Source organism: Phocoena phocoena, chromosome 7, assembly GCF_963924675.1.
Source record: "Phocoena phocoena chromosome 7, mPhoPho1.1, whole genome shotgun sequence".
Lineage (NCBI taxonomy): Eukaryota > Metazoa > Chordata > Mammalia > Artiodactyla > Phocoenidae > Phocoena > Phocoena phocoena.
Genome location: NC_089225.1, coordinates 80999112 through 81051577, shown reverse-complemented (window position 1 = coordinate 81051577; position 52466 = coordinate 80999112). Strand labels below are relative to the sequence as shown.

General features: G+C 43.1%; 2 protein-coding genes across 6 annotated transcripts; one reads left to right on the top strand and one right to left on the bottom strand.

Annotated features, from left to right (window-relative positions):
- Positions 1 to 1413: 1413 nt before the first annotated feature.
- FLACC1 (flagellum associated containing coiled-coil domains 1) lies at positions 1414 to 12152 on the top strand (the record flags this gene model as incomplete). The annotated part of the gene is given in 8 exon segments (XM_065880167.1): positions 1414 to 1532; positions 2030 to 2147; positions 4151 to 4284; positions 5460 to 5553; positions 7220 to 7281; positions 9342 to 9439; positions 10478 to 10530; positions 11991 to 12152. Coding segments are annotated over 8 exon segments (840 nt in total), but the record flags the coding sequence as incomplete, so codon positions are not given.
- Positions 12153 to 14386: 2234 nt separating this feature from the next.
- CASP8 (caspase 8) lies at positions 14387 to 34175 on the bottom strand. Of its 5 annotated transcripts, XM_065880228.1 has the most exons (9): positions 33871 to 34175; positions 30318 to 30423; positions 29308 to 29446; positions 29153 to 29197; positions 22643 to 22672; positions 20856 to 20879; positions 18262 to 18450; positions 15664 to 16165; positions 14387 to 14522 (listed from the first exon to the last, which is right to left on the bottom strand). In XM_065880228.1, exons 1-9 carry the CDS (start codon positions 34173 to 34175, stop codon positions 14387 to 14389), a joined length of 1476 nt encoding a protein of 491 aa, XP_065736300.1. The 5 variants fall into 5 exon arrangements, with proteins under 5 accessions (XP_065736300.1, XP_065736302.1, XP_065736303.1 ...); XM_065880230.1 differs by lacking the exons at positions 20856 to 20879; positions 22643 to 22672 and adding an exon at positions 20014 to 20102 and having other exon boundaries at positions 18262 to 18403; XM_065880231.1 differs by lacking the exons at positions 20856 to 20879; positions 22643 to 22672 and adding an exon at positions 20014 to 20102 and having other exon boundaries at positions 18262 to 18403; positions 29174 to 29197.
- Positions 34176 to 52466: the final 18291 nt, after the last annotated feature.

The window sequence follows — 52466 nt, the reverse complement described above, 5'->3', positions numbered from 1 at the left end:
ACAACGGTGAGAGGCCCGTGTACCGCAAAAAAAAAAAAAAAAAAAAAAAAGAGTTGAGCAAAATAGATGAAGAGGATCATGAGGTACAAACTAAACTTCCAGTTATAAAATAAATGTCATAGGGAGGTAATGTACAGCCTATGGAATACAGTCAATAATCCTGTAATAACTTTATAAGGTGACATGGTTACTAGACTTATCATGATCAGTTTGTAATGTATATAAATGTCAAATCACTATATTGTATCCTGGAAACTAATATAATATTATATGCCAACTATACTTCAATAAAAAATAAACTAGAGGGGAAAAAAAGCATGGTTGAGGGGGAAATCCTTAATCACAGCAGCAAAGCCCCTTTTGGCACGTAAGGTAACATATTTACAGGTTCCAGGGATTAGAACATAGACTTTTTTGCTGGGGGGACATTATTTGACCTACCATGTGCTCCAACAGATCTGTCAAATACCCATCAGAATCATCAGATAATCTACCAGTTCCAATCCTGAGTCTTAGGGAGCTTTCACCTGGAAATTGGTTCCTGCTGGTTTGTACACCCTTTGCAGGCACATAGGCTGCAGGGTCCTATGGAAGCTAAGTGAGGGAGTTATGGTGCCAAGCATGTACTGACATCGCCTGTGCAATATTGTCTCCTCTCTCATTCTCTTTGTTTTTGTGGAATTAAATCTCTTTTAATCTTTACTCTCATTTTCGTGGGGTTCTGGAAAAGAAAGAAGATAAACAAGTGTGATCAAGGCTCCATGTTTATCTGACAGTTTTCTTTCATGCAAACCTTCGTAACAGGGGTTTTTGTTATTGGTTTTGTTTTTAATGGAGTCAAGAAAGAAGAGTTTTGATTGTGTAATTCAGGCAGGTGACCAGGAAAGAGAGACTGAAAGATCTGCTTGCACTATAATTTGACTAACAGACCTGATTTTCCAGAAAGGTCTATGAAGGACTTGCTGTAGGGATTCCTCTTCGCTTTAGAGACAGCTAGTGTGACCTGATGGAAGAGCAAGTGCTTAGGAGTCAGATGGACTTGTGTTTGTTCCCAGCTTTTCAACTTGCTACCTCTGTGACCTCTCTGAGCCTCACTATCTTCATCTGTAAAGTTGGCATAACAATAACTGATCACTTATTGTGGATCTGACTCATTGTAAGCACTCAGCTACATCAAACGTGAAACTGCTTTCAAGTCACGTCTCCTAGGTGGCAAGGGGTGAGGTGTTATAGTCAAGACTCTGTACCACATCGACAACTTCCAGAATCTGTCATCTGTGCTTTGGGCCTTCCCTGCGTTCTTCCCAATCTGTCTCTAAGTATTGTCGCTCTGACTCTGAACACTGTGACTCTCCTGCCGTTTTCCCATTTCAGCAAAGGGCCTCCTGACCTAGCAGCCAAGGCGGCCCCTGACCTGCCCTGTACCCCAACCCTCTCGTCTACTGCACCTGCTGGGATCCCTGGAACTTGGGACCACGGAAACTAATCGAGACCCCTCAGCCACGAGGAAAGACCTCCCCAGTGAAGTCCAAGTAAGAACTACCTGGGATGGATTGGAGCCTGGGGGCTTGGGCTCCATTACAGCCAGCTTTCTCTCACAAGATTTCCGAAACAGTCAACTTGGCAGCAAAATCCCAAGAGGGCCAGAAAGCCCAGCTTTCCACAGCCTGTAGGCTGTACAGCGCTCTAGCCAGTGATGCCGGGGCTGAGTGTCATTTTCAATGAGGAAGTCTCAGAATTAGCGCAGCAGGGAAAGGGCCCATGGCAGCTGCCTCTCCATGGGGGACAAAGAGCTTCTAGAACCAGGGGATGAGCTGTGCTGCTGGCCCGGGAACCCCTGGTCAGTGAACAAGTGCCAAGGCCTTCAGCCTGAGGTTCCCCAAGATCGTCCTGATTTTAAAGATTCCTGTTGTCAGACCATATATTCCAATTTGTTTTCACTGTGGGGATCTCCCTTACTGGGGAGTGCTAAACCTGATTTCTGAATTTCCAATTTTCTCTTTCTCGTTATTTCCTTTTTCACTTTCAGGCTAACTCCTCCTCCTCCGGCTTCAAAAAAACAAAATTATGCCCAACCGATAACAAAATCTGTTGTCGCCCCAAAGTAAGTATTTTCATGTCCATGGGACAGGAACTGTTCAAGGTATGTGAATAAAATAATCTCCCTTCTTGGCCTTCACAGCCCTTCCTGACTTGAGCTAATTGCTGCCAAGTATGTCAGAGAAATGCCAGAACCTGATGGGATTCCTCCCAGACCTCAGCTCCTACAAGTGGATTCTGTGGTCCTCTGATCCCACAGCTTTCAAGGTCACTTCAAAGGAGCTCTCAGTGGGAGTGCCCCAGAAAGCCATTCCCTGCCCTAAAAGGGCACGATGCCCAATACACTTCCTTGGCAAAGAGCCTCCCGTGGATTTATGGTGCTACTCACCCTTCTCCTGATTACCATGTCTAAGGTTTTCTGTAGATTGCAGCTCTGTTTTTACTCATCAATTAAAGTTTTTAATCCATATTTATAAGCTTAGATGTGTAACTTAGCTTTAGGCCTTTGCATGAATCTTTGTGTTCTATTTATTTATTTGGAAAATTTTTATTGAGCACCTATTATTTGCTATACATTGAGTCAGGTGCAGGGGGACAGCAGTGAACACGGCAAAGTCTCCACTCTCAGGGACTCACATTCTAGTGGGGAGGGGCAGGGAGATGACCATAAACATGTTAATCCATCCAAGATCTGCAAGTGCTACGAGGAAAAATAACACAGGCATAGGGAGGAGGGTGGGATTGCTATTTTATACAGAGAAGTCAGGGCAATCCCTGTGTAAAAAGCCAGCAGGAGCCGCTTTGGCACCTCAGGCAAGGCACACTCTTGGCCAAGGGAACAGTGGGTACAAAGGCCCTGGGTGGGAACTTGCTTGGCACGTCTGATCTTTTCCTGGAAAGCAAAGAGGCCCATGTGGGGGGAGTGGAGGAAGTGAGGAGACAGTGTTGGGAAACGAGCTCAGAGAAGCAGCAGAGATGCTGAATGTAGTCAGCAGAATAATGACACCCCCCACCCCCCCGCCCACAAAGAAGTGCATGTCCTAATCCCTGGAAACCACCACTTTGTTCTGCTACTTGCCAAGGGAAAATTAAGATTGCAGATGGAATTATGTTGCTCATCAGCTGACCTTGAGATGGACAGATCAACCTGGATTATCCAGGTGGGCCTAATGCAAATGTAAAGGTCCTTACACATGAAAGAGGAAGTCAGAGTGTCAGAGAAGGAGACATGACGATAGAAGCAGAGGTTGGAGTGATGCCGTTGTTGGCTTTGAAGATAGAGGACAAGGCCACTAGGAACAGGGGCAGCTTCTAGGAGCTGGAAAAGGCAAGGAAATAGATTCTGCTCTAGAGCCTCCGGGAGGAATACAACCCTGCCAACACCTTGATTTTAACCCAGAGAGACCCATTTCAGACTCTGTCCTCCAGAACTATAACAAGCTGGTGTTGTTTTGGAGGTTTTCTTTTGTTTTTTGCGGTACGCGGGCCTCTCACTGCTGCGGCCTCTCCCGTTGCAGAGCACAGGCTCCGGATGCGCAGGCTCAGCAGCCATGGCTCACGGGCCCAGCGGCTCCGCGGCGTGTGGGATCTTCCTGGACCGGGGCACGAACCCGTGTCCCCTGCATCGGCAGGCGGACTCTCAACCACTGCGCCACCAGGGAAGCCCTATCCTCATTTTCTGATAAGGAAACTGAAGCACGGAGATGTTGAATAACTATGGTTGGTGGCAGAGCCAGGATTTAAACTCGGGCCCATCTAATTCCAAAACCTGAGCGGTTTCCACAATGCCTGGCCGCCTCCTGGCCTCTGGCCATGAAGGAGAATGCAGAGGAGGATGTGGGCTGGGAAGCAGAGCGGTGGCAGGGGCCAGCGGTTGGCTTGTGCACATGCTGAATTTGAGAGGCCTGTGGGGGCGCTCAGGAGCCAGCCGAGTCTTGCGCTTGGGGGTGAGGAGAGAGGTAAGCTGGGGGAGGGCACGGGCGGAACTTGGGCCCGGGCATCCCACCTCACATGTCTGTGTTTAAGATGTGAGTAGGGCACTAGCAGAAGACTGGAGCAATCTCAGCACTCCAGGCCTGCACTATACCTTATCTTCCACCTTGAGGCCCAGGAAGTAATAAACGTGTCACCTGGCTACCGCTTCGTTCGGAATAGGGAGCAGATTTGCGTCACCTCGGGAGATGAGATGTCTGCTAGGAAAAAGCATTCAGAATCAGAGAACGTGGACAAAGTCAGGACTTCCAGGCAATGTCCCTGGACCCGCATCCAGTTCCTCAGCCCCACCCCGGCCTGGCCTCGAGGACGAACCCCTTACCTGACGCCCAGTCCATGGCGTCCCTTCACTCCTCAGCATGGCGCCGGCTCCTCTCCGCACCCACCTCTCTACTCTGAGCCCATTTGAGTCAGGCAGACAGATGAGTCAGGCAGCTGATCTGGAGAATGATTGGCTGGGTGTCCCTCACACTAAAGGGGACTAGCTGTTTCTGGAGGTAATGAGTAGATGCAATGTTCAGAAAATAGTCTGGACTTGAAGGGTGAGAGCTGAGAGTAAGGTCAGGGTTTCTGGGAGGCCAGAGCCTGCATCTCTTTTCCATTAAGTCGAAAGATACCACTCAGTTTACGCCTCTGAGAGGTGCGGCGTGGAAGGTTCTGGTCTGATTCCATCCCCGCTGGGCACGCTGACACCCGCTCTGTCATTCAAGGCCCACCCACTCTCTGTCCTCCGGGACCATGTGAAGCCAGTCCCCACATCCTCTCCATGCTACCCGCTAAACCTCTCATTCGTATCTCCTCCTTCCCCATGTCCTCCTTCTCTCTCTCCTTTCCTCACCCTCAGGAATCAAGGACCTCATCTCTGCTGCACTGCCTGCCACCCTGTTCACGCCAGCTCAGCCAAATAGAGCTGAGTAACCTTACAGATTTCATGGAGTCCCCAGACTCAGAAACACAAAAATCGGTACATCTACTCTGAAATCCACACTCTTAAATCCCCTCTTTGCCCTGTTTCCGGCCCATTCCTTGTCTATGAGTCACTGTCTGCATCAATCCTATTCCTCCACCTAATTTCCTAATCCTGTGAATTTCTCCCTCCTCCATTTCAAGTATCTTTACCGAGTCAAGGTCAAATCCTAATAGATTTCTGGCATCCTCCTCTTTCCCTTCTAGTCAGTGGGTCACCAAACTACCCCTGCTCACTTCTGGCCAGATTACCCAAAAGGGCTCCGTGTGAGGCTCAGCCACCCTACTGCCAAATTCCTTCTTCCAAACCACCCTCTGCCCCTACCCCCCACCCCCCATGGTGATGGAGCAGGTGCAGAACATGGCCTGGCTCTCACCAGGCCAGAGCCAGCCATGCCCAGGGAGGGCCCTGACTGGGACGGCACGGAAGCTGCGTGGATCACAGATTACTTGTCCCGCAGGACTGCTATCATTATTGACCTCGAAGAACAGATCTCAGAGCTGACAGCGATAATAGAGCAAATGAACAGAGCCCATCGTTCTGCCCCCAAACTGGTGAGTGGCCCTTGAGTTAACAGACATCTCTTTGGGAAAGGGAAAGGCCAGTAGTTTCAGATCACCTGCTATGTTCCAGGCAAGGCCAAGCACCTTCCTCCTGGGAGCCAGGCTGTCCAGGCAACAGCCCTGACTCCATCCTCATCCATAATCGCAAGAACTCAAGTCCCTCCTCTAGGCCTAACTCAATTTCCAGGAGTTCTCGGGGAGCTTCTGGCATGTTCAACGCCACTATCCTTTCCACACTAGGGGGTGCCAGCCATTTCCAGCAGGGCTGGCTGTGGCCTGTGCGGTGAGTTAAATTTCAGACCTTGCTGAGGCTCTTGGTAACCGCATCAGCGTGACCAGGATTTCAGTTTTACTCAAAAGCTGCCCAGAAGCCTCCAGTACCACTTCCTGTTGCTGGTGAAGCTGCCAAAGCCCACTCTCCAGAACCTGCTCATTTCCGTTTGCACTCTTCGTGTTCCCTGGGGATTCTGGTAACACTCCCTTTAAAATTCACCATTCATTTTATCACAGACTTTTCTTCTCCGCCCTAAGCAGAGGTGTCTGGTGGCCTGGACTGGAATGATACATCAGACCCATCCTTAGATCTCCTCCCAACTCCTCCCCTCTCCTCCCCATCTGCCCATCCCCTCCTGCCACCAGCACCCGCCGCCCACCCCCACCGGCCCCCGCCTCACTTGCTGTTACCGAACCCACGTGTGATGGGTGACTTCCCAGCAGGCCAGCCCCTCGCCCTCTGATACACACCAGATGTGTCTGAATCCTGTAGTGACCCAGCATAGGACTCAGGCTGAGACCTTCCCTTCTGAGGATTCATTCCTATACCTTCCTGAAAACCCTGCCAAGTTCATGGTCACCTTCCTACAGAAAGGAAATTGAGGCTCAGGAAGTTAAATAATTTGCATGAGATCACTCACCTCATCTGTGGTGGGTTACTGGGCAAAAGGCACACTTTCAGTCACTGAAGCATCGGCCCTGCTGAAGACATATTTAGAGATTATTTCCATCGAGGGACCTCAGATTGTGATTCTTAAAATTCTCCCAGCTGTGAACACCCTACATTGTTGTGTGACTGTGCAGAAGAGGGGGGGGGGGGTGCTGGCCCCGAGCCCTTGTCTCGGCTGGCGGTGTCTATTCCTCCTGAGGCACTGGCCAGAGGACCCGATGTGCGTGTTAGAAGGGAGGTTCACCTGGAACTGAGCACTTCCTGCCTCCGGAAACAGAGCCATTCTGCCAATGAGGGCTTATTAACACTGGTTTTAAGTTCATCAAAGCAGGGTCTGAGTCTCAGGCCTCTTTGGCTCCTCCAGGTCAAGCCCTTTGCACAATCAACGATTGCTCAATTGAATTACGTAACAAAGGCCATGATCTTACAAAGAGATTACAGTCCAGCCAAAGAGGCCAGACCTGCCCACAAAATAGTGAAAGGGATGGTTTCCATGCACCCTTTGTGAACTGATTACGTACCAGACAATGCAGAGCGAGGCAAGAATTGTCCCGTTCCCTCAGTAACGATGTGCTCTCTGGCACTGCCGAACACAGCGGGAGAGGCTTGGGGAGAGGGGCATACCCCGTGAATGGGGAGGTTTCTCAGAAGTTGCAGGTTGGAGTGGGAGTGGGGTCCTCAATCCTGTCTTGTAAATGCCAGCCTCGTTTCTAGCTCGCCAATGAAATGGATCTCCGCTGTGCTGAGATGCAGAAGAACTTTGAAAGCAAGAGGAGGTATGCTTTCTGGCACAAGCTCTTGTGTACTGAAGGTCCTAAGGCTCCTGCATCCTTGCAGGATTTCAGTTCACTGGGATTTCAGACAAGGCCAAATGGAACTGGGTGGCGAGGGGTAGGGGAGATAAGAGACATGCCTTTGGAGAGCAGGATGGTTTGATCTGAGGTCACTAAAATACAGCCCGGAGAAGGTTATTCCTGGCTTTGTAATTTCTCATCCAAATTTCATTTCAGTTATAATCTCCCTTTAAGTTGATTGCCGAGAAGAGCCGTTTTTTGGTTCTCCAGGAGGTTTTCATGGTAAACTACTGTTGTTCCCAGCCTGGTCTCTCCCCACGCCTCTCCTCTTCTTCCTCTCACCTCTACTGTCCCTGGCTACTAGGTCAAGGTCTGGGCAAAATGGGAAGAAGGTATGGGAAGGGCAGGAGCCAGAGCTGCAGAGACAAACCAAGGGGAAGAAAAAGGATGTGTGTTGTCTGTGAGAGTGAGAAAACCCACAGAATCCCCTTCCACACCTCCTGCTGGGCACCAGAGCAGCCCCAGTAGTCCTGCTGGAGAGAAGTCTTCCTAAGTGTCACAAACTTGCTTTTTAAAAATCTTTTTAATTAATTGACTTATTTACTAATAGACTTTATTTTTTTTTTACTATTTTTTATTTTTGCAGTATGCGGGCCTCTCCCTGTTGTGGCCTCTTCCGTTGCGGAGCACAGGCTCCAGACATGCAGGCTCAGCGGCCATGGCTCACGGGCCCAGCCGCTCTGCGGCATGTGGGATCTTCCCGGACCAGGGCACGAACCCGTGTCCCCTGCATCGGCAGGCAGACTCTCAACCACTGCGCCACCAGGGAAGCCCCTAGACTTTATTTTTTAAAGCAGTTTTAAGTTCACAGGAAAAAAGAGCATAAAGTAGAGAGAATTCCCACATACCCCCGGGCCCCATACCTGCACAACCTTGTGTCATCACTGACATCCCACACCAATACGCGACGTTTGTTACAATCAATGAAGCCTACACTGACACACACTGTTATCCCCCAGTGTCCACAGTTTACATTAGGATTCACTCTTGATGCTGTACATGCTATGGGTTTTGACAAATATTTAGTGACATGTATCCACCATTATAGTATCATACAGAATAATTTCATTGCCCTAAAAATCCTCTGAGCTCTGCCTATTCATCCCTCTCTCCCCACTAACCCCTGGCAACCACTGATCTTTTGACTGCCTCCGTAGCTGTGCATTTTCCAAAATGTCACATAGTTGAAATCACACAGCCTGTAGCCCTTTCACAGTGACTTCTTGCACTTACTGATATGCATTTAAGGTTCCTCCGTGTCTTTTCTTGGCTCAACAGCTCATACAGCCTTTTATTTTATTTTTTTAATATTTATTTGTTTTATTTACTTATTATTATTTTTTTTAATTTTTGGCTGCGTCGGTTCTCAGTTGCGGCGCACGGGATCTTCACTGAGGCATGCGGGCTCTTCCTTGTGGCACATGGGCTTCTCTCTAGTTGTGGCACGTGGGCTCTTGAGCACATGGGCTCTGTAGTTTGCGGCACGCGGGCTCTCTAGTTGAGCCACGAGGGCTTAGTTGCTCTGCGGCATGTGGGATCTTAGTTCCCCGACCAGGGATTGAACCTGCGTCCCCTGCATTGGAAGGCGGATTCTTTACCACGGGACCACCAGGGAAGTCCCATATGGCCTTTTATTTTAACACTCCTCTTGAACACTGCCGACATCTGCCTCCTGGAATGGAGGCTGGAGAGACCTTGGGCTCTAAAATTATCCTGCGTGTTAATCAGCCCACAGTTTCCCAAAAGGATTGTACGCAAAGACTGTGCTGTTGGGGGGCATCCATGGCCCCCTGATGTCTCCATGCAAAATAGTGGATGGTGAAAACAGGGATCTCCTCACCCTTTTCTGGATGGATGTCAGGAGAATGTGTCAGGAAGTGAGGGCCCCGCAGCCTGCCCACCAGCTGCCTGCGTGAGGGAGGGGAGGTGGGATCAGGTGAACTTTTCACGGATGACTGTGGCCTTCTCCTGGAGTCCTACAGGGAGCTCGAGGAGATTCACGTAGCACAGCTCAGTGAGCTGGAGAAAAACTACAAAGCAGCCTTGAAGGCAGAGAAGTTGGCTGCCCAGGATAAACTAGGTACGGTTGGGACCTGGGAGAATAACCCTGATGAAGGGGTAGAAGCTGACCCTGCAGGTCTAGGGCAGAGGAACTCCCACGGCCATGGGTGGACTCTGGCCAGGCTTTCGAGGTTTCCTTCTCAAGCCCAGGAAGAGCAAGTTGTTGAGAATGAAACTGAAAAAGGGGAACCATGTCAAGCAATGTCCTCCCTACCCCCAGAAGTCTGAAGGGTCTGTGGCCAAGTTTTGGGGTCTGAGCAAGTCCCTGCATCTCCTTAAGTCTTAGTTTCCCCATCTGGGAATCAAGGACAAGAATACCTGCCTTTATCAGAGTGATAAGAATGTGAAAGCACTGTTTAAAGTATATGTAAAAGGTCTACAAACGTAATACTGTTCCGATTCAACAAGTTTCCTCACCTGTAAAATGATGGTGTTTCATTACACTCTAACAGGCACACTGTGATTTGTATGGCCTTAAAACCTGTAAGGGTTGTGTGGGCCATTTATCCCATTATTTATGCTGCCTTTGGGAAGGACAAAGTGTGTACCCTTCAGAATTCTGAGTTTATAGACTAATCGCCACAGGGAGAAAAATTTCTATAATCTCCTTATTTTCCTTTATCTTACATTTTTAAAAGATGATATTTGTACCTTGCTGGTTTTCCAGTTCTCTAAAGAGAACATGTATTGTTTTCAAAACCAAGGTACACTAGGAATGTTATTTTTAAAAGACAGAAGGTTTTGCTTCTGTTTTTCCTTCAGTTGTAGGTTTGCCCCCAGGGATTAGTCCTCATACTTGGGGTGTATCAGAATCACCTGAGAAGCATATTATTGACAGATACTGAGCCTTGCCTCTGAAACTCAGCAGGCTTAGAGTGGGGTCGGGCCATCTAAATTTCTAATAAACTTCCAGAGTGATTGCTAAGGCAATACCATGGCTTCACCACCGACAAGATGAGTTTGAGGTATGGACGGTGTGCAGGAGAGCTCTCATTTGAATTTGAAAACATGTATTTCAGAGGAATAATGATGACCCTGTTGTTTTCCTTTTGTCCAGAGGATATGGGAAAGGAATATAAGTATCTGAAGAATATGTTTCATATATATCAGGTGAGATTCAGAGCTCCTTGGTGGATTATGAGAGAAAGAGAAGCAAGGCTCATTCCTGGTTGATGACGTTGAAATGAATCTAGAGCTCTTGCCCAGAAAATCATTTCCTGAAATTCCCAGGCTCCTTGAACCTAAGTGGCCCTCAAGGAGAAGAGGGAACCTGCGGACTGTGATGGCACCCATGCAGGACATGTCAGTCACCCAGACCCTAAAGGAGCCCGTTGAAAAATACATTTGTCATTACAAAAGTAATACCTGCTCGTTGTTTTTTAAAAAATGGAAATTCAAAAACCAAAAACAGGGACTTCCCTGGTGGAGCAGTGGTTAAGAATCTGCCTGTCAGTGCAGGGGAGACGGGTTCGATCTCTGGTCCGGGAAGATCCCAAATGCTGCAGAGCAACTAAGCCCATGTGCCACAACTACTGAGCCGGCGCCCTAGAGCCCGCGAGCCACAACTACTGAGCCCGTGTGCCACAACTACTGAAGCCCACACGCCTAGAGCCTGTGCTCCACAACAAGAGAAGCCACCGCAATGAGAAGCCCGCGCACCGCAACGAAGAGTAGCCCGCCCTCGCCGCAACTAGAGAGAGCCCGCGCGCAGCAACGAAGACCCAACGCAGCCAAGAATAAAACTAATTAATTAAAACAACAGCAACAACAGCAGCAACAACAAAAAGAATGAACTATCACCACCCCAAGACAACCACTGTTAATATTTGTATTTTGTAACATCTTTGATCTTAGTAAAGTACTGGGTCAAAAAGGATAAACACTTGTAAGGTCTTTGATGCATTTGGCCAAATTGCCACCCAAAAGGACTGTATCGCTCTGCACTAACTCTAGCAAGCAGAGTAGGGGGTACCTCAGAACACAGCCCATCCACTTAGCCAGCTAATTTGATGGAGCCCCAGGAAACCGGAATTAGGGCATGATTTCATCCTAGGGGGATGAGAGAGTGGGAGAGGGGAAGTGGACAGGGGAAGGGCTGGGCCAACAAGCCCCCCATCCTATGGTGACCAACTGGTCCTGGTTTGCCAGGGACTTTCCGGGTTTTAGCACTGACAGTCTGGAGTCCCAGGAAACAACTCAGTCCCAGGCAAACAATGACAGTTGATAAATAAAAACAACAACTTGGCATTTCCCTTGTTTCCCCCTGTGCTATTGATGAGTGATTCATGGTTCAGAGGGAGCTGACACGAGCATCAGCAACATGCTCAACTGCCTGTCTTCAAAGGAAGCCCAGTTCCAACAGGGCAAACGCCGTGCAGAGTTCTCTTTGATCTTTAGGGTTCTGCAGGCTCTTGGGTGACTGGGCTGGAACTGACTCCCACCAGTCACCATATGGGGCCCCCAGCAAGGGTCCCAGGTGAGGGAAGCTGCAAAGGGCTCAGGGCTGAGCCTCAGGCCAGGATGCAGCCTTTCAGGATGCTTTTCTTCATGGTACCTTTGTACCTCCACAGGACAGCATTTATGATGGAATGGAGGAGAAGTGGTCAAAGAAGAAGGCAGAATGGGAGAAGGATTGGGAAAAGATCCTGTTACAGCAAAGTGAGTACAGAAATTTTAGACTTTTTGATGACAGATGCACCAAGAAACTAGCATTAAGTTTGGTCTCAACTTGAGGAAGGCAGCCTTGAAGTCACGAAGGATGATGGGTGGGCTGCATGGCTGGACTCCTGAATAGAAAGGTGCCTGGAGTCTTCAAGAAAGTGCAACAAGGATAGAGTCTTTTATATAGTTTAGCCACCTGAGGGTCTCAACCGTACCCTCCAGAACTCACTGATTGCAAGTTTGGCAATCGTGTGCTGGAACGAGCTTGTGGACATCTGTAGGATTGCAGACTTGTTTTCTGGGTGCAGGTGACCCCGAAGTTCCAGAAAAAAAGCTCTTGAATTAGTTTCAAATATTCACTTGTTGGGGGAGGGGCAACACCGTCCATACTCCCACGTCCCCCCAGAGGAAGCCATGTTTGATATATTTTTCAATTGAGATATATTTCAATTGATATAAGGTGTACAACATGTTGATTTGATACAGTCATATATTGCTGTGTATTTTTTTTAATATTTCCAACACTTAGCACAGAGCCTGGATCATACATAGTGCCCTATAGGACACTTTCCTACCTCCACTGAGCTTCTTCATAAATGGAAAAGAGAGAGAGAAATCTCTGGAAACTGCTCCCTGACCTAGAGGACTAGTTGAGGTAGAATTGGGGGCTCTATAAACCTATTCCACATCCTAGCCCAACACAATTCAGAACAGATTTAGTTGATATTCACAAATCACTCATATAAATGCAGATACTCCCTGGGAAAGGTCATCCTTAAAGCCCTTCCCACCCTGGACTCCCAGGAGGTAGCATGAAGACCCTGGAGTCAAGGCTGGGGAATGGGGTGTGGAGCTGCTCCTGTTTGAGTCTTTACCTGGAATCTTGGTGTAGCATAGCCCACGTCATCACCCGGACTCCCAGCTACTCGTACTACGCTCATCCCACGTTGCCAGAGTCCATGCTAAGATGCTATGAGCAGTTTTGGAAGACCAGAATTTAGCTGCTCATAGTGTAGCTCAGTCCAGACTTATCTTGTGAGCCCGGGGGTTGCCTCCCTATCCACCCCTAGCACCACGATGCTGAAGAAGACCTTTGTGTAAGACCTACAGCCATCCTTCCCCCTGTTTAGTACTGGGGCTCTGCTGGCAGGTTCCCCTGTCCCCCAAATACACTTAAGCCTAGCTCTGCCCCAGGGCTAAGTATACATTTTATTGAATAAATTTTATTGAATAAAGAATAATAAATTTTATTGCTGGAAAAGTCACATGAGCCAAGAGCTGTATTTTAAGATAAAGGTATCAAAAAAACATGGTGATTGCTTCAGCAGAGGGAATGGACAAAATAATAAGCAACAGATCCAAAATAAACTTCTGGTTTCCCTACTCTATTTAACTGAGGTTTCTGTTTATTAATTTTTTTTAAATGAAAGCTTCTTTCTTTCTTTCTTCTTTCTTTCTTTATTTTTGGCTGTGTTGGGTCTTCGTTTCTGTGCAAGGGCTTTCTCTAGTTGCAGCAAGCAGGGGCCATTCTTCATTGCAGTGCGTGGGCCTCTCATGGTTGCGGTCTCTCTTGTTGTGGAGCACAAGCTCCAGACGCGCAGGCTCAGTAGTTGTGGCTCACGGGCCTACTTGCTCCGCAGCATTTAGGATCTTCCCAGACCAGGGTTCGAACCCGTGTCCCTTGCATTGGCAGGCAGATTCTCAACCACTGCGCCACCAGGGAAGCCCAATATCCAATTAACATCATTCCTCTTAAAAGTGAGCTGAATACTGTACTTATGAGTAATAAAAACAAGGAAAATCATGCTTAGGTTTTTGAAATCTAAGTCTAAACGGTGGTGTCTTTCACCACTGAAAAGCAAAGTCAGCTCATGGCGCAGGAGAGGAAGCTCACATGTTTCTGGGATAGTTTTTCACACTCACCACCAGCAATCAGGCTGGATGTGGGAGCATTATACCCTCAACCTCAACACATGAGGGTTTTTTTTGGCCAGATCAGTTCACAAATATCCCCCTCAGTGATCTTTGACATTTCTTTTAAACTTACTATAATTTTTGTATCTACTATAAGTTCATTTTTAAACCTTCTCATCAAATTAAAAACACAATTAAAATCATGCCTACAGCTATGACTGTCTAGCTATTGCAAAGCCAGAGATTTAGATTGAATTTGCCTGAAAATTATATTGTCCTGATTCTCATTCTCTTGACTTCCAGCTATCAAGAAAAAAAAAAAAAAAAAAGAAAGAAAGAATAAAATAGCAGCATTTTAACTATTGTTTAGTTATGCAACTAAACAATAGCATCAATTAAGGGGAAAGAAGAGTTTTTTCCTCAGTGTGAAAGTAGGTTGTGGCATCTGTTTGCCCATATTTTTCTTGTCATCCTTATTGCTTACTTCAAAGTTCACCTTGGTGAGGATGGTGAGAATATCTTCACCCCTGAAAAACATAACATAACCTTGTGACCATCTATGGGGGGAAAAATCAACTGGTAAACCCTATCATCTGCTGTGATTAGTGATAGTTATTTCCCTCAAAACAACAGGCATTTGAAATAACAAGATGTTAAACCAAGACCTACCACAGCTTTCTTGGTAAAGAAGTTGTCTCAGAGCTTAATATCTTATGACCAACACAAACTTCACTGTCAACATCAGATTTGGTTTCTTTGCCTCCTGACCTATTTGCACCTCACTCTGCTCCATGTATGTGTCACTTACCCCCAATCGCCTCAACGCCCCCCCGCAACATCCCCTGCCTCAAACTGGCATTGCTTCTGTGGATTTATCTGTGGCCGCATCAAACTTTAGGCAAGTGGAAATTGAAAGTCTCCTGCAGCCACCCCACTGCTTTCTCACCAGCTTCTCTTATCAGTTTAGTTGGGCAACCTGTTTATTCACTTCTGTGGCTAACCCCTTGGAACCTCGCAGGATTCGTGGTCTAAGTTACAAAATAAAAATGTAGTGTGGGTGTTATGGTTCAGTCCTTTATCTGCCATGGGAAATTCTTGCTCTTCATACACTTAAAACATAATGAGACACAGAACTAGAAGCAACCTACAGAGGATTCCTTGCTATTTATCTGCTGGTTGTGTGTGCATTTGGTGAACTGTGCCGTACAAAACCATCATTTAAATAAAGGAAACATAAGATAATAAATGAGGGAAAGTTATTTTCCCACATTTTGTGGGCTTCAAAGCAAATTTGTGGGAATAGAAAAAGTTTCTGATCTTTAGCACCTATCTCCCACAAGAGGGTCCGAGGTTGGTCAGCTATTATAGAACTTTTGACAGGGTTGGAGGATGTTAAACATGGAAATTCCAAACTAGTTGAGTGGGTTCAGTCATATTTCTGCCTAAAGACAGAGATAAACTATATGACTTTGCCATCTTTCCCACTCTACGATATGCTGATTGTCCTTTGAGGTGCTAAATAAAAGAAACTCCTCAGTAAGTATTTCAGTTTTTTCCATCAGTAAACTTGCCCTCTTTCCCACTCTGCAACTGACCTGAGAATTACAGTTATATGATCCACAGCTAGACATTTAAAGATGAATGAAGTGTTGAATAAGCAAAAATTACCTAGGACATCTTTCTCTCAGGCTCTGGCAAAGTGACTGGATATACCAGGTCCCCTCCATGGTGCTTCGGTAGGAAACACAGTTGTTCACGGTGGCCATTCCCAGCAGAAAGTCAGCCTCATCTGGGATATATCTCTTCTGAAGCGATGAATCCATTTCTAAATAGGTTTCCTTCTGTTCTGAGTCAGTTTCAACAGCTATACCTCTCTGGTAGTTATCCCCTTGACAAGCCTGAATAAAAAAGATTTTGGGTTTGCCAAGAAGGGAAGGGCACTTTGAACCAGTGAAGTAAGAGGTCAGCTCATAGATGGGGGCTTCCTGCCCATCGGAGCCATAGATGATGCCTTTGTCTCCATGGGAGAGGATGCAGCAGATGAAGCAGTCCTTGTTATTGTGGTCCATGCTTTGGTAGGATTTCAGAACCTCACAGATTTTCTTCGCAGTGTAGTCTTTGTAATGCACTATCTCAAAATGAAGCTCATTAAAGGTCTTTCTCAAAGCCTCTGAAAAGTGAAACAAGAAAAGTCATATTACACCGCAAGAATTCCCAGACCACAACCCAGGACTAGAGAGAACATTGATCAGATAAGAATCTGAACCAGAACTTAAAAACAAGACCTTCTATATTAGTGGCTGGATTCCATAGACTTCTAATGTTTACTGCCACTAGCTGAAAATATTTCCCAGCCCTGAGGCAAAAGAGAAAGGGGAGACTGCTATTGTTGGCCTGTTGTCTTTTCTCAACTAGTCTACAAGCTATTATTTAGGCTTACTACCTAACCAATCTAAAAAGTAACTAATACTTACATAATCAGAAAAAAAGCAAAAACAAATTTTTAATAAAAGATCCATACTTATTTTATCCTGAACCCTCTCAAAATTGTTCATCAAAATACGAGATATGAATGTTTTAAAAGTTAAGTAGAACTAAAAGACTTATTACAAAAAAGCTACCCCCCTCTACTCCTTCCTTTTACCCAGTCATGTTCTGTCCAGCCATTTCTATGAAGGAAGCCACTTTCAACTTTTAGCTATTATTTTTTTTTTTTTGGTATTAGCCTCCATTTTGTAATGAATTTGGGCTCATTTCTATTTATTCGTTTATAAATTTTAGACTTTTGTATTGAGTTCCTATTGTGGGTGATGAGTGCTTGGTGCTCTTATACATTTAAAACGTTTAGTTGAAGCAATAGAAAGATATGTATTACTAATACTATGTAAACATAATATTCTTTAATTATGCTTCCTTTCTTATTAAGCTTTTTGTCTTTCCTGGAATTAGCAATAGCATTATTGTTTCACTGCTTTGTTTTCTACATGCTTAACATTAGTTTTCCCCAAATGCTCTAATTGATCTAGTCAAGGTCTTTCAACATTTTTCAGGCTGCCTGTCTGATTATTTTAGATAAAAATAGCGTATATTTAGGGTGTACAACATGATGATATGAATAGTGAAACGATTACTACAGTTAAGCTAATAATTTATCTCCTCACTCAGTTCCCTTTTGTTTGCGTGTGTGTGTGTGTGTGTGTGTGTGTGTGTGTGTGTGTGAGAACACCTGGAATATAGTCTCTTTGCATACTTCTCATGTTCAATACAGCATTATCAACTATTGCCATCATGCTGCACAGTAGATTGCTAAACTTATTCATCCTACATACTGCTACTTTATACCCTTGATCAGAAATACAATCAAGGCCATTTTAATAAAAAATGTTTTCGTGGTAAATATTAAGTAAATGAAAATCGAAAGCCTGAAACCTTTTCTTCAATACCAAGATATACGATGATGAGTGATGTAGTCAGTGAACTTAAGTTCTGTGGCTTTTTAAAACCTTAGAATAGATTTGCTTGAATAAACAAATGTTAACGGAAACCATTCACAGAGTCCTGATGATTAAAATCAACCTATCTTATTTTCTAAACTACTTTATTTAAAAAATAAGTAATTACCTGATGTTATGACTCATAAACACCATTTTCAAAAATTCTTTGATCAAGTAAAAATTCTTAATATCACAATGGTTGGGTTGAATTCTTTCTTTTATTGCTTTTAGTTGTAGCCATTTCTATGTTCACATGATGCAAATTATTTTTCATTTAACTTGTAAGCTCTCAATCTTAGCCGAAAAAGGCTGAGCCAAAGACTTTCTGTTTAGTTTAACATTTGAAAATGCTATTTCTGTTAAGGACTCGATTTCTGCTGTACTCATAGCCCAACTTTTATAAACACAACTTCCGTAAATGGTCTTGATACCAAAGCAATGTTTTCCACCCAACACCTAATACACTTCTATAGAGGCTCTATTCATCTAGTGGAATTAAAAACAAAGTTTATTGTTGCTTTTTATAAGCCTTTTAGTAAGATTTGATATTTTATCTTTATATATACATTGCTTTGATTTTTTAAATTAATTTTTAAAAAACAGAAGCAGAAAACTAACAAGTATGTAAGAATGTTGTTCACCTCCGCAGGGAAATACGGTTATATCCATCTTTTTGAAACACGTGGCCCTGTTGATACAGCTTTTGTTCTCCCCTTTTGACAAAAACATAGATATCAGAAATATTTCATTTCTCTTTTGGGTTCTACTGTACCTGCATCCAAGTCTGTTCCATTCCTATCCTTAATGCTGTGAAGCTTGGGCACATCCTTCCTTGCTATGCTAAAATCATAATTGTTAAAGATCAAACAGTATCCCCGAGGTTTGCTTTTCATTCGGTAAACTGTGTTCGATGTCTGGAAAACAAAAATCCAACCCAGGAGCTGACCCTGTGGATCAAACACTTGAGACGTGAACAAACAACTCCCTAGTAAGAGGTTAGGCATCACCTAAGCCAAACTGGGATGCAAGTGCACTTTCCATAGCCCCACCCCAACTTGGCACTGCTCCCCTAAGGAGCTAGTTTCCACTCATCCCCCGACAAGGATCGCAGACTTCTTCCCCACAGTTAGTGTGGAAAGTCAGTGTCCCAATTCTTGGGCGTCCTGAGCATTTGCACTTATATTAATAGTGTTGTCACCACATTGTATTGGTATTATTTATTCTCATTTCTGCTCAAGGCAGTGAACACCTGTGCCAGGGACTAGGATTATTATTAATTTGTGAGAGCTCAGTCAGGAGTTCCTGGATGAATGACTGTCTTGGTGCTGTCTTTGGGCTGCCCCTTTGAGACCTTGTGATTCCCTCAGCTCTCTGCTCAACTCATCCATGCTTCTGGGCTAACAGGTGAGGGCCTGCCCATCACACAGCATAGCATGGTCCCAGAATTTTTCAAGCTGATGGCTTAATCTGGATCTCAGGACCACAGTGACTCGAGGAGACAGATGTGCTGGGCAGGCAGGTCTTGGCTGTGCTACAGGTTACAGTATCCAGACTCTACTACTTGACAGTATCAATCAGAGGTGACCCTGTGACCTCCTGACTTCCCTGGGGTTGTTTCAGTGCTGAGATATTTAGCATTTATTGGGAAATCCATGCAGTTCCTCAAGGTGGAGAAAAGGGGCCCAGACTAGGGGGCCAAATTCCTGGCTCTACTACTTAATAACCTTAAGACTTTGGACAAGTTAATGAATCTCTCTTGCACTCAGTGTCATTAGCTGACGGGTGGGGATAAAAGCATGCAGAGTGCTTTTACTGTTTACAAAGTGCCACATGACTTCAGTTAATCCTTGATGTTCAGACTGAGAGAGGTCTGGTAATTTGCTCAGGAGTCCACTAACAAAGGGTCTCTCCTAAGCTTAATTTCAAGTCTCGCACTAGACATTTGGCATACGGGGTTTCCTCTGTTTCCCACCACAAGGAAGAGTGAATGGGCTGCTGAGTCACAATGTGGTAAATTGCTGAAAGTTACAGAAACAGAAGTGATATCTAGAAAGGCAATTCTTGGGCCAGCTCATTGGGATGAGATCATAGAGACAACTAGATCGTTAGCATGTGCTGCTTACCCCTAATCACAAAGGAGAAACTGTTTTGAAATGCCAAGCTAAAAGAAGACTTTGCTTTTTCTAATCCTGCTGACTCTTCTCCCAAAGCCCTCTACCATTTAGGCTGATGCAGCTGCTGAAAGGATCAGGTTGGAGGCTCCCCACCCCTCTACCCTCCAACTATTCCAACATCTTTGCTTTTAAAATAGAAATTTAACACATGGGAAACCTTTTCAAAATTCAAAGTTTAAAAGTCACATTTTAAACTTGTGCTTTTGCGAATTTTTTTCTACAGTTCTCAACATTTTCAATAAGTTTCTGTCCCTTATTAGTTTATCTGGAAGCTAAAAAAAAAAAACTCAGGAACACAATAACTAGAATCAGCAGCACAAAGGAGAAAAGGAATGGGAATTTCCCCGTACCTGTGACTCACTGTCCTTTTCTCCTGGAGAGTCCGACATGGCCAGCATTTCAAGGGAGCCCCTTGGGACAAGGGACAATTGGGACACATCTGGAATGACACAGGCAGGGAAGGTGCTTTGGTGAGGAAAGATGTAGCACCCAGGACAACATAAAGTCGCTTTTAAAATGAAAATTCACAGGACTTCCCTGGTGGCTAAGTGGTTAAGGATTCTCCTGCCAATGCAAGGGACATGGGTTCGAGCCTTGGTCTGAGAAGATCCCACATGCCGTGGAGCAACTAAGCCTGTGTGCCACAACTACTGAAGCCCGCATGCCTAGAGCCCATGCTCTGCAACAAGAGAAGCCACCACAATGAGAAGCCCACACACCACAACGAAGAGTAGTCCCCACTTGCTGCAACTAGAGAAAGCCCATGCACAGCAAAGAAGACCCAATGCAGCCAAAAATTTTTTTTAATTTAAAAATAAATAAAATAATTTAAAAAAAAATAAAGTCAGGATTTGTTAAAAAAATAAAATAAAGAAAAAAAAAGAAAATTCACAGACCACCTTGAACATAATATCCTTGCAGTTCACAGAATAAGGGAAAATCTTATCACTAACTAACTCTGCCCCTATTTCAAACATGCTGGCCTGGGGCTGCAGGGTCTTTGTCTTTTGACAATGCCTTTTATATCTTCCAATGTGCAGAGAAGGTGAAAAGTAGCCAGTGCTATTAGGAGAACAGGTCCATTAACATGCAAATGTCATCTGCATACAGAGTGAAGTAAGTCAGAAAGAGAAAAATAAATATTGTATATTAACGTATATATGTGGAATCTACAAAAATGGTACAGATGAACCAGTTTGCAAGGCAGAAATAGAGACTTAGACGTAGAGAGCAAACGTATGGACACCAAGCAGGGAAAGTGGGGGTGGGATGAATTGGGAGATTGGGATTGACATATATACACTAATATGTAGAAAATAGAAAACTAATGAGAACCTGCTATATAGCACAGGGAACTCCACTTCATTGTACAGTAGAAGCTAACACAACATTGTAAAACAACTATACTCCAATAAATAAATAAATAAATAAAACAAAATGAAAAAAATAGATGCAGAAGTGGTCACAATTGTGACTGCTGTAGCCCTCCCTCTCCCCAGCCTGAGTGAGCAAGTGAGCCCTAATCAGCCGCTGCTTTAGCCCCCTCTTGCCTGGGTGGGGAACAGATGCCTGAGGGTGGCCCACATGCACAGACGGGACCAAAACCAAAGTTGAACTCCAGGGGCAGTGGGACCAAAGAAGAGAAAGGGAAATCTCTCTGTGCAGCCCCAGGAGCAGAGGATTAAATCCCTGCAATCAGCTTGGTAAACCCTGCATCTGTGGAATATCTGAATAGACAATGAATGTTCCTGCAATTGAGGCTGTGGACTTTGGGGGCAACTGTGGACTTTGCAGGCAAGTACACGCCAGATTTGGGCCAGGTCAGAGTCTGAGCTGGCCCTACAGAGCCCACAGCAGGTCCAGAGACCCACCTAGAAGTACTGGAGGACTTCCCAGGCAGGCAGGGATTGGCTGCGCTTCACTGTGGGAGCAAGGACACTGACAGGTGAGGCCACAGGAAAATATTAATATTACTATTATATTTTTCACTTTGTTCTATTGTTTTTTATTATTCTTTTAATTTTTATTTTTTCTTTTCTTTTTATGCTTTTATTTGTAATATATTTTTTGCTCTATTTTTTTTCCTCTTTCTACTTTACTTTGTCATTATATTGTGCTTTTTCCTTGTTTTTTCCTTTGTTTTGCTTTGTTTTTATCTTCTTTTTTTCTTTTTTCTTTTTGTTGTACGCAAGCATGTGGGATCTTCCTGGACTGGGGCACGAACCCATGTCCCCTGCATCAGCAGGCGGACTCTCAATCACTGTGCCACCAGGGAAGCCCTTTATCTTCTTTTTAACTATATTTTATATTTTTCAATTTTTACTTTACTTTTTTGTTGTTTTGTATTTTTTCCTTTTGTTTTCACCTTTCTTATGTTTTTATGTTTTTTTATCTCTTTTGTGTGTTTTATGCTTTCTTTGCCTTTTTTTAGATTGCTTTCTGCTTTTGATTGGTTTTTTATTTTGCTTTTACCATTCAACTTGGGGTTTTGTTTGTCTGTTCTTTTTGTTTTCTTTTCTTTTCTTCCACACCATGTGGCTTGCAGCGTCTTGATGCTCCAGCCAGGTGTTGGGCCTGAGCCTCTGAGGTGGGAGAGCTGAGTCCAGGATGTTGGACCACCAGAGAACTCCTGGCCCCAGGGAATATTAATCAGCGAGAGTTCTCCCAGAGGTCTCCATCTCAACAGTAAGGCCCAGCTCCACCCAAGGGCCAGCAAGCTCCAGTGCTGGATGCCTCACAACAAACAACTAGCAAGACAGGAATGCAACCCCACCCATTAGTCTAAACCCCAGCCTTTAGTCAGACAGGCTGACTAAAGTCATACTACGCTCACAGACACCCCAAAACACACCACTGGAGGCAGCCCTGCCCACCAGAGGAACAAGATCCAGCTCCACCCACCAGAATGCAGGCACCAGTCCCCCCACCAGGAAGCCTACACAAGGCACTGGACCAACCCCACCCACTGGGGGCAGACACCAGAAGTAAGAGGAACTATGACCCTGCAGCCTGCAGAAAGGAGACCCCAAACACAGTAAGTTAAACAAAATGAGAACACAGAGAAATATGCTGCAGATGAAGGAGCAATGCAAAAACCCACAAGACCAAACAAATGAAGAGGAAATAGGCAGTCTACCTGAAAAAGAATTCAGAGTAATGATAGTAAAGATGATCCAAAATCTTGGCAATAGAATGGAGAGAATACAAGAAATGTTTAACAAGGACCTAGAAGAACTAAAGAGCAAACAAACAGCGATGAACAACACAATAACTGAAATTAAAAATACTCTAGAAGGAATCAATAGAATAACTGAGGCAGAAGAATGGAGAAGTGAAGATAGAATGGTGGAAATAACTGCTGCAGAGCAGAATAAACAAAAAAGAATGAAAAGAACTGAGGACAGTCTCAGAGACCACTGGGACAACATTAAACGCACCAACATTCGAATTATAGGGGTCCCAGAAGAGAAAGAAGAAGAGAAAGAGAAAGGGCCTGAGAAAACATTTGAAGAGATTATAGTTGAAAACTTCCCTAATATGGGAAAGGAAATAGTCAATCAAGTCCAGAAAGCACAGAGAGTCCCATACAAGATAAACCCAAAGAGAAACACACCAAGACACATATTAATCAAACTATCAAAAATTAAATACAAAGAAAAAATATTAGCGACTTCCCTTGTGGTCCAGTGGTAAAGAATCTGCCTTACAATGCAGGGGACGTGGGTTCAATCCTTGGTCATGGAACTAAGATCCCACATGCCGCAAGGCAACTAAGCCCATGTGCCACAACTACTGAGCTCACATGCCTCAACTAGAGACCGTGTGCCACAAATTACAGAGCCCATGTGCTCTGGAACCTGCATGACACAACTACAGAGCCCATGCACCCTGGAGCCTGTGCACTACAGCTAGAGAGAGAAAACGCACACACCACAACTACACAGAAGCCCGCACACCACAACGAGAGTCTGCACACTGCAATGAAAGATTCTGCATGCCTCAATGAAGATCCTGTGTGCCAAAACTAAGAGCCAACACAGCCAAAAATATAAATAAATAAATAAATAATAAATCTTTTTATAAAAAGAAAAAATATTAAAAGCAGCAAGGGAAGAGCAACAAATAACATACAAAGGAATCCCTGTAAGGTTATGAGCTGATTTTTCAGCAGAAACTCCACAGGCAACAGGGGAGGGCCCAATATATTTAAAGTGATGAAAGCGAAAAAGCTACAGCCAAGATTACTCTACCCAGCAAGGATCTCATTCAGAATTGATGGAAAAATCAAAAGATTTACAGACAAGCAAAATGTAAGAGAATTTAGTACAACAAAACCAGCTCTACAACAAATACCAAAGGAACTTCTCTATGCAGGAAACACGAGAAGAAAAAGACCTACAAAAACAAAACAATTAAGAAAATGGTAATAGGGACATACATATTCATAATTACCTTAACTGTGAATGGATTAAATGTTCCAACCAAAAGACACAGGCTCACTGAATGGATACAAAAACAAGACCTGTATATATGCTGTCTACAAGAGACCCACTTCAGACTTAGGGACACATACAGACTGAAAGTGAAGTGATAGAAAAAGATATTCCATGCAAATGGAAATCAAAAGAAAGCTGGGGTAGCAATACTCATAACAGATAAAATAGACTTTAAAATAAAGAATGTTACAAGACACAAAGAAGGAAACTACATAGTGATCAAGGGATCAATCCAGGAAGAAGATATAACAATTATAAATATATATGCACCCAAGATAGGAGCACCTCAATACATAAGGCAAATGCTAACAGCTATAAAAAGGGGAAATCAACAGTAACACAATAAAGGTGGGGGACTTTAACACCTCACTTAACAGATCATCCAGACAGAAAATAAATAAGGAAACACAAGCTTTAAATGACAAAATAGACCAGATAGATTTAATTGATATTTACAGGACATTCCATCTGAAAACAGCAGATTACACTTTCTTCTCAAGTGCACATGGAACATTCTCCAGTATAGATCATATCTTGGGTCACAAATCAAGCCTTGGTAAATTTAAGAAAATTGAAATCATATCAAGCATCTTTTCCAATCACAATGCTATGAAATTAGAAATCAATTAGAGGAAAAAACCTGTAAAAAACACAAACACATGGAGGCTAAACAATATGCTACTAAATAACCAAGAGGTCACTGAAGAAATCAAAGAGGAAATTAAAAAATACCTAGAGATAAATGACAAAAAACACAACGGCCCAAAACCTATGGGATGCAGCAAAAGCAGTTCTAAGAGGGAACTTTATAGCAATACAATCCTACCTCAAGAAACAAGAAAAATCTCAAATAAACAATCTAACCTTACACCTAAAGGAACTAGAGAAAGAAGAAGAAGAACAACAAAAAAACCCCAAAGTTAGTAGAAGGAAAGAAATTATAAAGATCAGAGCAGAAACAAATGAAATAGAAACAAAGAAAGCAATAGCAAAGATCAATAAAACTAAAATCTTGTTCTTTGAGAAGATATACAAAATTGATAAACCTTTAGCCAGTCTCATCAAGAAAACAAGGGAGAGAACTCAAATCAATAAAATTACAAATGAAAAAGAAGTCACAACAGACACTGCAGAAATAAAAAGTAGCCTAGGGGACTACTACAAGCAACTCTATGCCAATAAAGTGGACAACCTGGAAGAAATGGACAAATTCTTAGAAAGGTATAACCTTCCAAGACTGAACCAGGTAGAAATAGAAAATATAAACAGACCAATCACAAGTAATGGAATTGAAACTGTGATTAAAAATCTTCCAACAAACAAAAGTCCAGGACCAGATGGCTTCACAGGTGAATTCTATCAAACATTTAGAGAAGAGCTAACACCCATCCTTCTCAAACTCTTCCAAAAAACTGCAGAGGAAGGAACATTCCAAAACTTATTCTACAAGGCCACCATCACCCTGATGCCAAAACCAGACAAAGATATCACAAAAAAAGAAAATTACAGACCAACATCACTGATGAATGTAGATGCAAAAATCCTCAACAAAATACTAGCAAACAGAATCCAACAACACATTTAAAGAATCATACACCATGATCAAGTGGGACTGATCCCAGGGATGCAAGGATTCTTCAATATACACAAATCAATCAATGTGTACACCATATTAACAAACTGAAGAAGAAACACCATATGATCATCTCAATAGATGCATAAAAAGCTTTTGAGAAAATTCAACACCCATTTATGATTAAAAGAACTCTCCAGAAAGTGGGCACAGGGGGAACCTACCTCAGCATAATGAAGGCCATATATGACAAACCCACAGCAAACATCATTCTCAATGGTGAAAAACTGAAAGCATTTCCTCTAAGATAAGGAACAAGACAAGGATGTCCAGTCTCACCACTATTTTTTTAGTTTGTTTGTTTTTGTTTTGGGGTTTTTTTTGTGGTACATGGGCCTCTCACTGTTGTGGCCTCTCCCGTTGTGGAGCACAGGCTCCGGACGCGCAGGCTCAGCAGCCATGGCTCACGGGCGCAGCCGCTCCGTGACATGTGGGATCTTCCCGTACCAGGGCACGAACCCGTGTCCCCTGCATTGGCAGGCGGACTCTCAACCACTGCGCCACCAGGGAAGCCCTCACCACTATTATTGAACATAGTTTTGGAAGTCCTAGCCATGGCAATCAGAGAAGAAAAGGAAATAAAAGGAATAAAAATTGGAAAAGAAGAAGTAAAACTGTCACTGTTTGCAGATGACATGATACCATACATAGAGAATCCTAAAGATGCCACCAGAAAACTACTAGAGCTAAACAATGAATCTGGTAAAGTTGCAGGATACAAAATTAATGCACAGAAATCTCTTGCATTCTATACACTAACAATGAAAGATCAGAAAGAGAAATTAAGGAAACAATCCCATTCACCATTGCAACAAAAAGAATAAAATACCTAGGAATAAACCTACCTAAGGGGGTAAAAAACCTGTACTCAGAAAACTACAGGATACTGATGAAAGAAATCAAAGATGACACAAACAGATGGAGAGATATACCATGTTCTTTGATTGGGAAATCAATATTGCAAAAATGACTATACTACCCAAAGCAATCTACAGATTCAATGCAATCCCTATCAAATTGCCAATGGCATTTTTCACAGAACTAGAACAAAAAATCTTAAAATTTGTATGGAGACACAAAAGACCCTGAATAGCCAAAGCAATCTTGAGAAAAAAAAAAAAAATGGGGCTTCCCTGCTGGTGCAGTGGTTGAGAATCTGCCTGCTAATATGGGGGACACGGGTCGAGCCCTGGTCTGGGAGGATCCCACATGCTGCGGAGCAACTGGGTCCGTGAGCCACAACTACTGAGCCTGCACATCTGGAGCCTGTGCTCCGCAACAAGAGAGGCCACGATAGTGAGAGCCCCGCGCACCGCAATGAAGAGTGGCCTCCGCTTGCCACAACTAGAGAAAGCCCTCGCACAGAAACAAAGACCCAACACAGCAAAAATTAATTAATTAATTAATAAACTCCTACACCCAACATCGTCTTAAAAAAAAAAAATGGAGCTGGAAGAATCAGTCTCCCTGACTTCAGACTATACTACAAAGCTACAGTAATCAAGACAGCATGGTAGTGGCACAAAAACAAACATAGATCAATGGAACAGGATAAAAAGCCCAGAGATAAACCCACACACCTTTGGTCAACTACTCTATGACGGAGGAGGCAAGGATATACAATGGAGAAAAGACAGTCTCTTCAATAAGTGATGCTGGCAAAACTGGACAGCTACTTGTAAAAGAATGAAATTAGAACACTCCCTAACATGATACACAAAAATAAACTCAAAATGGATTAAACACCTAAATGTAAGGCCAGACACTGTCAAACTCTTAGAGGAAAACATAGGCAGAACACTCTATGACATAAATTACAGCAAGATCCTTTTTGACCCACCTCTTAGAGAAATGGAAATAAAAACAAAAATAAACAAATGGGACCTAATGAAATTGAAAAGCTCTTGCACAACAAAGGAAAACATAAACAAGACAAAAAGACAGCCCTCAGAAAGGGAGAAAATATTTGGAAATGAAGCAACTGACAAAGGATTAATCTCCAAAATATACAAGCAAGCAGTTCCTGCAGCTCAATATCAAAAAAACAAACAACCCAATCGAAAATGGACAGAAGGCCTAAATAAACATTTCTCCAAAGAAGATATACAGATTGCCAACAAACAAATGAAAGGATGCTCAACATCACTAATCACTAGAGAAACGCAAATCAAAACTACAATGAGGGATCACCTCACACCTGTCAGAGTGGCCATCATCAAAAAATCTACAAGCAATAAATGCTGGAGAGGGTATGGAGAAAAGAGAACCCTCTCGCACTGTTGGTGGGAATGTAAGTTGATACAGTCACTATGGAGAACAGTATGGAGGTTCCTTAAAAAACTAAAAATAGAATTAGCATATGACCCAGAAATCCCACTACCGGGCATATACCCAGTGAAAGCCTTAATTCAAAAAGACACATGCGGACTTCCCTGGTGGCACAGTGGTTTAGAATCCACCTGACAATGCAGGGGACACAGGTTCGAGCCCTGGTCCTGGATGATCCCACATGTGGCAGAGCAACTAAACCTGTGTGCCACAACTACTGAGCCTGCACTCTAGAGCCCACAAGCCTCAACTACTGAAGCCCGCGCACCTAGAGCCCGTGCTTTGCAACAAGAGAAGTCACCACACTAAGAAGCCCACATGCAGCAACGAAGAGTAGCCCTTACTTGCCACAGCTAGAGAAAGCCTATGTGCAGCAACAAAGACCCAACACAGCCAAAAATAAATCAATAAATTTTATTTAAAAAAAAGACACATGCACCTTGATATTCATTGCAGCACTATTTATGATAGCCAGGTCATGGAAGCAATGTCAATGCCCATCAACAGACAAATGGATAAAGAAGACGTGGTACATATATACAATGGAATATTACTCAGCCTACAAAAAGGAATGAAATTGGGTCATTTGCAGAGACGTGGATGGACCTAGAGACTGTCATACAGAGTGAAGTAAGTCAGAAAGAGAAAAACAAATATCATATATTTAACACACATATGTGGAATCTAGAAAAAATGATACAGATGAACTGGTTTGCAAGGCAGAAGTAGAGACACAGACATAGAGAACAAACGTATGGACACCAAGGGGGAAAACGGGGGGTGGAAAGAATTGGGAGATTGGGATTGACATATATACACTAATAGGTAGGAAATAGATAACTAATGAGGACCTGCTCTATAGCACAGGGAACTCTACTTCAATTCACTGAAACTAACACAACATTGTAAAACAACTCTACCTCAATTAAAAACAAAATGCAGATGTGGTAGAAGGTTGTGGAGAGGAGGCAATGAGGCTATCAGGAAGTAAATTAACTAAATAAACCTCGAAAACATATCTGCAAGTATTACCGTTTGAAAATTCATCTGGACCTCTTCCAAGGCTCATTCTTTGCTCTGAATTTAAAAAGAAACACACATATTTGATTAGAAACTGCTGTGACGTAGAGGAGTCTGTCCACTTAAGACTACATTTTGTTGATCCACAGCTCTCAGGTTATTTATACCTCTGCTTAGTTCTTCATAATCGTTGATTTTCTTCAGCAAGCTCTTGTTGATTTGCTCACAGATTTTTTTCAGGGTGTCCAAGTTTCTTTCCCCTAGGATGACCCTCTTCTCCATCTCTATGAAAATATCAAGCAAGGTCTAGAGGGAGGAGAAATCAAGTTGGAAGACTAGATGGAGACATATTGGCTTTTAGATTAACTTTTTTTTTTGCTTCCACTCTCTCCAAACTAAGCACCCACCCTAGCTTCCCAAGCCAACCCTCCTGAGAGGACATCCTGGTCTTATAAAGCCAATCAGTAGATTATTAGGGAGGCAATTCATGATTTCTGGCCCAGAAAGATAGAAATAAGAAGACACAGGAGAAGTCACATCAGATGTTACCTAGTCCCCAGGCCTAGGCCCTGTGCTGAAACTGCCTGTGGACATCTTTATGTGAAGACAGTGAAGCAGCCCGAGTGCATGGCTGAGATGTGACAGCCTGGTCCCTATGGCAACAGCCCTGGGGACTGCCTCACACCCTCCATTGCCTCTGCCACCTGATCATCTCCAGGCTGAGTGTCCCCATAACACACACACACAGACAAGCACACACACATACAACATTACATCACAACACACACACACACACACACACACACACACACACACACACACACACAGAGTTCCAGGTCCCAGGTTGTTTCAGAGACTGCAGAAGTGGGGAAACGATCTCAGGCCCACCACCGTCTCTCCTGGCTCTGCAAGGTCTCCACATTGCCTGTGCCTCCACACCAGCCTTCTCCCCTTGCTCCTCACTCTGCCTTGTTCCTGGTAATTAATGTGAGCAGCACTTCACAGTATACAGAGGCATAATATCTACAGCACTCATGCCTGACAGCATTCTTCTTCTCCCCAGTTAAAAAGTGAGAATTCATGTTGCTTTTACTGACAAGTGCTCTCTTTAGTCTCAGAAATCCCCACTGGCTGACTCCCCCTCAGGACTAAACCTCGGTCAGACACCAGGTCTTACCATGTCATCATCCAGCTTACATTTGGCGATCTCCTGGCTCAAAAAAAACTTGAAGTCCTTCAATTCCAGTTTGTTCACATCTTCTGAAATCTGAAAAAGCATGACCCTGAAGTGGGAAACAGAAACACTTTAGAAATATTTTTTTAAATGATTTCCCAACCGATTTCCCATCCGGGTCACAGTGGACTTGATTCCTATGGCCTCCCTTTAAAATAAAGCCAGATAATGACATCATTTATGAGTTGAGTCCTTGGAAAGAGGCTGGTGTAGTGACACTGAAGACAAATGGCTCAGGCCCAACTATCCCACTCTTAACAGAATTTAAAGTTCTCCAACTTTGACTTTCAGTTAATTCCAGTTAAATGAATTGTGTTTTTCCTTTGTCCTTCGCTATAAAATCAAGATCTTGTTGCAATAGAAAAAAAGCTTTGATTTTGGATATCATGCTTTTCAAAATGCAAATCAGATGGAATTCCTCAATTAAAACTAGTCAGTGTTCTCCCAGCCGCTACCTTCAGTAGGAAGGCCAAACACCTCCTTCTGGAGTACAGGCTTTTGTGAACTGAGCCCAGCCTGTCTCCTCATCTCTGGATGCTCCTTACTGCTGTCCCCCCATCTCCTCTCCAAACACACCCAGGTGCCCTGCCCCTCACCCTGTTATGCTGGGCCTCCTCCCACCCCTATCCCCTTGTCCGTCTGCAGACAACCACTCATCCACCAACAGTTCAAGCACTGCCTGACTGTCCTCAAGGCTTTATTCACCCCGCTGTACCTGCCTGTGCATCGCCAGAAGAGTAACACATATAACTTTCTGTTTATGAAGCTGTCCAAGTTCCCTGAGAATGGGATCAGTGCCCTTTTGGTTTCCATAAGCCTAGAGGGTCATGAGATACAGTGTTTAAGTGCAGGGGACCCAGACTCCTGGTGTTGGAAACTTGGATCCACCATCCATGAGCTGTGTGGCTTTAGACATGTTACACAATTTTTCCCCCTCATCTGTAGATTGTAGATAATACTCTATTTACCCCTCTGGGAGGTGTTGAGGATTACATGAATAAGTTTACCTGAAGCACTTAAACCAACCTTTGGCAACACACTAAGTGTTCAAACATGACAGGCATTATTATTTCCTAAATTATGCTAGGCTCTTGGGATATGCTTGTTGAATGAACAAAGGAAAGTTTTATAAGTCGGCAAACCTTTTACTATGATGGTGCAAAGGAAAATAACTTTAATACAAAAACATGTTAACTTCAAAAGTAAATTAGAAAATTAAAATTCTAAAAATAAAAACATGGTTGACCCTTGAGCAACACAGGTTTGAAGTGCGCGGGTCCACTTATGTACAGATTTTTTTCAATAAATACGTAATACAGGGCTTCCCTGGTGGTGCAGTGGTTGAGAGTCCACCTGCCGATGCAGGGGACACGGGTTCGTGCCCCAATCTGGGAAGATCCCACATGCTGCGGAGCGGCTGGGTCCGTGAGCCATGGCCGCTGAGCCTGTGCGTCTGGAGCCTGTGCTCCACAACGGGAGAGGCCACAACAGTGAGAGGCCTGCGTACCGCCAAAATAAATAAATACATAAATACATAATACAGTACTACACAGTCTGCGGTTGGTCGAACCCACAAATGTGGAACCTAAGATATGGAGGATCGACTGTAAGTTATAAGTGGATTTTTGTGCAGAGGGTCCACATCCCTAACCCCCATGTTGTTCAATGATCAACTGTAGTGTAGAAACAGAAGTTACTCAGTATTATCACCTGCTTCATCCTTCTTCTCATGGAATCTCTACCCTAGAAGTATTTCTCTAAAACTGTCTCAGTTTGACCAAGATTGGGTCCAATCAAAAGCTACCTCCCCTTTTAACTTTATCACAAGGTATTTTGCCCTTCGACGTTCCTCATTAATGAAAACTACTGGCTTTCTTGTATCATCGTTGTCCAGAAATAAATCTGGATAGTTTATAAGGTACTAATTTTATAGGTAGCAATGATAATTTGAAATTTTAAATATCTTATAAATGGAAAGTGGCCACACTAGCATTTTTTTTTCTTACTTGATATTCAACAATGATGAACAAGCAGGAGATTTTACTTGTGCTGACCCTTTTGTTCCCAAGCTAACATGTTGAAGATTTTAACAGACAGATCCTGCCCTTGTTACACACTCGTAACCCTCCAACAGAGAGGCCCACGTCATTGTCTGCACTGGAAGTTGCCTTGGTTTTGCTCACATGGCAGGAGTGCAACCTTCAAAAGACCAAGACAGGGGACACAAGATGAGGCCCTCTAGCTTTCCTAATTATGGGGTTGTTGTTTTTATGATTAATTGATGCCTTAATGAAAAAAAATTCATTACAAGGACTTCACAATTCTGTTGAACCAAAGTTACCCAGTATTGAATAGTATCCTTCCCCACTCTCCTTCCAAATTCACATCCACTTGGAACGTGTAAAAGTGATTTTACTTGGGAAAATGGTCTTTGTCGATGTAATCTTGCCAAGATAAGATCATACTAGATTAGGGTGGCCCTAATCCAATGGTTGGTGTCTTTAAAAGAAGAGGGAAATTAAGACACAGATTCACAGCGGAGAAGACAAGGTGAAGAAAGAGGCAGAGATTGAAGTGATACATCCGTAAGACAAGGAACACCAAGGACTGCCTGCAACTACCTGAAGCTAGGAGAGGATCATGAAACAGATTCTCCCTCAGAGCCTCTAAAAAGGAATCAATCCTGTTGACACCTCAATTTTAGCCTCTAGCCTCCAGAACTATAAGGAATTAACTTCTCTACTGTGTTAAGCCTTTGGCAGGACAGACAGCCCAAGCCACTGCTGTTCTGACAGCATCTGGGGTCACAGGGATTAAGCAGTCATTGGGCGTTACAGGATGGCTTATGAAGTAAAACTGTGGAAGCTGTTTAACCTTACAATGATCGGTTATTACAATGGGGGTTTCCAGATGGCCAGGCATAGATTAAAAATGATTATCTTATACCCTAAACAAAAAAGCACTCAATGCAGGGGTCTGGCCTGGCCAATCCAGCATGACTGGCAACACACAGCTCACTTAAGAACTTGGTAACACAAGTCTTAAGGTATGGAATAAAAGCCTAAAACCCTGCTGAGAATTTCATAGTCATCCAGAAGTAGGTGGGAGGGGGTCTCAGGTGGGAAGTAGCGATGCTTTATTCAATAATAGGCAAAGAAGTGCATGGTATGGGCATCAGCAAAGCAGAGGCATCAAGATAACGGATATGTAACAGAGAGAGAGTTAGAACGTTTAAAAAGTGTCTATTTGGATTTTGGCATACCTATAGGTAATGTTTCACCTTGGAAAGAAAATTTTATTTTATGGTTTTAGTATATTTTTCTCTGAATTCTACCTAAAGTCTCTAAATTTCTTAATCTGACTGTGGTGGGACATCTTCCCAAAGGCTCCAAAGTCACACCATACAGACAACCTACAAACAGCATCAGCCCTGCCCATAAAGATGTGCCCATTCAACCCACACATCCCAGTTCCACACCATGGAGGTTTTCCCCACCTATAGGCAGAGATCTGGGCCCTGCCCGGCATCTGAAGCTCCCTCTTCATCTCCTCCTCACTGGTGTCCAGGTAGGTGAGCAGCAGATCCAGTCTTTTCATTCGGAAAAGCAGCTCCTTCAAGAAGGACAGGTTGCTTTCCTCCAACATTCTCTTTTCTTGGAGCCTCTGGAATAGCACCAAGGCATCCTTGATGGGTTCCTGCTTCCTATGTGGAATGTAGTCCAGGCTCAGGAACTTGAGGGCAGCCAGGTCTTCACTGTCCAGCTGTTCCCCAATATTATACAGACATCTGTTGAAATTCATGCTGATCAAGCGTTAGGAGAATGTAGTTGTTACCTAGGTTAAAATACAATGTTATGTTCAGATGAGGAAGAAAACTACCACTTACTGATTTGTTCCTTCATCAAATGCTATTACATCTACTATATGCCAGACATTATGCTGTGGATACAGGCAAGAAAGCGAACAAACAGGTTCCCACTCTCAAGTAGCTTACTGTTTTGGAAGGTAGATTTACAAACTAGCCAGTGGTCAGAGAGTTGTGACCAGGGCACAGTAGAAATATAGAGGAAAGAGACTTAACTCAGCCTGGGAGAAGGGCTTCCTGGAGGGAATTCACCTTTGGGGAGGAGATGGTGAAGGACAATTTTTTTTTTTTTTTTTTTTTTTTTTTTGGGGGGGTACGTGGGCCTCTCACTGTTGTGGCCTCTCCCGTTGCGGAGCACAGGCTCTGGACGCGCAGGCTCAGTGGCCATGGCTCACGGGCCTAGCCGCTCCGCGGCATGTGGGATCTTCCCGGACCGGGGCATGAACCCATGTCCCCTGCATCGGCAGGCGGACTCTCAACCACTGCGCCACCAGGGAAGCCCAGGACAATTTTTGAAGGAAATAATTTATGCAAAAGTTGGAGGCAAGAACGTTCAAGTCAGTTCAGGCAGGCAAAGGGAGCTCAATAAAGTAACCACGAAGGGTCTGGAAGAGAGAGCGGTGAGACAAAGGGATGGAGCTGTGGCCGGGAGCTGTTATAAAGGGCCTCATACGATGGGTCAAGGGGGTCAGGCTCTCTCCTGGATATAATGGGAAACCAAGAAAGGATTGTAAACATGAGTGTGACGTCATCTAATTAGGGATTAACATTTAAAGTGTGGGGGACATATGTAGATGTATAACTGAATCACTTTGCTTCACACCAGAAACTACTCCAATATAAAATAAAAATTAAATAAAAAAAAAAAAATAAAGTGTGGAGGACAGATTGGAAGGGTTGGAGGTGGGAGAAGTCATGTGGTCTAATGGAAACAATGGTGGCAGGACACGATGCAGTGCTCTCCCCCAAGGGCCTCAGGACAGGTGGGTACCCAGAGCTGGACAAGAACCCAAGACTGGAAACGGAACCAAGAGAAACCCCAGACCTGGGGCTTCTTGTATGAAGGTTGTCTGGGGTTTCCTGAAACACTGCCCTCTCTCTTTTTTTTTTTTTTTTTTTTTGCGGTACGCGGGCCTCTCACTGTTGTGGCCTCTCCCATTGCGGAGCACAGGCTCCGGACGCGCAGGCTCAGCAGCCATGGCTCACGGGCCCAGGCGCTCCGCGGCATGTGGGATCCTCCCGGACCGGGGCACGAACCCGTGTCCCCTGCACCGGCAGGCGGACTCTCAACCACTGCGCCACCAGGGCAAGGCTCCTAAATTTTTAAGCTCACTGCATTCACTGACATTCTCGGATGAAACCACAAATCCTGACTATCACTTGAGGGGTGATGGCGTGAACCAGGACCTGTGTATTTTGTACCTCTGATGTTAAAATAGAAACATTAAGGTAAACTTTAATATTTTTAAAAAGTGGCCCAAAAGACTTTGAAGCTTTTAGTTTTTCTTTTTAAAAACACCTTTTCTGGGACTTCCCTGGTGACTCAGAAGTTAAGAATCTGCCTGCCAACACAGGGGACATGGGTTCGAGCCCTGGTCCAGGAAGATATCACATGCTGCAGAGCAACTAAGCCCATGCGCCACAACTACTGAGCCCTCGTGCCACAACTACTGAAGCCCGTGCGCCTAGAGCCCGTGCTCTGTAACAAGAGAAGCCACCACAATAAGAAGCCCTCGCACCGCAACAAAGAGTAGCCTTCACTCGCTGCAACTAGAGAAAGCCCATGCGCAGCAACGAAGACCCAATGCAGCCAAAAATAAAAATAAATAATTAATTAATTAAAATAAAGTGAAACAGTATTTTTTTAAAAAAACAATCCTGATTACTTCCCCCCAATCCTGATTACAGAACACTGGGGTGGGTTTTTTTTTCGTTAAAAATTGAAAATGCAATAAATTATAACATGGTCATGGTTATCATTATCATACATCACATACACACAAATACACATTTATATAAAAATTAGAATCAGGTTGCACATCCAAGCGTGTACATCTGTATTTTTTTTATACCTACTTAATATTTAGAATGAACATTTACCCTTACCATAAATATTCTTCTTTGGCATATTTTTAATATTTCTTGATTTCCAGCATGTGGAGATATCAACATTTATTTTAAGCAATTTTCTGTTCCTTTACTATTAAAAATAATATTTCACTGAGAGTTTTCTTCATATATCCTGTGCATACCTCTGATTATTTCCTTCTTAGAATTGGAATTATGGGCAAAACTTTTTTTCTCCCTTTTAATCTAGAGCTGACATTATTGTTTAGACAAGTTTTCTTGATTAGGAAACTGGAGGAACAGTGTCTTAGAAAGATACATCTTGTTTTACACTGGATTCACAAAGGCTCCAGAGCCTAGATTATTCACTGCAAAAGCAATCAATTATCATGAAAATACTTTTATATAGGAAAGATACCTTAAATATTTGGGCTGCACCTAAAAGCATACGTTCAAAGTTCAACAAACAAAACCTCTAGACATTCAAGGGAACAAACTAGCAAGTTCATTCCTTAAATCACACTCCATAGACACACACGTGCTCAACAGGGTTTGTACATGGAGTCTCACCACAGCCCGATATATAACCCGAACAACCAGAAACATCCCAAATGTCCCCCAATAAAGGAATGGCTAAATTAACTAAAGCATAGTCATCCTACAGAATATTATGCAGCAGTTAAGAACATGCACTCCAACTTCTGAAATTAAAATGGATAGATATTCAAGATACGTTATTATGACAGTGAAAATAGCAAGTTGCAATATAACCAAAATCATACATCTACTTTTTAGAAATACTCAAACAACATAATTAGATTTTCAGTGATTACAGACATATATATTAAAGCAGAAAATAAAAGAAAAGGAAATTCTGGAAAGAGACAAACCAAACTCACAAAGTGCCTAGATTTTGTATTCACAGATCTTTGAAGAAAATACACAGGAAGCTGCTTCAGTGGTTGCCTGAGAGGAGAGGAGCTAGAAGTCTGGGGGTGGACAGGAAGAGACTTGCTTTACATTCTATACTCTTTGCACTGTGTAAATCTTTACCATTTTATTACCCTAAATATACATGTACTTAAATTAAAATCTCTATTTAAATAACTATTTTTATTCCAGTATATGAAACTGGAAAAGATCAGAACTGGGTCCAGCCCTGTTTAAAACCATTAGGTCCAGTGTCCTTAAATCTTCCAGTAAGTTCTAACCCTTGCTAAAATATCATTTTACAGAATAAAATCAACCAAAGAATCAAATGAAAGCAGAAGCTCCTTTTTTCCCCTCTGCAATTATTTTCTTTCTAATGATAACAATGCTTATTGTATTCCTTTTAGAAAATACAGGAAAGATAAAAAGGAGAATAAAAATTACCTATAATTCTATCATCCAAAGATTAAATGCCTAATCAAAACATTCTCTGATGTAAATCATACCAATATTTTCTTAGGTCAGTCTCCCAAGGCAATAGAAATAAAAACAAAAATTAACAAATGGGACCTAATCAAACTTACAAGCTTTTGCACAGCAAAGGAAACCAAAAACGAAATGAAAAGACAACCTACAGAATGGGAGAAAATATTTGCAAATGATGCAACTGACAAGGGCTTAATTTGCAAAATATATAAACAGCTCATAAAATCAACAACAAAAAACAAACAACCGAATCAAAAAATAGGCAGAAGACCCAAAGAGACGTTTCTCCAAAGAAGAAAGACAAATGGCCAATAGTCACATTTGAAAAGATGCTCAACATCGTTAATTATTAGAGAGATGCAAATAAAAACTACAGTGAGGTATCACCTCACACTGATCAGAATGGCCATCATTAAAAACTCTACAAATAACAAATGCTAGAAAGAGTGTGAAGAAAAAGGCACCCCCCTACACTGTTGGTGGAAATGTAAGTTGGTAAAGTCACTATGGAAAACAGTATGGAGGTTCCTCAGAAAACTAAAAATAGAATTACCATATGATCCAGCAATCCCACTCCTGGACATATATCTAGACAAAACTCTAATCCAAAGAGATACATGCACCCCTATGTTCATAGCAGCACTATTCACAATAGCCAAGACATGGAAGCAACCTAAATATCCATTGACAGAGAAATGGATAAAGAAGCTGTGGTACATATATACAATGAAATATTACTCAGCTATAAAAAAGAATGAAATAATGCCATTTGCAGCAACATGGATGCAACTAGAGATTATCATACTAAGTGAAGTAAGTCAGAAAGAGAACGACAAATACCATATGATATCACTTATATGTGGAATCTAAAATATGACATAAATGAATCTATCTGAAACAGAAACAGACCTGTGGTTGCCAAGGGGGAGAGGGTTGGGGCAGGGATGTAGTCAGAGGTTGGGTTAACAGATGTAAGTGTTTATGTATAGCATAGAGACCTATATTCAATATCCTATGACAAACCATAATGGAAGAGAATATTAGAAAAAGAATGTATATATATGTATTACTGAATCACTTTGTTGTATAGCAGAAATTAACACAACATTGTAAATCAACTATACTTCAACTTTTAAAAAATTAAAGTAAAATAAAAAACAAAGATAAATGCCTAATAATCTTACTGTCCTTCCTACCGAATATTTTACGCATATATATTTTCCCTCATATTTAAACACCATATTTCTGAGGTATACGTGGACTTTTCCACTGATAATATTATAAGTACATCTTGATGTCTTTATTTTTTCTTCTACAGCATGGATTTTTAAATCTGTAAGGCATCTAATCATATGAATGGGCAAGAATTTATCTAACCAGTCTCTGATTACATTTAGGATGACCTTAAAATGCAAATCTCCATGTATACCTCCGATTATTTTATTAGAATAATTTCCTAGAGATAGGATTACTGAGACAAAAGGAATAAAGATTTTTAAGGCTTTTGTTACATATTCAATAGCATTTTCTGACAGTATACAAAAAATTCCAATCCAAGGCCAGGATGACGTGAATTTGGATATAACATGATGGGCTCCTGTCCTCTATGGCCAGTTCACCTCACTCGTTTCCTTATCTTTGCAATAGCCTGACAATGCTTTCTAAATTATTTTTGCATCATATTAAAATGGACACTTAGTAGGGAAAGTGCTGGCAAGGCTTCTTTTCTGACCCAGCTTTTTCCAGAACACATTGTGGGTATAATATTGTCTTTGTTTGTTTAGGTCACACATCTCTTTGATCGTAGTGCCTGGGAAGCACTGTTACCTGCTCTAGATTTTATACCGTTAACAACAGGCCACCTCTAGGTTCTGGCTCTATAGGAACAGGGACCAAGAGGCACTTCTTTTTTTATGGGCCCTGGGTTTAACTGCCTGTGCTCATGAGCTAGAAACTTTGTTAGAGTAATATTTTAAGGAGAATATTCATTGTTGTATTTTTCTCATCCTAAAATAGTAAAAGTAACATTTATTCCTTATTTTATTTAAAAGAAAAATAAAAATCACTTAGAAAAACTTAGAAGTAATTTTAGGGTCAAATTTAGTGGGTTTTTTCCCATTTTATTCACATGTTCACATATTTATACATATATAATGTGTGTGCATATACATATGCTGAATATATAAATTTGAAGATAAATTTGAATATATTGGTTTATATTGCATACAAGGTGGAAGAGAGGGGTGGAAATGGAAAGCCCTCCAGAATTTTTCTTTTATTTCCAATTATATAGCAATAATAAATCAATATAAATATATTTGTATTATATGATATATAAGTATATCTAATATTTTTATAATAAATGTGTGCCCCAAAGTATTTTGATATAAATTTTATATTATGATGTGTGTTTATAACATATAACCATATAAACATAAAAATATTTTTCTTGTCTCACTTACTGCAATCCTCCGAAGAAATTGCTATTATCATCCTCATTTTACTATTGTGAAAAATCAGTTCAGAAATAAGCTATTGAGAGGCGTCAGGCCCAGGTTTGAGCATCTCACTCCAGGGTCTCAGTGACAGACCCTGCAAGGATTTAGAATTTATTCTGATTCCAGTTGGAAGCCAGTGAAGGAATTTAATGAAGAAAGACACATAATCAAAATATTTTTAAAGATTATGAATTACTTAAAATTTTAAAAGACTAAAGGAGCCCCCAAAACACAGAAACAAGAGTTCTTAACAAATCTACAAAAGCAAAGAGAGGGTCAGAACCTTACAAACCAAGCAGGTACATGCTGGAACCCGAATTTAGACCTCAGCACCTCATCCCAGAGTCCCAAATAAGCACTGCCTTTTGTGCCACAGTTAAATTGCAAATAAATCTCATCTAATCACAAACAATCCTTCTTAGCGACATTCTAGCAACCTCTTAGCTCTTTTGGTGATATGGAAAACTGCCTCAAAGCTGGAGAAAATAAACCCAAAATTTGCATTACTCTTCTGAGACAAAAATCCGTTACCTCGTTCAAAGCTTGAGAGTACTGGAAAGCCGCTCTGAGGCCCAAACCCCTAAGCAATAGGGTGACTACTCCCTCCAGTCCAGGATGACCACCCCCAACTGGGGTTCCCCCAGAACCTGCCAGATGTCCACCCTGCACACAAACACCCTCCGCTGCAGGGTCCCAGCCAGGGCTATCACACAGCCCAGGAAAGGTGTTCAAATCACGACAAAACTCAGAGCCAACCAAACTGAAGAAATTTATAACTCCGCCTATAAACGCTTAACCCCACAAGTACTGATTATCAGTCGATGCTTGCCATTATATTATTCCTGGTACTGTCCTGTGCCCTTTTAATGTCTCAAAAATAAATAAATAATTGAGTTCTTAGCACTATTTCTGTTTATGCGTGTGTCTGTTTATGTGTACGTGTGTGTTTATACTGGTGGTCTGAGTGTCGGCAGATTGGTAAACTATAGCAGCAAAGAGAGTTGAGAGTTGAGTTTTGGTTTCTATTCTTTGACAATTCGGCATAAGGATGAGGCATCTGTACAGATAACTGAACTTGGAGTATCCCCCCCCAAAATCAGGAATGCATCAACCGAAGCTGGAGGGACCCGTGGGCCCTCACTACAGCCCTGGGAAGCACTGCTAACTCTCCGGTTTCCGCATCTACACTCATATACAAAGGATCACCCCATGAGCCCCGAGGCCACCAGATCCCACCCTCAGTAGCCTAGAAAATCCTAGAATCAAAAACCTTCCTCTCTAAAAGCCCATCCAACCTTACCAGAGGCAAGTCCCAGAACCCTCACAGCGGCAGCCGCTTCACAGGCCTCTCTCTCCTGGCACATCTAAGAAAAGAATGAAGTCAAATGAAGAACCTACAGCACAGCTCACTTACTTCCTGTTTTCGAAACTCCTGAGTCACTAGTGAGGTAGGCCGGCCTCCAGGCAGCACTCCCGTCTAGATCGCTAAGAGGGAGCCTGTGGAAGAGGAGGCAGGTGCCCGGAGGGGACCCTGGCCACCTGAGCTTTGGCTCGGGCTGTGTGACTTTGGACGGGTCAGTTTCTCTTCGGGGCCTCCTTACCACACTCCAACAGGAGACAGTTTGAACTGGATGATAGCTAAGAACCCTTTCTTTTCATATTGCAGGAATTCACAGATTTTTAGGGGCTCATTATGAAGACTTTAATGGTTTCATTCAGTAATATTCACTGAGCACTCCTGAGTGGTCTTGGGATCTGTAAACTGCAGGGCCCTCCCCACAGCTCTCAGAGGGTCTGCTGACCCTCACAGAAACTCTCTTGGTTTCCCCATCTACACTCACATACACGATCACTTCCATGACCCCGAGGCCACAAGACCCCACCCTCAGCAGCCCAGAAAACACTAGAATCATAGTCCTTCCTCCCAAAAGGCCCAGTCGAGCTCACCAAAAAGACAAATCCTGGGGCCCTCACCATGGACTGGCCCTGGAGAACAAAGCACACATTAGCCCTGTCCTTTTGCTCTCAGTCAGTTGAAATGTTTTCTGATGATAAAACTAGAGAGAGAGAGAAAAAAAAAATCAAACACCTCTCTTCTTTGAAACTGCCTTTTTTCTTTCCCCAAATGGAATATTAGCTTTCAGAGGGCAGAGCTCACGGCTGAGAGGATTAATGAGATGTCTGAAAGTGCCCCTCCACCTGCAGAGGGCTAGGGAAGGGTGCCGTGGTCCCATTGTGCCCTTTGCTACCTCGACTCTGCCCCGAGAACTCTGAGTGAGGGCACAGTAACAGAATGAAATCCTGTTAATGGCTAAATCCTAGCCCAGGATGTGCTCCCTGACTCTTTCTTGCGGCCTCCTGAGCATACTCTCAGCTTTCATCCCGCTGTTTTATGGCTGGTTCCTGTCCGAGGCTGTGAGCTTCACAAAGGCAGAGACCGAATATTTCATGCCCGTTCCCAGGATGTGCCACAGGAGTAGAAATATCTAGAACATACAAAGGTTTCCTGCAAATCAACGAGGAAAAGAAACCCTGGAGAACAACAATGGATATGGACACAGGGTTCCTTGACAGGGATACCCAGATGGCCGAAGTGTACGAATGACGCTCAGACTCATGAGTAAGCTGGGAAGTGCCAAAATAAAGCAACGAGCTCCCTACTTTGTACCTATCAGAATAGCAAAGGTTTGCAAGCTGGATCAGGCTAAAGATTGGTGGGCAAGTTCTCCTATAGTCCTTATATAGGATTGGGAGACTGTCCATCATGGAATAATAAGTAGTGGTTACAAAGTGGGACCTGGCAAATTACACAGAACTTAAAATATAGTGCTTACTTGAAAAACAAAAAAAGTCAGAAACGGAACAAGCAAAATACAATACAAATAATACTGATACGTAATAATAATTGCTAACACTTACTGGGTACTTAGTAGTGCCAGTCACTGTTCTAAGTGGCTCATGCTGTTATTATTAACTTAAATCTTCACAGCCGCCTCATGAGGGAGTGTTAATCCCATTTAATGATGAGGAAACAGAGGTACAGAGAAATTACTTTCTTGTTCCTGATCACACAGTTTAAAAAGTAGCGTACACACACAAAACAAGGACACATTTTGCAAAGATACAGAACAATTCAAGGATATGTATCAAAAGATTTAGAGGGTCGTCTTTGGGAGGATAGGAGATAGGGTGGGAGTGGGGAAATCAAAGAAAGTACCTAGAACAGGGCAGGGGAGAGGGGCCCGTAAGCCTTAGAGACCAAGGGCTACAGGGAATAGAGATCTGACAGGCTGATAAACTTAACCCTCTGCCCTAGGCCAAACGGAAAATAATTTAAACATAAGTAGGTAAATAAAGTCTTGTAGAATTTCCAAAGTAATCCAGCAGGTGAGAGACAGTGTGTCTATATTTGAGGCAGCAGAGGAACTGGAGATTCCTCAGAGTTAAAAAGTAGCAAAGTCAGTGGTTGTGGTTCAGAGAGAAACCCAGTCCAAGATCTGGGCCCCTAGCAGGACCCAGAGGTGACTCCACTCCGCAGGTCTGATCTGCTCCTTGAGTGGGCAACATGGTATCCTGAAGCTGCTTCTGCACCAGACACTCACCTGTTCCACCCTGGCAACATCACAGTCACCAAGCTCCCGATGCCAAGACCCCTAGACTGCCTAACTTCACACGTTCCAATTACTGAGGCGGGCTCTTACAACCGGAGAAAAATCCCTTGTAACGAGGCAAGGGGGAGGGGGAGGAAGGAGGTGGGGTTGGAAAGGCCTCCCGGAAGAAGTTTTCTTTTACTTTCGATCACTCAACCAGGCTTTTCTGCCTGTCCCAGCAGACTCACTTCCTGTTTCTCTCCTCTCCACATTCAGAATTTACTAGCAAATTCAGCAGGACTTTGAAACATCCGGAGATAAAAGAAAGAGAACTTGTGAAACCATTGCCCTCCAGCAGAAGGGCAAAATCTGGTCTTCAGTAAGAGAGAAAGAAAATTCCGGAACAGAGAGAACTAGAGAATAAAATTGACTTTGAAAGTTGGAAAACAGAGGTGATTCACTCGAACAGAAAATGTTTCTTATTTAAAGGAACCGATGCAAACTAAAAACCAGGAAGCTGTGTACTCACTACATTTAGTGTATATAAGGCCTATAAGTTCTAAAGACAGATTTGATACTGTCTGTGGCAAGTAAAAATGCCATTCTTCCTTGAAAGGGGTCTGGGGAGAGGAATTATTCCTCTATTCTGTGGCCCAAATCTCAGCACTGAAGCCATGGACCAGCCCCCCATATCATCTGGCAAGAGCTCTTCTTGGGTCGAAGCAGATCTCTTGCTGAGATGGGGGGAGATCCTGCACAAAAAGGGGTGTGGGTCTGGCCCAGCCCTAAGCAAGGGTAACAGTCCCTGGCCAGTGCTGTGCCTAAGTGACCGGTACCTGTCCAGTGCAGAGCCTGGAGTGGTGGTAATGCGGAGATCTGCCCCCAGGACCCTGAGCCCCCAAACCTCCCCATGGATGAGGAAACAGAGGCTCAAACGAATACCCAAATTCGAACTCAGTCCCGTTGGACCAAAAACAAGGATTTTCCCACCGTAACACACTATCTCCCCTTCCCCAGCATTTAGGATTTGAAATGAACCATGTGGGTGGAAGAGCAGTAAATTTAAACTAAGATAATGACCTATGCACAGAGGTCACAAGGTCACCTATGAAAAAGGAGTCCGCCTAATGACACCAGCTAATATTTAATAAACATTGTGTGTGCAAGGCACAGCCACCCACGCTGGCTCATTTCACCTTCTGAACAATTCTCAGAAGTGGATGTTCCCATTTGAGTGATGAAACTGAGGTTTGGAGAGGCGAAAGACTTGGACAAGTACCTTCAGCTAGTGAGTGGCAGAATGAGTTTTGTGTGCCTCTCTAAGACCCTGAGAGGTTAATCAGTGTCTGAACATTAATACACACCCATGGTTCTCAACTTGACTGATCTGAGGGTTAACTGAGGAGATTTAAAACAAATACCAGTCTTCAGGCCCCAGCTTTGGAATTCCTACCTGAGCAGAATTACAGGAGGTAAACCAGATTGAGCACTTAAAGGAATGCCTGGACCTTCGACAGTTCTCAGTAAATATTCACTACCACTGTGTTACATAAGCTCACAATATCTGTAAGATGGCTATGAATTATTAGTCACATGGTACAGATGAGGAAACTAAGTTCAGTGTCAATCAGCTGACAAACTGTACGGCCAACACAGGATCCCAAGATTGTCTCACTTGAGAGTTTACATCCATCCCCCAGCCCCCAGCCTGGCAGAAATGGATGACCCACAGCAGGCATCCAGGGGGCCATAGTGAGGAGGAATGGCGAGTCTCAGGGCTTTGATTTGTAAGGTATTGATCCTAGGCTCTCCCAGTCTTAGATCTTTTTAAAAAGGAAGATGAATAATCAACAAGTGAATTGTGAACCTGAAGTTGGTTAAATTCCTTTTGTGATCTTCTAGGATCAATATTAATTTACTTGCTCTAACCAGTTTCTTGCCTCCTTCTTGAGCTATACGTCTGCTTGATTATTTACATCGAAATGAATAATGTACCTGGTCTTTAGTCCTGGGGAAGCTGGAAAACCTGCAGGCGTTGCAGTTCAGCGGGACATAAGGGAGCTGGTCCCGGCCCAGCACAGGGTGAGGACAGCCTGTTTTTTTTTTTTTCTTTTTTTTGTGGTACGCGGGCCTCTCACTGCTGTGGCCTCTCCCGCTGCGGAGCACAGGCTCCGGATGCGCAGGCTCAGCGGCCATGGCTCACGGACCCAGCCGCTCCGCGGCATGTGGGATCTTCCCGGATCGGTGCACGAACCCGTGTCCCCTGCATCGGCAAGCGGACTCTCAACCACTACGCCACCAGGGAAGCCCAGGACAGCCTGTTTGGACTTAAGTGCCAAGAGGTTTCCACCCTCCTGAATCTCAGCTCCCACCTGACGGCCTGCTCCAGATGCTCATGTCTACTAATCTGCTGAAATCAGATTTAGACTTGTACATTTCCCTAAGAAAGCCAAGAATGACTAAACCTCCTTTCAGCTGGCTGGAACACACCAGTCCCATTGATCTGGACTTGAACCACAGGACATTAGTCAAGGACAAATCAAGGACAAATATTGACAGTGAAACAAAAATCCCCTGAACAAGCATGCTCTTTTGTTGGTTACTTTTCTATTAAGTTGTATACAACTGACCCACAGGCCGGGTGGTCTGGTACGTGCATTCTATTGGGCCCCTCCTCCCCCTTCCTCAAGCTGGCCTTGGCTTGGCCTTAGAATCCTGAAGGCAATGGTGAGGGAAAGGAGACTGCATTCCAATCCATCTGTTTCATCTCCTCCCGGCCATGTGGGAAGAGACTCAGCCAATTCTCTAGAAGTTTTTAACAGCTAGGCTTTGAAGTCTTTGATCTTTGTTTTGGTATTGAGATGACTAGACAGTCATGAGCAGGTAGATGAAGAGTTTACATCACTGACCCAAAGTGTATATTCTGCAATTTGGTGGGTGCTGGAACCTGCCCCCTCTACTTCCACAAAAGATCCTACTGCAAACAAGAACCCATCCCACTGATCTAGAAAGGAAGAAATTGAGGTAACTGTTGTGGCTGTGATGCAATATTCATGTCATCAACTTAGCTTTTTAAATATTTTCTTGGAGGTCTGAGCACAGTCAAGGTGAAAGTCCTCCAAGTTCCAGCTACACTCTATGCCCACCCCCAGGAACCATTTCTTGGGAACAATTTCTCAGTACCTCAAACCCTAAGGACAAATGTCAAGAGCCATTAAATTTTTTTTATTATGATAAAATATACATAACATAAAATTTACCATTCTAACCATATTTAAGTGTACATTTCAGTGGCATTAAGTACATTCATATGTTGTGCTATCATTCCTATCATCCAAGAGCCACTGTTTTTTTTTTTTATTGAAGTATAGTTGGTTTACAATGCTGTGTTAGTTTCTGGTGTACAGCAAAGTGATTCATATATATATATATATATATATATATATATATATATATATATATATACTTTTTAATATTCTTTTCCATTATGGTTTATCACAGGATATTGAATATAGTTCCCTGTGCTATACAGTAGGACCTTGTTGTTTATTTTATATACAGTAGTTTGTAGCACGATGCAGTTTTAAAGTGTTCTCCCTACTTTACCTCATTTATCTCATTAGTGAGCACAATTGTTTAGTCTAAAGCAGGCAGAGCAGGTGTTACTAAGACATCTAGAACACCAAAGGCCAGAAAGGTGAAGTGACTGAGCTGGGACTACCCAGCTACTCTATCTGCATGCAGCACTAGTGACTCCTTCTTTTAAAAAAAATCAAAAGATGGGAGGATTATTCCCTGAAACACATATATTTTTTCCCTTTTAAAAGAAGTCACTCCTCAGGACTTGCCTGGTGGCATGGTAGTTAAGAATCCGCCTGAAAACGCAGGGAACACGGGTTTGAGCCCTGGTCTGGGAAGATCCCACATGCCGCAGAGCAACTAAGCCCGTGCACCACAACTACTGAGCCTGTGCTCTAGAGCCCACGAGCCACAACTACTGAGCCCACGTGCCACAACTAATGAAGCCCACGCACCTAGAGCCCATGCTCCGCAACAAGAGAAGCCACTGCAATGAGAAGCCCATGCACCACAAGGAAGAGTAGCCCTCGCTCGCCACAACTGGAGAAAGCCCACGCACAGCAACGAAGACCCAACGCAGCCAAAAATAAATAAATAAATAAATTTATTTTTTAAAAAAAGAAGAAGAAGAAGTCACTCCTCAACTTCTGCAAGGGAAATTCATTTCATTCTTTCTCAGTTCAAAAAGGATTTCAAGAATTGGGTAATGATTTTTTTTCCTCAAAGCTATTAGTAAAAATAATTACAATACACCCATTCTCAGTAGTAGCACAACTAACTTGCAGGTACAGGTAAGCCCAGGTGAGACGGCCAAGTGGCAAAATGTGTATTTGCTGTCTTCCCTGGATAGGACATTTTTTCTTCCCCCAGAAGTGTCCTCCCAGGCTCACTTGGATTCCTACTGACTCCAGCTTTCAACAGACCCTGAAACAAAATGATGTAGCAGGAGGGTTAGTACAGTTTCTTATCTATCTTTCTTGTGATAGTCTACGCAAAAGGAAAAGCAAGCATATATCTGCATTGACTTTAATTTTTGCACTACTTAGTTGTGTATTTGTTTAAACGTTGTGTGCATGTGTGTGTGTTCTATCATTTTTTCATCTAACTCTATCTTGTATCTCTTTCTACATTAGTACTTACGAACGGCCTCTGTCCTCTTTATTACTGCTCAGTGCTTCTAAGCTAGTTTAACACTGCTTGGGACAATGTGCATTTTAGCCAGTGTCTCTGCAAACCCACTGGAGTTCCTCAGAACAAGTTGAAGAGAAAAAAATGGCATGTTGTACCTGAGGCTGACCCTGGGAGCCAGGCTGTTTGATTCACTCACAGGAAGGGGCAGTTGGCCAGGGAGTAAAAGGGCCAGGTTTTAGGACTGGGTCTCCGGTTATAAATGCTCCAAATCAGACTTTCTCTTTTTCTTTTTCTTTTTTTTTTTTTTTTTTGCCTCTCTAAAGGTATTCAGAAGGAGATTAAGCCAAAGAGTGCAGATAATAGTCATTCCAATGAACACCTTAGAGGTGTTGATAAAATCTATATTCACTCATGATTAAACAAACATTGATTAAGTGCCCAGTGATTGTTTATGTTTCACAAAATGAAAAGAAAAGGTCATGGCTAGACACAAAAGTTAGGTTATAAAGTTAACTTTTTTGTGCTTTACAACATTATGATACAAACTTCCAGTTTCTGAGAGAATGAGTCATCCCTCATCTGACACAACACGTTGTAGAGGCTCCGAATATGCTTAAAGATTATTTTGAGTTGGAGGCAAATGAGAATCAGCAGATACAGAAAGAAGCCTTTTGTAGCATCCCTTATCTGACTAAAAGTAGCAGATTCTGAGAAATGAAGACTGCCATGAATCCCTCTCCCAGGGAAGTTTTATGGCCATGAAGAAGAAAGTCTGAACAAAGATGGACCTGCATGAACAAATGTAGTTTGCCCAATATATTTACCTTCCCAAAGCTTATCACTCTTGGAAGCCTAAACCCTTTATTACCTTTGTCTTGTCACTTCTCTGCATATTTATTGTTCGTTGCTTAGATGCTATATAAGCCCAAGTTCTAACCACCGTTTTGAGTTCCGAATCACTGAGGTTTCTCCCACTTGATGTGCTTGCATGCATAATAAACTGTTTTTCTCTTGTTCATCTGGCTTTTGTCAGTATAATTTGCAGGGTCTGAGGTAAAGAGCTTAGGAGGGTACAGAGAAAAATGTTTTCCTCCTCTACAGCGTCAAGAGTCATCCCAGTGACAGAGCAGAGAGGCATGGTCTCCTTCTTGTTTCTTACTCTCTTTTGTGCAAGGATGATGAATGAAATTTTCCTGGTGGCTCAACATTTCAGCTAAATCTCAACAGTTAAGGACAACTGTATCCCTATATACTAAAGAGAAAATGCTAGCCACACTCTGGTGGGAGTACTAAAAGACAGTGTATTAATCATGTCTTTTATTTTGTACTTTCAGTGTTTCAACATCTTGAGGCCTTGTTCATCCTGGAGAGACTGCCCCTCCCCAGGTGTTTCATTCCTAGAAAGAGCACACACCAGGCCGGCCAGCGAGGCTTTCAAATGCAGATCAACCAATCCAGAGTCCCTACCCCCAACCACCTCCTTCATCAAGATTTTACACTCTGGGACACTACTCCCCTGCACTCTAGAGACATGTACCAGAAAACTAGGGGCACCCCCTACAACCCAGAGCCCACTGAAATGATGCAGACCAACCCAACCCAAGCCTGATTGCCCTGCCTCATCAATTCATTCCCACAGAAACCACAATGAAGGCTCTTGCCCACGTTTCCCCTCCACATCATCTGCCTCCTGTCCAACTGATGCTTTCCCGTGTGGTCCTTCATGGTGTGCCCCTTCTCCTGGGATCCGTGAGTATAAAATTCCTCAAGGCAGTCATTTCCATGTCTGCATATCTCACCATACCTGATTAAAGCAAATCCCAGGTACCGTTACAACTGATATCCACACCGGTTTTTTTTGACACTTTCCACCCCATCCTGTAGAGTCTACAGGAGCAGAAGATGGAGTTCCTTGAGAGAGAATCAGGGCAGAAGGAGAACTGAAATTTAGGTGAGACTGGATCCAGCGGCAGAGGAATGGACTTATGCTTGTCTACAGAGTCCTAGTGAGTAGGGAAAAGAGAAAATATACCTATTGCAAAGTTATGGGGTGGGGGGGAGTCTTGTGGAACTAAACCCGTAATCTGTGAGATCTGATGCTATCTCCGGGTAGGTAGTTTCAGAACTGAGTTAAATTCCTGGTCAGTGTCCTCCGAGAATTAAGTTAATTGCTTGGTGGTGTGAGAAGAAAACACACAGCAGAGTTAGGGAACAGTCCACAAAGCACCCTCACTTCTCACACTAACTGCAAGTTCAAGAGGTTCCCAAAAACACCCTGAGGTGTGATAATTGAAGGCTATTACACTCATAGTTATGATTTATTACAGGGAAAAGATACAGATTAAAATGAGTCCAGGAGGATTCCATAGTTGAACTTCCAGTTGTCCTCTCCACATAGAGTCATGGGAAGCATTAACCCCTCCCAGCGCTGGGGTGTGATGGTACACACTAAGTACTGCCACTGAGGAAATCTCATCGGAACCTTGGTGTCCAGTCTTTACTGGGGTTCTGTGGCCATCTGCCTGCATGCTGACCTCAGTCTCTAGCCCCTGTGGAGGTTGAGCTGATAGCCTGTGACGGAAACCCCTCAACATAAATCACATTTTAAAACTTTCTGGGGAATTCCCTGATGGTCCAGTGGTTAGCACTTGATGCTTTCACTGCTTGGGGCTTTCAATCCCTGGCTGGGGGACTAAGATCCCACAAGCTGCCCAGTGCAGCCCCCAAACAAACAAACTCTGTGACATAGTCCAAAGCCCCCAGGTAAACAAAGACATTCTTATCAGGCACAACATTTCAAGGTCATAGAGATTACCTCCCAGAGGCCAAGGACAAAGGTCAGACCTCTCTTTGAGCAAAGTTCAAGTCTTCATTACTTACCTAAATAGATTGGAGTGCTTGAAAGAAGATGAGACTCGTATCTCACTGCCTAGCTGGAGGCTTAATGAGCTGCAGAAGCTCAGAGGACCATTATAGTGAGTCCATAGAAGCGGAATGCTTTGAGAAAGTTCTTGGGAGAGCCTCATTTGCAATCTCTGGTACTGGGGGCAATGTGAACATGGAAATGGTGCCTGCATCACACTTGGAGCATGAAGGTAAGAAAATTGTTGATGTCACCACTGCTCAGTCAAGAGAAGCAAGAACGGAAACAAGATATGAGTCAGGATTTTCTTATGGGATAAAATGGTTAAATGAGAAGGTTGCCTGGCTCTAAATCTCTTGATTAGAGCCCATCCAGAAGATCTGCTTGCCAGGGCCTTGATAATGTGGTGTTCACCCCTAGGGCTAGGATCTCGATTGTGATGGGCAGGATTCTATACTATTCTCAAAAACTCCACTGTAACTGTGCTGGGGAAGGTTGGAATTCCCCACATATCTGGGTGAATGTGTCAGGACTTGGGTGCCTGCCATGGCAGTAGGCACCAACTGCCAAGAGAGATCTGCAGCTGAGCAGAAAGATCTTTTCTTTTTTACCTCCTACCCTGTGCCTGCCTGGGGGAAGCAGAAGACATGGACTGAGTAAAGAGAAACGACAAAGAAGAAACAACAGTCCCCTCCTCAACTGATGTTTCCCTAGCTAAGATTCATTCCTGAGCTGAGGGTAATGGGATCCTTCAACTTCAGTTGAGATGGAAACTTTTAAATATCTGAACTAAATTTTTAACAGGTGAAATGAGTCATAATATTATAGCCTTCTTATAACCAAAAGAGCTGAAAGCTGTGGGATCTGCCCAATGTCTAGTCAGGCCATCACAGAAGATTTCTCACACCATCATTGAAAATAGCGATAGGGAAAAAAATAAATGCACTTTCTATTGGTAGGCCAATGAGTTCAGCCCAAACAATAAAATAAATACTAGTTCATTTTGGGTTTTTGGTGTTATTATTTTTTTAAGCACCATTTTATCTACCACCTTGGTCTCCTTTAAAGAAATTGAATCAATAA

Excerpts from the sequence above, each read along its gene's own strand:
- CASP8 (XM_065880228.1), bottom strand. The coding sequence starts at position 34,175 with ATGAATTTCAACAGATGTCTGTATAATATTGGGGAACAGCTGGACAGT. Across the intron at positions 20,880-22,642 it reads CATAGTTCCTCTTACTTCTG|TCTCTATTTCTGCCTTGCAA; the intron begins GTGTCTGCCCCC and ends TCTACGTCTAAG. Across the intron at positions 16,166-18,261 it reads TGGAACAGACTTGGATGCAG|AGGCTTTGAGAAAGACCTTT; the intron begins GTACAGTAGAAC and ends TTCACTTTTCAG.